Source organism: Silene latifolia, chromosome 2, assembly GCF_048544455.1.
Source record: "Silene latifolia isolate original U9 population chromosome 2, ASM4854445v1, whole genome shotgun sequence".
Lineage (NCBI taxonomy): Eukaryota > Viridiplantae > Streptophyta > Magnoliopsida > Caryophyllales > Caryophyllaceae > Silene > Silene latifolia.
Genome location: NC_133527.1, coordinates 77,053,935 through 77,114,882, shown reverse-complemented (window position 1 = coordinate 77,114,882; position 60,948 = coordinate 77,053,935). Strand labels below are relative to the sequence as shown.

The following is a 60,948-nucleotide window of genomic DNA, read 5'->3' as shown; positions in this document are numbered from 1 at the left end:
ATAATTAACAAAACCCGAGAAAACTCCCCGGAAAACCGGACACTCGATCGAGTACCCAAGGTACTCGATCGAGTACCCCTACTCGATCGAGTGCCCCGACTACTCGATCGAGTACCCAACAGTCGAAACTATTTTATCTCACAACTTACCCTTACTCGACAGAGTAAGGCCTACTCGATAGAGTACCCCAAGACTTATAAATACGGAGTATTACAGTCTTCCCTCCTTAAAAGGAACTTCGTCCCCGAAGTTCAAACCACTACTAAACAAAGGTACTCCCATAACCTTCTCGACTCAGCAACCAAAACAAAATTCAACATAAAACATGATACTTACCCAACTCATCCCGACAACCATACCGACACAACATATAAAAGGGGTATAAAACTCTTAAAAACTGCTCGCGATCATCTCCTACCCCCCTAAAAGAAACAAGGTTACGTCCCCGTAACCATACATACCTGATCAAAAAGGAAAGGGTAACGCTCTTTCATAGCTTCCTCTGGCTCCCATGTAGCTTCCTCGGTCTCGTGGTTAGACCACAAGATCTTAAACAAAACTGTCTCATCACTCCTAGTCTTTCTAACCTTTCGGTCTAGAATCTGCTTAGGCACTTCAAGATATGATAAGGACTCATCTAGCTCTAAGCTCTCTGCCTCTAACACATGTGACGGGTCACTCACATACTTCCGCAGCTGCGATACATGAAACACATTATGCACTCTCTCTTACGCAGCTGGTAAAGCCAGACGATAAGCAACTTCCCCAACTCGCTCTAAGATCTCATAAGGCCCTATAAACTTCTGACTTAGCTTGCCTTTCTTCCCAAATCTCATAACCCCATGCATAAGAGACACTTTCAAAAGAACCTTGTCCCCAACTTGAAACTCTATATCCCGGCGATGTAAATCTGCATAACTCTTTTGTCGATCTTGAGCTGCTCTCATCCTTTCCCTGATCATCTTTATCTGTTCCACCATCTCATGCACCATCTCTGGTTCTAAAACCTTTGCCTCAAGACTATCGTCCCAACAGATTGGACTCCTACATCTCCTCCCATACAAAGCCTCAAACGGTGCCATACCTATACTGGTGTGATAACTGTTATTGTAAGAAAATTCTATCAAGTCCAACCTCTGCTCCCAGCTACCACCAAAATCCATCACACAAGCTCGCAACATATCCTCAAGAGTCTTGATTGTTCTCTCGATCCGCCCGTCTGTCGCGCAGGATGAAATGATGTACTCATCTTCAAAGTTGTTCCCAACGATTCTTGCAACTCCTTCCAAAACCTCGATATAAACCTCGCATCTCTGTCAGACACTATGTCCTTAGGGACTCCATGTAACTTAAGCACGTTCTTTCGATAGGCCATAGCCAATTGTGCCTTAGTCCATGTATCTTTCATTGGAACAAAATGAGCTGACTTGGTCAGACGATCTACTATCACACAAATCATGTTGTTACCTTGTTGACTCTTTGGCAAACCCACAATGAAATCCATGGAAATGGATTCCCACTTCCACTCAGGTACCTCTAAAGACTGAATCTTACCTTGTGGTCGTCTCTGTTCCCCTTTAACTCTCTGGCATGTCAAACAACGGGACACAAACTCAGCTGTCTCTTTCTTCATCCCAGGCCACCAAAACGTTTTCTTCAAATCCTTGTATAGCTTGTCTCCACCTGGATGAACTGAGTATGGTGTGCAATGTGCCTCTGTCATGATAGTCTTTTTCAACTCCTCATCATTAGGAACACACCACCTACCATCAAACCTCAAACTACCATCTGTATGAATAGAAAACCGGGACACTGTCCCTTTCTCTACTCCAGCTCTCCACTCAACTATCTTAGGATCCAAAGCCTTCTTACCCCGAATATCATCATAAAACTCCAGATGTACTGTCATATCACCCATGACATCTCCTTTCTGCATCATATGTATCCCAAAACTCGCTACCTCATCCCTCAGCCTCATCAAGGATAGAGCTGTACACAGAGAATGTACACTCTTCCTACTCAAAGCATCAGCAACAACATTGGCCTTCCCTTCATGGTAGATGATTTCCATGTCATAATCGCCAATCAGCTCCATCCACCTCCTCTGTCTCATGTTCAACTCCTTCTCCGTGAAGATGTACTTGAGACTCTTGTGATCAGAAAATACCTTAAAGATTGCTCCATAAAGGTAATGTCTCCAAATCTTGAGAGCAAACACCACTGCACCCAACTCCAGATCATGAGTAGGGTAGTTCTCCTCATAAGGCTTCAATTGCCTAGAAGCATAGGCAATCACTTTACCATTCTGCATCAACACACATCCCAGCCCATTCTTCGAGGCATCCGTATAAACCTCAAAGTTCTCGCTCCTTTCAGGCAATGCTAAGACAGGAGTTGTGGTCAAACGCTCCTTTAATGTTTGGAACGCCGTCTCACAACTCTCATCCCAACGAAACCTGTTCTCTTTCCTCATCAACGCTGTCATCGGTCTAGCTATCTTGGAGAAATCCTTCACGAACCGTCTACAGTATCTAGCTAAACCCAAGAAACTCCTAACCTCAGCAACATTCTTCGGTGCTTCCCACTTTGTCACTGCCTCAATCTTCGCTGGATCCACAGCTACCCCATCTTTAGAGATCACATGCCCCAGAAAAGCAACTTTCTCTAACCAGAACTCACACTTGGACAGTTTAGCATACAACTCATGATCCCTCAAAGTCTGCAACACAATCCTCAGATGCTCCTTATGCTCCTCCTTAGTCTTAGAGTAGACTAAGATATCATCGATAAACACCACTACAAACTGGTCCAAGAACTGTCTGAAGATTCTGTTCATCAAATCCATAAACACTGCCGGCGCATTAGATAACCCAAACGGCATCACCACATACTCACAATGGCCATACCTCGACGTGAAAGCTGTCTTTGGTATGTCCACCTCTCTAATCTTCACCTGATGGTACCCCGACCTCAAATCAATCTTAGAAAAGACCGTTGCACCACTCAACTGATCAAACAGGTCATTTATCCTTGGCAAAGGATACTTGTTCTTTATCGTCACTCGGTTCAGCTCCCTGTAATCTATGCATAACCTCAAACTCCCATCTTTCTTCTTCACGAAAAGAACTGGTGCTCCCCACGGCGATACACTTGGTCTAATGTATCCCTTCTCTATCGATCATCCAATGCTTCCTAAGCTCCTCCATCTCCTTAGGACCTATACGGATGCGGTGCCTTAGAGATTGGCCCCGTCCCCGGCTTCAACTCAACAGTGAAATCTATCTCCCTCTTTGGTGGCAACCCCGGAATCTCCTCTCGGAAAAACATCTGCAAACTCGCCCACCACTGGTATCTCATCAACTGTCGGACTCTCTATCCGGTCATCTCTCACATGACACAAGATCAAAGGACATCCCTTCCTCAGATAAGACTTCAATGTAACAGCTGCAATCAACTTAACTTTGGGTTTGACTAGAAACCCACGATAAGACACACTAACGCCCTTAGGACCTCTTAAAGACACCTTCTTTTGATGACAGTCTATCTTAGCTTTATACTTTCCTAACCAATCCATCCCGACTATCATCTCAAAACCGTTAAAAGGAAACTCTAGCAAGTCTACAGGGAAATCAACTTGCCCAACTATCAAAGATACATCTCTGAACAATCTCCCACACGATACAGACTCACCCGAAGGTATGAAAACTTGCTCACTAATAGACTCATATACTCTCAAACCCAACTGTTTGACATGACTCAAGACACAAACAACCGAGAAGCCCCCGAATCAAACAAAACAAAGGTAGGAATACCATTAACAAGGAATGTCTGGGGTGATAACGTGCGCATCTTCCTCATTTGCTTTCTTCTCCATCATGAATAACTTGCCCTTCGGTCTTCCGCCCACCTCCCGGACAAGATCTTGGGCCGAGGTGGTCGGCTTAGCACCCGACCCTTGATTGTTGTTGTTGTTGCTGGTGGTTTCGATAAGAATTACCGCCGTTGCGGTTGCCTCCACTCGGTAACTCGACTTCCCGGTTTGGCCATGATCCGGTAGGTCGTTGCTCGCGAAGCTCTGCGCGCAGTCTCCGGAAAGATCCTGGTGCACTTGTGCACTCATGTCTCTTGTGGCCTACACCACCACGGCTATAGCAGGTCACTCCCCAACTATTACTCACACTTCCACGGCCACGCCCAAAGGAAGCCCCAAAGACCGAACCTGGACCCTTAAGAAAATCCCTTAGGGCGATTGTGGTTGCCTTTCTTGTGATTCGATTGGCCAACACCCTCGCTCTCAGACTTCCTCTTCTCACCACCTAACCTCTCCTGAGCCATCTCCACCAACCTCTCGGCTCTCCCCGCCCTCTCATAAGCTTCCTTAACATCGATAAGGATTCCCACGGGTAACTTATCCATAATCTTAGGGGTCAACCCCTCTCAAACCTCGGTGCGATTCTCCTCACTCAATCCCATATCCTCAAAGATACCTAGACTTCTCATTGAACGACTGTAGTACTCAGCCACAGACATCTCGTGAGTCATCTTAAAACCATCAAACTCTTCTCTCATCTTACTCCTCACATGTTCCGGTACAAACTCCTTCCTCACGACCCCTACGAAACTCCTCCCAAGGAATAGCAGGTAAGCCTTGGTTTGTATATATCTCCTTATCACTCACTTTCACTGAATCCCACCACTTGCCTCTTTGCCTCCCTCGGATAGAACGCACTGTTCCACCCTCATCTCATCGGGACGGTGAACCAAATCTAATATGTTCTCCATCTCTCTCAGCCAACTATCAAGAAGGTTAGGTTCCCCAACTCCCTTATACTCTTTCGGGTTAAACCTCGCAATGTAGAGGCTGATTTTTGAATGATCAACCTCCTTCTCCTTATCCTTATTCTTATCCTCATTCACTTTCTTTAGGGTCTCGGTAAGAGCATCCTGGTGCTCTAACATCTTAACGATGTCATCCACGGTCATAAGCTCGGCTCTCGATACAAAGCGTTCTCTTGGGCGGCATCTTGAAACTATACATATATAAGAAAGGGTAGATATGAACATACGTACTAAACTTCAAAACACGAAGACACGCCACCCAGGACCTACTCGATCGAGTTCCCAAACCCACTCGATCGAGTAACGGGCTACTCGATCGAGTGCCCAACATACTCGATCGAGTACCCAAGCATCGACCTTAATGAACTTCGATCTCTTACCTACTCGATCGAGTATCTAGGCTACTCGATCGAGTGACCCCCTACTCGATCGAGTACCCCTAGTTACTCGATCGAGTGCCCAAAAACACGATTCTGGACTCAAAATCGTCAAAAACCCACCCGATCGAGTCAGTCCCACTCGATCGAGTCATGCTAATACATAAAAGCTACCCGCATGTTACGTCATATGCTAACATGCTAAACTTATAAATCACATTATATCATAATAAACATGCTACGCATCTTTTTCTACTATCTACGAGATCATTTCATCATGTTATTAAATGCCACATTGTAAATCATCCAACATGTTATCATCTCATCAACAAATTCCCACATATCACCATTTCCTTTCACATGCTCAACTTTCTACTTCAACACCCAACAATTAACACATTTCATCACATTCTTACACAAGTTAACCAAACACACATACGACTCGACAAACACTTCCCCCATGTGACCGGTTCAAAGTTGCAGGGCGACCCCTGCGACTTTAGGACGTCTCCCAAGCCTTTGCACTAGCTCCTACAACTTTTACCCTGGGTTCATTTTAATTGACTCCCTATGTTCATTAGGTTCATTGGTTACAGGTTTCAGGATCGTCGCTCTGATACCATTTGTAACACCCCCATACTCCAAGTGCCTTACCAGGACCACTCAGGTATGAAGACATTACCATCTCGGTTACCCGAGGCAATGATAATCAAACAATAATGAAGAAACAACGTTTATTATAAATAATTTAGCGAATAGTTACAATCCTCAAAACCAAACCAAAAGTACGATACATGATCTCAAACTGACTGTTCTAACTGAAATGTAAATAAACTAAAGGCTACAGTTGGAAGACTCCTATCATCATGTCGTGGCATCCCCCGGCTATCCCAGTACTCATCTCAATACTGCTCAATATCGCTCACCATCCCCGAATGGATCACCGCAGTTTAAAAACAACACCGGGTCGGGTCAAGACTAATCACACAATCAATATAAACAACAATGATAAGATAAACAGATAGCTTAACTGTCACACACACACACAACCAACCAATTCCCATCATCTCAATCCGACCGTCCACTTTGGACAGCCACTTACCGCTAGTGGGGGACCGCAGTAGCACCCACCAAATCCCCGCTCCACATAGTGAGCGATAACCCCGTCCATTAATGTGCACATCCCTTCGTAGAGCGGGTTCCACGAGAAGGCGAAACTAGGGCGTGAAGCCACTCCCGCAAGTGACCCCACTCGGCCCGAGGCCACGCCTCGCTAACCATCAACAACGATCACAACCACAATCACAATACAATTATTATATCAAACAACCAAATACAACACATCAACCAATATCCCATTATGGGACTAATACTGAGTAGGAAATCCTACCGGGTATGCACACAATCGACGGTCTCTCTCGCCGAGTCAAAAAGCCTCTTTTATGAACCCTCCTCCTATCATACAACACATAGAGGCTACCAATCACATACTACACATAAAAACCCCCAATCTCCAAATTAGGGTTTAACCAAATCAAAGGAAATACAATAAAAACGGTACGTAGATCTTACCCTCGACGCAAGGAACTCAACGGTATACACAACGACAAGAATCGACCGTCCGAACTCGGGAATTGCTAAGAATGCGATTAAGAAGATGAACTTGTTTGCTTTCTCTCTTAAACAGGAATTTAGGTTTTGTAAAAGTGGTTTAGAATAATGACGATGAAGCTTAAATACCTTAATCGCATAATTAACAAAACTCGAGAAAACTCCCGGAAAACCGGACACTCGATCGAGTACCCAAGGTACTCGATCGAGTACCCCCTTACTCGATCGAGTGCCCCAGCTACTCGATCGAGTACCCAACAGGTCAGAAACTATTTTATCTCGCAACTTACCCTTACTCGACAGAGTAAGGCCTACTCGATAGAGTACCCCAAGACTTATAAATACGGAGTATTACACAAGCTGCCCTAACCACGACACCAACACAACTACTCCCACAACCACCGAAAACCCGACACTATTCTAACCCGCTACCATCAACACTACACGGCACCGCACCACCTCTGGCCACCACCGTCGTCACCACTGACTCACAGTGGTTCCAGGGGTGTCCCTACCGTTCCCTCAAACTGTCTACACAGGTCACGACAGTCAGTTTAAGACGGTCACACACAAACACCCACACCTACCCTATTTTCGCATTTTTCGGCCACCACCGCCGCAAACCACCATATACGGCCACCAAGACACCACCAAGGTGGTCGACTATCATCCCTGGTCTCAACCCTAGTCCCGGTCAGGTCTGGGTCACACGCAATAAGGGTCAAAAACCCATATAACCTACGGTACACACACCCTCAAACACCTACACGAAAACCCATAAAAACACCCCTGCCCCGCCGGTCATTGGTGGTCAAACGGAGGTCCGGCTACCCTATGGTGGTCCATGGTCACATTCACGGTCAGAGCAAGTCCTATGGTGGTCTAAATAACAAGTTATAATGAAGCGAAGTGTATACATGAGACGGTCTTAAAGTATTACCTTGAGGCGATAATAAAATTAATTCCTTTGCCTTTCTCTTCCTTAATTCTTCTCTTCTTTCTTTTAGATCTCTTCTTTCTTCTTTTATGAATTATTTTCAGATTTATTACGTATTTATAGTCTATGTTTGGGTGTATGAGATACCAATTAAGAAACTATTACTATTACCTTATTACTATTATACAATTATTATTACCATTATAAATTTTATTATTATTATTATTATTATTACATATTATTATATTGGTCTTTCCACAAGTAAGATTACTACATACTTCCTTTACTAATTCTATTATATCACCAATATTATTAGGATAATTAATATTATAATTATTATCACCTTCAAATATTATTATTTCCATAATATATTATTATTAATTCCCGACTACTACTCGTACTAAGAAATTAAAATCTATTCATACAATTATAACACACGGCCCAATGCCTTATTATTAGCTAAGCCCAATTTCCGACCTGCTTACTTATTTAATTATTTAATTAACGTCTTATTCACAACTTACTATTAGAAATGCCATTAGTTATTTATTTAAATTACATAAATTATTCTCATAAATTATTATTAAATTACGAGGTATTACAGTCTTTCCCCCTTAAAATGAACTTCGTCCCGAAGTTCGCCCATTACTACTACAACGACATTTATAAATATTCACACAACCGAGCACAATCCAACTTATGAGAATACAATTACTCATTTACAATTATTAACAACACCAATCTTATCATGAGATATCACAATTATAACTCTAAAACATTCATAGTATCACGCTCTTTCTTTCTATTACTTCCCTCGGGCAACTGCAAAAGATCCACCGTCTTCCAAAACAATTGTCGACATCACCGAGGTTAGATCCAAACTACTCAATCTCACCCATCACCGCCTGCCACTTTCAAATATTATATAGTTTAGATCCGTCGTCTTTACGCCTCTTCTGACGTTCATCACCCTCCACCACCACACAAGCGACGACCAGCTTCGGGGCTAGATTCAACACTACTTGTTTTCGCCAATCAATTTTGACTAACGTAATCGGAAAGAATAAGGTCATTTTTGGGGATGTTGGAAGTTCGTTGACTTCCTCATTTCTTTATTATGTTATTTTGAACTCTCAGTATAGTGTAGATCTAAAGGAGTTGAAATTGAGTTTTTAATAATACAACTAGCCGAGGTTATTATTAAAAAATTCCTAATCGAAAAATGTTCTTGCTCTCAAAAAATGACACGGGTGGAGAAGGGTAAACCTGCGAGCACGACGATGGAGAGTTTCTGACAGAGTGGTGTTTGATTACTTGTTTCGTATTAGTGGAGGTGGTGGTGGTGGTAAAATGGCGGTGGACGTGATGGTGGTGGTAGGCTGGCGGTTGTGATGGTGACGGCTGTAGTGGTGGTGGGTGGTGATAGGCTGGCGGTTGTGATGGTGACAGCGGCAATGGTGGTGGCAAGTGGTGGTGGGCTTTGTGGATCCTAGTGGAGCGGTAGATACACATAATACGGCCCGGATACATATGGTATTACCACGGAATACATGTGTATCTAGTAGTTATACCATGATGTGTATCTAGAGGTACTAACTTGTGTATCTGGAAGTATTATACTGTGTATCTGAGTAGTTCGTACGGTTCGCACCGTACTTTAGTTCGCACCTGTCCCCAACCCTATATATATATATATATATATATATAGAAAGAGAGGCCAGATCCGGTGAGTTTGCCAATTTTCGTAAGTTACCCCTACGTATATATACAAGTGACCTAACAAAACCAATAGCTCACAAATCACAATAATACGTCACAAAATAAACTAAACTCCTCTCTCTCTCTCTCCGTTACTACCAAAATTGTTCCTACGCTATTATGATAAAAAAAAATCGCACAAAAATTCTTCAAAATTGATCAACAAATTCATCGATTCATCACCTTTTTTTTTGTAAATTCCAGAGGTTTACACAAAATTCATTAACAATTTCGATTAATCTAATTGAAACTCTCAGTTTTTTCTTAATACTCAAATTTCGCAAAACCCTAACTCTTCAAATCAAAACGAAGGTATGAATATTTCTTACGATTTCATATTTAATACTCGAATAACTGCAGTATTTGATCTAAATAACAAATTCTTATGATTTATGTGTTTTTTTCGTGATTAATAACATTAGTATTTCGATTAATTGTATATTTTTTGGGTGATTTGCAGGTGGAATGACGTTGAACACGAACAATTAATGCTTGATGGAATAATTGAAGTCGTGTAATAGAATAATTGATGTTGTATGGTAGAATAATTACGTTACTGTAATAAAATATCTTGTTTACTGAGAATAAGGCTCTCTGGTATGTAAAGTTATTTTAATGTAGAAACTCGGTTATTGTAATGAAGAAACGTAGTTATTTTATAGTTAACTCAGTTGTTTACTGAGAAAAATGTTCTCTGGTATTGATAGTTATTCTAATGTATAAACTCAGTTATTGTATTATTAAAACTCAGTTATTGTATCTGTTAAGTTATAGTTAGCCTTTTGGTGATTTGCAGGTTGAATCAAGATAGACGCGGATAATTGACGTTCAATGGAAAAATTGATGCATTTACTTGGTCATTTTTTGTTAGTTTTCATCTTGTTTAATTGAATAACCCAGTTTTTATAATGTAGAAACTCATTTATTATCATGTAAAATTCTGGTATTTGTAGTTATTGTAATGTAGAAACTCGGTTATTGTAATGAATAAATTGTGTTATTTTATTGAGATGAAACTCAAATATGTTCAAATTTCATGTTCACTCGTTAGTTGTTGTAACATTATATCTCGATTATTGTATTACTTTAACTCAGTTATTGTATTATCGAAACTCATGTATTGTATTTTGTAGTTGCTTCATGAGTGTTATGGTAAGTTATAGTCTCTTTTTTGGTGATTTGAAGGTGGAATCACAATAGATGCGGATAATTGACATTCAATGGAAAAATTGATGTCTATACTTGGTCATTTTAATGAAGAAATGTAGTTATTTTATAGTTAACTTAGTTGTTTACTGAGAATAATCTTTTCTGATATTTATAGTTATTGTAATGTAGAAAACTGAGTTTATTGTAATGTATAAACTCTGTTATTTGTATTTATTGTAATGTAGAAACTCTAGTATTTGTAGTTATTCCAATGTAGAAACTCATTTATTGTAATGTAGAAACTCAATTATTGTAATGTAAAACTTTGGTATTTGTAGTTATTGTAATGTAGAAAGTCAGTTATTGTAATGAGTAAATCGCGTTATTGTATTGAGATGAAATTCAAATATACTCAAATTTCTATCTTGTGTTTGTTTATCTTGTTTAATTGCATAACTAGTCATTTCATTCAATCAATAATTGAGATTGGTTAATGAAATAGCAAAATCTGAAAAATGAAATAATATATATATATATATATATATATATATATATATATATATATATATATATATATATATATATATATATATATATATATATATATATATATATATATAACAAGGTTAAAAAAACCACTTACTTTCATTATATAACTATTTTGTTTCCAACACATTACATTTAAACATCATCAACAAATTATATCTAAGCATCATCTTAATTACATCTATGCATTTCAAATAATACATCTAACAATAGTAGCATCACAAATATTACATATATTTATCTACAATACAACGTCTAAAATATTTCTTCCAAAGAGAACCGTGTCTTCTTTGTTGTTTCCACGTTTTTTTCCACTCGTATTTCTTCCCAATGAGAACCATGTCTTGCCGATTGATGAGGGTTGAACCAGCAGACAACAAAAGCTCACTGAAAGAAATAAAAATAAAAAGGGGGTAAGTTATAAATAACTTTGCAACTGATATACAATAACCACCTATAAGTATTGAAATAACCGTAAAACAACTATAAAATAACTGGATATTTTAGAGAAGTAAAGTATATATTTTTTTTTTTTTTTGCAAGAAAAGCAAGCCCATATTATTCATCCATTAAGGGAATAAAAGAGGCCAATCTTACAAAGATAACCAACAACACTTCCAAATATATTACTAGCTAAAGGACTCTAGGATTTCATCCTCATACGAAGAATGAAATGCATATAATAATCGTATACTAACTAAGTATTGGACTCGTCTTACAATGTAGTCCTCATTATGTTCAACATCTCGAAAAATACAGGAATTCCGTTCTTCCAGATGCTATAAGGTAAAGCAGTAAGACAGCTTGATATCCGCTGAGCTTTCCAATGGCGTCTAGTCCTTTTACCAGCTAACCAATGCAGTTCCCGTTTCAAACAATCAGTCCTTCCCCTTAGCTTCAGCCATTGCAATAACCTGTGCCAAATTGATGCAGCAAACTGACAACGAAAAAACAAGTGCCGATGAGACTCATTTGACTTTGCCTGAGTAATGCAACGATTAACCATATGCATTCCCCTATGATTTAATTTATCAATGGTAGCTAATTTATACTGCATAGCCAAGACAACCAGGACACTATGCTTAGGAAGAGCAACCCTATTCCACACAGTCTTTTCCAACCTGATTTTATGATCATGATCTCTCAACTGTTTATAGATTAAGCTGAGTTGCAGCTTCCCACCTGCAACACAACGATACAGCAAGGCACGAGCATTGTCAATACCACCAGTCTTTGCTAATAACAGATCTCTGACCTTCAGAATGCTTTTCCAGCTCTCAGAGTGAAAGCTTTTTGTCTGCATTGTCCAAAAGCTTCCATGCTTAATGTTGTAAGTGTGATTCCAAAGAACCCAAGAGCTATCAGCATGAGTCTCAATGGCCCAAATCCACTTACACAGTAAAAATTTATTCCAACCCAAAATCTCCTTAATATTAAACCCACCCTCCACATGAGGTTTGCAGCAAGAACGCCAACTTTTCATTATAAGCTTACGTTGACCCTCCACAGTACCCCATAGAAAATGCCTGCAGAATTTAGTTACCAGTTTGATGACACCTTTAGGGATCAGTAAAGTGGAGCACCAGAATTGTTCCAGTCCAAAGATCACAGTATTTATCAAACTGATTTTGCCAGCATAAGATAACCTATAATTAGCCCAATGATGAAGAGCTTTTTGGATATTATTCAACAGATCTGCAAACATCTCTTTGTTAAGTCTCCCTTCATTTAGGGGCACACCCAAGTACCTGAAGGGGAACTCTCCTTGCACAAATTTTGTCTCCTCAAGTATAGCATGTTGAACCCCTGCAGACACTCCCCCATATATATGTTAGTTTTATCAGGATTTGCATACAACCCAGATAACTGTGCAAACTCCTCCAAAGTCTGAGTAGCAGCCTTGACTGATGGAACATCTCCACGAACAAAGAGCATTAAATCATCTTCAAAGATAAGATGATTTAATCCCAGTCTTCCACACTTAGGATGATAGGATACCTGTGGTTTAGAGTGTATACGTCTGAGTAACCTGTACAGAATCTCCATGCTCATTACAAATAAGAAGGGAGATAAGGGATCCCCTTGTCTCAGGCCACACTCTCCTTTAAAGAAACCAACTGTATCACTCTTAATTTTTAAGCTAAACCAAGTGGAAGTAATACAGTCCATAACCCACTTCTGAAATTGGGGGGGAAAGTTGAAGTGTTTCAACATCTGCTGTATAAAATTCCATTGCAAGGAATCAAAAGCCTTCCTTATATCAACTTTAATCAAGCATCTTGGTGAGACCCCTTGTTGCCCATAACCCTTAACCAAAGATTGAGTGAGCATAATGTTTTCAAATATGCTTTTGCCAGCCACAAAAGCCCCTTGCTCTTTTCCAATGATCTCAGGCAACACTACCTTTAATCTGTCACATAAAATTTTGCTTATTGTTTTATAAAGAACAGTGCAACAAACAATGGGTCTATAATCCATGACAGTATTAACCACTGGCTTTTTAGGGATTAAAGCAAGTAGAGTAGTGTTGGCTTGCTTAGGCAGTGTCCCCTTCTTAAAGAATTCTTGTATAGTTGAGCAAAAATCAGACTTGATGATATCCCAATTAGTCTTAAAGAATTGGGCAGAAAAACCATCCAGCCCAGGACTCTTATGAGACCCCATAGAGAAAAGAGCTTTCCTGATATCCCCTTCAGTAACAGCCCTACACAAAGGATCCCAGTCCTGTTCCTGATGAGTATGTCCCTCAATAATGACATAATCAAAAGCAGCAATGTCTTTTTTCTGACCAAGAAGCCACTAGTAATACTCTACAAAAGCAGCATTCACCTCAGACAATCCCTCCCTATGTGCACCATGAATGTCCTGAATTCTACCATTAAGGCTCTGATGTTTCCTAGCAGCAATTCTAGAAAAGAAATAACTGTTAGGTGCATCATTGAACTTAACATCTTTAATTTTTGCACGTTGTTGAAGTGAGCTTGTTTCAGTTTTCCTGAGAGTGAGATAATTATGTAGCAAGATCTTCTCCTGCTCAATAAGATCAGAATCAAGTGGTTGCTTCTGAAGTTCCATTTGACAATCCTCAAGACACTTATTAGCATCAGAAACCCTCTTAGATAACCCAGAATAGCTTGTCTTATGCAAATCAATAAGATTTTTCCTGACATTCTTTAATTTTGCAAAGAGCTTGAACATGTGGTTTCCTCTAACAGGGAAGTCCCAAGCTTGTTGAACAACTGACTTATAATTTTTGTGTTCTTCCCAACAATTTAGGTAGCTAAATTTCCTTCTTATAACATTTCCATCATGAATATCAACCAATATGGGGGAGTGATCAGATATCCCAGCAGGGAGGATCTGAACATGTGTGGAAGGATAATAAACTAACCAGGAAGGATTAGTTAAGACCCTTTCCAATCTAGACCAAACTCTATCATGAGACTCTCTTTTGTTGGTCCAAGTGTGCTCACTGAAGGAAATGTAGATTCATATACATAAAAACATACTCAAATATGTCTAATTAATTTGTCATAAAATTAAAACGGATCTTATGCATGCAAACAATAAAATAAATAGAGGAGAAATCATGTCCTTACATTGTAGATTTCGGCTATTAGGGCACAAGAGAGATCACCTTTCTCTTCTTGTTCTTGAGCTTTTCCAATGGAAGAACAAAGATCTAAGTGTAAGATCTCTCCCTATGCTTTATACCCAAGGCTTTCACTTAATTTAATTAATATTATTTGATCTAGTATAATATTAATCTTAGTAGAAAAATGGAACCAAAAATTTATAAACTCTTATATATTTTCGGTTTTTTAGAGAGATAATAAGGAGGATTTTAATTCTCTCTAAAACTATATTTTTTTTTTTGGATGAGTGAAATTGGAATGAATACACACTAAAACATTTTAGTGTTATTGGGTAAAATTATAAGAAAAACAATGATGGCATTTGTCTTCTCCAAACCGTGTAAGAGGAGGACATAGGGTGAGCCAATGCATGGTAAGGTTGTTCTTCACAAGGAACAATAGGCTTGCATGGCTAGTTTGCTTTTTAATCATTGTGTTTTCCACTAATCACAAACAACTTATAATTAGCTAAAAACCTTCTAATTTTCGGCCCTTTACATAATATGGTGTCCATATTATTTTTGTCAATTGTCTATATGTTACATGTCACATGTCACATATATTTGTCATGTATTTTTAACATATTAAAAATCAACGTATTAATAAAAATACGTCATATACAAAATTGACTTAGTAATTCATAATTACTCGTACCAAAATATTTTACCGTTTATAAATCGCATTTATAATAATTCATTCAAATCCAATTGTTTCTTTAAACAATAATTTCATCCGAGTAATAATTTGATTACTCAGACCGTATCTCATTTAATCATATTTCAATTTGATACGTAAATTTTACTTCCAAAATCGTCCGTCAATTTTCAAGTAATTTAATTAACTCGCAACATTATACGATTAATTAAATAATCAATTAAGAGTATTGCCCTTTAGGTATGACCTAGGGTCAATCAACTGATCACCACCGTCACACACGATAATAATGTCAAACTCTAGTCACCAATCATTACCGATATATGTTGACCAGTTTGATATAACAATATTACTTCCCAATTGTATTCTTAAAATGAGATTTAATAATGATATTTAAATCATGTAATCGCACTATTGTTGAGGACACATTTCCCAACACTCACAGCCAAAACTGTTAATATCCTCCAAGGTACAATCCAATACACATTTGTTAAAAGCAAGAATCTCAGAAACTGAGGGTGGATTTGGTCCAATTCTTTCACCCATTTCTCTAATAATGTTAAAATCTCCCAGAATAATCCACTGAGTAATAGAACCAGCTAGGCCTCTGAGCTCATCCCATAACCTTTCTCTTTGGCTAGCATCATTACTAGCATAAATGAAGGTAACATAAATCTTTGCTTGAGAAATATGATGTAAAAGCTCAAGGTGAATCAATTGGTCATGTATTTGAGAAGAGAGAACAGTAAATTTCCTATGATCCCAGAAAACCCATATTCTCCCATTGTAATGGTGAGAATAGTTATTTATAATAGAATATAAAGGAAAAGTCCTAGATATAGCAGCAAAATTATTGGATTTAACTCTAGTTTCTAAAAGTCCTAGCACTTCCACTTTATTCTTAGTCATATAGCTCCTAACCTCCATCTGCTTTATTGGGTCATTTAGACCTCTTATATTCCAAGAGGAGATAATCATTTCCCTGGGTCTGGTGGGTCCTCTGCCTGAGGGACCACCAAATTATTATCACCAATACTGCTATCTGTGGGCAATACAGAGAAGCGGTTGCTCACAAGAATCCCAATCTCTTCACTATCAGAAATATCAGTCCCTGCATTAGACAGATTAATAACCTCAACAACAACAGTGTCTTGCTGACCTAGCACATTACATTCTTGACCCTCCTATTTATCATCAGATGGAGAACTAACTACCAAAGCAACAGAAGAGGAGCCTAGTCCAGGACATTCTGAGCTCATCCCTGTAGTGTTAGTAGTGAGTACCTCCCCTGACTTAGGAGGAATATGGCTTAGCATATGGCTTCCTGAGTCCTGACTATTAGTGTTGTGAGGAGTATTAACCTGAACAGGCCTATACTCTTGGACCACCTTATTTTTGTTTTCAGCAAGTTTTTGGTTGATCTTATGAAACTTGCATTTCTCTTGGACATGACCCAATTTCCTGCAGCAGTGACAGTAATAGGGTAGCCATTCATAGATGACCCTTTGCTCCACTTTTCCATGGTATAGAGAAGATAGTGTGACTGATGTAGGCAATGATCCAGCCACATCAACCTCAACCAGGACCCTTGCGAAAGAGAGCTTTGATTTAAATGTAGTAGGCAAATCAGCAAAGAGAGGTTTGCCTACCACCCTTGCCATCTTACTTAGCACCTTCTCTAACCACATAAAATGATCCAAATCAGAGAATAAAACCCAAGCAGGGATAATTGATACACTATCCATTTCCTTAGAAAAAGTGGGTGACCACTACTTCAAAATAAGGGTACCAGAACCCATAGTCCATGGCCCTCCATTTAATATCTCATTCATGTCATCCTCACATAAAAACCTGAAACTGTACCATCCCTTCCTATAATACTGAACAATTGGACGAGTAACAGTGTTCCAGTTTTTCTGAACAAACTCATCCACTTGTTGTATCTTTGGTTTTAATCCCAGAAAATTACCCATAAGAGTGTTCTTCCAAAATTTTATTTCCTCCTCAACATCCTCCTCATCAATCTCAACTGCCTAACAATCCGCACTTTTATCAAATTAGAACATGTAACAACCCGGATTATAAAACAAAGGAGAAACGTAAATAAAATGAATATCAGAGTACGATACTGATAAAAGGGTCAAGGTGGCGGAAACACCTGACCAATCCGGTTCGCTACTAAATCCAAAACAACTAATACATTATTCGAAGGTTCTTAAAACATAAAGCAAACTCCTATTTTATTATTAAGCTCGCTTCGCACATTCCCCAAGCAAGCATCAACAAGTCAGCAACAAGCGTTCAACCTGAACAACCTGAGAAAGGGGTCGACAATTCAGTCGGGAGTAACTAGATGCTCTCCCAGTCATGTTTACAACAATTGAATATAATAAACAATCATTAACAAATGAAATGTAAAACCAGTAAACATGCGAGATCATCTATACTCATGAAAGACCCAACAAAGCTTACCATGACTTATCAATCTTAAATGAATGCAATCATGCAAACCTAGACCATATGCAAGAACTAGACCATGAACACTTACAAGGCTAGTAGAGACAAACGACCCACAACAACCTAAGGCACAAAGCTAGCAATCAAGCATAGCAAACATGGTGACACACAATCCACAGCAACAGAAGGCACAAAGCTAGCAATCAAGCATAGCGAATAGAGCGAACGCCCGTTAGAGCGTATAACCACTGCCTCTAACTTACCAGAGCGTATAACCACTGCCTCTAGCTGACGGAGCGTATAATCACTGCCTTCATCGCTGTGGAGCGTATAACCACTGCCTCCACGGTACTATGTATAGCGTATAACCACTGCCTTGTGGGATTTATCTGTATGCATCCCTTTAATTTTAAGGATTATAACGAAAATTATAATGATGAAACTAGTCATAAATTAAATTGCATAAACAAAATGTAAATGATTAAGAAACAACCTTCGGTCCTAGCAAAAACGGCCTAAGAACAATATCAAAGTTGATATTCGCCTATCAGTTGCACCCAAGACGATATGAGATATGCCCTTAACTTGTTTCTAGAATCGATCCCCGAATTTTTAGTAAATTGCTAGAGTTTTTCTTTTTTTTGTGTTTTTTAGATGAGAGGCAAGAATGAGAATGAAAAATTAGGTTAGAATCATCTCCCTTTTCTCCCCTATAAACCGTGTATATGGAAGATTAGGGTAGATTTCTTCTTCTTCTAATTTTCGGCCCATTTCCGAAATTAGGAGAATTAATTTCTCTTATTTTCGGTTATTCCAAAAATGTAAAAATGTGTTAAATATAAATTGTCATCTAGTGAGGATCGAACCCATAACCTCTTGGTTTGAGTACCCTTACTATTACCACTATGACATATTCATCTTGTTGATATTAAATATAACCGATTACATTTAATTACGAATTAACATATTAATTCGTCCAAGCTAACATTACATACATTTAATTAAATATAACTTATTATATTCAATTTACTTAATTGACGATGATTAATTCGTCTCAACTAATATTATTTAATCTTCATTAAATAATTGTCTCATCAACACATTGACTAACTGTTTAGTCATATAAGGCATCAATGTGATTACATTTCCATAACCACATCTCTCAAACACATCCTATAGGTGTGACCTTTAGGGACCAGTTGATCACCGCCATCTGTATGATAATAACGTCAAACTCTCTAGCAAGCCAACCGTTATTAGGTAATCGTTAATCAACTGATTAAAATACTAAGTATACCCTTGTGAACCGGTAAGAGATTTACAAATGTTATCACACAAATCTGTGGAGGACACAAGCTCCAACAAACTCCCACTTGTCCTCACAAGTGTATGTGCGATAACCGATTCTCATATCCTAAAATTTCTCCCACTCAATGTAAAACAATTTGCAAATCCGTATTCACAAAGGTCGTATTTTACAAGCGATCATCATCAAGAGTGGTTTCCCCGACTAGAGAGTAACTTAACTGATCAACGAATCATCATTCGAGCACGGCCATGCATTTCAGTTACAACTCCTCGAGTGGCCCTGAGAAATAACTATACCTGATAAAGGTTGGATATTTTCCTCAACTCGAATCCTGCAGATGTAAGCACAGTATGAAATGACCCAGAAAAAATCTACTTAGCCTCCAGTTACGGCAGACCGTGAGAAAGAAACCAAAGTCACCCCAAAACTGCCTTAATCTCAAGAAACAGTCGATAGTCAAAAGAATCAACTCTAGGAACACAATGGATGTCCTATCCACGACCTGGCACCGAATGTTTTTAAACATTTAGGACTCCATTACGTTGTCACAAAAATTTGTCCTACGAGGTATCGTTATAATCTCGCATTTGTGATCGATCAGTCAACAGTTTGACTTATGGCTCGTTGAACCCACCATCAATCGACTGCACAATATAATAGCCAGAGTTATCAGCTCTTGTAGGCGATTAGGGACCAAACAAAATATAATGTAATTCAGTTCACTTTGTGGCGTTCAAAGTTGTCAGTACAATCCACATGAAAAACAAAATATTATAATAAAACGATGAAGTTATAAATAGTATATGAAAAAGATAATGTATCAAATTCATAATCAACTAGTACAACTCAGGAACACGTTTAATTCCCATGGAAATAACGTGCCCTTCATGCTTATCAAAATTCAACGGTTTAGTGAGAGGGTCCGCGATGTTATCATCCGTCGCAATCTTGTCAATCACTATCTCTTCTTGCTCCACGTAATCACGGATCAGGTGAGCTTTCCGATGTACATGTCTAGATTTGTTGCTAGACTTTGGCTCCTTAGCCTGAAAGATGGCACCTCTATAATCACAATAGATGGTGATTGGGTCATTCGAACTAGGAACTATCGTAAGTCCTTGTAAGAATTGACGCATCCATATCGCTTCCTTATCTGCTTCCGAGGCGGTATAGTACTCGGATTCAGTGGTAGAATCTGCTACAACACTCTGTTTGGAACTCTTCCAGCTGACCGCAGCACCATTAAGAGTGAAGACGAACCCGAACTGAGATTTTGAATCATCTCGATCCGTTTGGAAGCTAGCATCTGCGTAACCGATTGCGCATAGCTTAGTATCACCTCCATAAGTCAATACCCTATCCTTAGTCCTCCGTAGGTACTTGAGGATATTTTTAACAGCTATCCAGTGTGTTTCACCTGGATTCTTTTGGTACCGACTCGTCATACTCAATGCATATGCCACGTCTGGACGTGTGCATATCATGGCATACATGATTGATCCTATTGTAGATGCATAAGGAACACGACTCATGCGCTCAATCCCTTCAGGCGTCGTGGGTGACTGAGACTTGCTCAACTGCATCCCAGACGTCAAAGGTTCCCCTTCTTGGAGTTGGTCATGCTGAACTTCTCAAGAATATTATCCAAATAAGACTCCTGACTAAGTGATAACGTCCGTCGTGATCTATCTCGGTAGATACGGATTCCCAAAATGCGTTGTGCCTCACCCAGATCTTTTATCTGGAAATGGTTCTTTAACCATTCTTTAACCGAAGATAGGAGAGGAATGTTATTCCCAATCAAGAGTATGTCATCGACATACAATATCAAGAATATAATCTTGCTCCCACTCGACTTGATATATAAGCATGGTTCCTCGACCAATCGAGTGAAACCATACTCTTTTATCACTTGGTCGAAACGATGATTCCAACTCCGAGAAGCTTGCTTATGTCCATAAATGGAACGCTTAAGCTTGCAAACTTTCTTAGGATGTTCAGGATCTATGAAACCTTCGGGTTGCACCATGTACAACTCTTCCTCCAAATAACCGTTTAAGAAGGCGGTTTTCACATCCATTTGCCAAATTTCATAGTCATGAAATGCGGCAATCGCTAAGATTATCCGAATGGAACGTAGCATGACTACAGGTGCAAAAATCTCATCATAATGCAATCCGTGCACTTGAGTGAAACCTTTTGCCACTAGTCGTGCCTTATAGGTATCTGGTTGCGCGTCTACAGAACGCTTTATTTTGTAAAGCCATTTGCACTGTAGAGGTTTTACCTTATTAGGTAAATCAACTAGATCCCATACGTCATTCTCATACATGGAGTCCATCTCGGATTGCATGGCTTCGAGCCATAGCTTTGAGTCGGAACAGGCCATAGCACCTTTATAGGTAGCGGGTTCATTACTCTCTAGGGCTTGCTTGGATTGAGGGTAATAGGAGGGGAATGAATAGGGGAGTAATATGTGAGGTGTATTTCCCATGTTTGGTATGCAGGTAATTATTCACCTCCTGGAATTATTACCCTTGTGTAGGGGTAATACATTACACACCCTCCCCCCTGGGTAATGATTAATGGAGTAAAAGATCTACCCAGTAATCATTACTCTTATGCCAAACATATCATCAAGGAACTCATTACCCCACTAATTAATTTCCCTAGTAATTATCGCCCAATAAAACTTACCCCCTTAATAATTCCATGGATTCCAGGCAAGCCCCTAGGAGTAAAACCTCATTCTCCTCGACCATACCAATGTATCTGTCCGGAGGATGAGAGACTCTACCCGACCTCCTAGGTTCCTCGGGAATGTTAACCGTATCATTAGTTGGAGGAACAACTTCCTCCATCTGTTCCTTGGTTGTTGGTTCTGGAATCTCCGACAGCTCGAAGGTTCTATTACTTGTCTTGTTCTCGAGAAATTCTTTCTCTAAGAACGTTGCACTAGCCGCAACAAAAACTCGATGTTCGGTAGGCGAATAGAAGTAATGACCAAATGTTCCTTTTGGATAACCTATAAGGTATGTCTTGACCGATCGCGGGCTGAGTTTATCCTCGTGTCTCCACTTGACATAAGCCTCGCAGCCCCAAACCCGAATAAAGGACAAGTTAGGTACCGTTCCCTTCCCCATTTCATATGGAGTCTTGTCGACAGCTTTAGTCGGACTTCGGTTAAGTATAAGAGCGGTGACAAAGAGCAAAACCCCATAATGAATCGGGCACTACCGTGTGACTCATCATGGATCGAACCATATCAAGTAAGGTTCGATTTCTCCGTTCGGACACACCATTTAATTGAGGTGTTCAGGTGGAGTTAAGCGCAAAACGATTCCACAGTCTTTAAGGTGTTGATCAAACTCATTTGAAAGATATTCGCCACCCCGATCTGAACGGAGTGCTTTAACCTTTCTACCCAGTTGGTTTTCAACCCTGTTCTGGTATTCCTTGAATTTTTCAAAGGACTCACTTTTATGCTTCATTAAGTAGACATATCCATATCTACTCAAATCGTCCGTGAAAGTGATAAAATATCTATAGCCATCTCTAGCGGTAATTGACATAGGTCCACAAACATCAGTATATATGAGTCCTAATAGGTCACTAGCGCGCATTCCAACACCTTTAAAGGAAATTCGAGTCATTTTGCCAATGAGACATGATTCACACGTGCCATATGTAGAAAATTCAAATGTGGTAATAGTCCCATTATCGACAAGTTTCTTTACGCGTTTCTCATTTAGGTGTCCCATTCGACAATGCCATAGATAGGTTTGATCTTTGTCACCAACCTTTAATTTCTTATTATTCATGTGTAATACTTCCGTGGTTTGATCTAAGATGTAAATTCCATTCATGGAAACCGCTTTACCATAAATCATTTCATTGAAAGAGAAAATACAGCTATTATCCTTTATTAAAAATGAAAATCCGTCTTTATCAAATACGGAAACTGAAATAATTTTCTTAGACAAACTGGGTACATAGTAACAGTTATTTAAAAATAACTCAAAACCACTAGGGAGTTGGATTACATATGTTCCCTTCGAGACAGCAGCAACTCTGGCTTCATTCCCGACTCGCAGGTCCACATCACCCTTTCCGAGAGGTATGATGTTTCTTAGGCCCTGCAAATGATTACACAGATGAGAACCACAACCAGTATCAAGTACCCAAGTTCCGAAACTTGCATAAGATGACATACCAACAGGAACGACGCGGCCTGCTTTGATGTCCTCACGGTAGACGGGACAGTTCCTCCTCCAATGTCCAGTCTTGTGACAATGGTGGCACTCAATGTCACCGCCCTTGCTCTTTACCTTGCCCTGTGATCGGAGCCATTTAGTTCACAAATTAAGTAATTGTGGTCGTTGGTCAATAGTCGATACAAAACACAATTTATACTTCACAAACAACTCTACAAATTAGTAAAGAGGCAAGTAAAGGTCGGATCCCAATGGACGGGTATTGAAAACGAAGATTTCTATTGCTACTAGTGGTGTCTAGGGGTGTCACAAGTTGGGTTGATGTAGAAGGTTACTAAACTAAAATAGCAATGAAAATAAACTAACAAGGTAAATGGAATAAGGGTGTAAACAATTGATTAAAAGCACTAGGGTGTCATGGGTTCATAGGGGATTCATGGGATATGATCATACAAACATGTTCTCAATTTATAAGCAAGCAATTATTGTTGTGATGGATTGAGTTGGGTTATATCTTACAATCCTAGGAAAGTTTGGGTCCCGGAGCCGAATCACATAGATTGTACAACACCTACAAGTCGACTTAATCTTTCCTACTTAACACATGCATGATCTAACAAGACTCGAGTTGGGTTATGTCTTACAAGTCAAGTTGAAGAGATAGTAGATGATAATAAATGCAAGGATTCATAGGCTTAGCATTTCATCAAACATAACATGTGCATGTATTAAGATCAAAACAAGCAAGCAAATAAGATATGAAAGCATATTGATTTAAGCATGAATCATCCCCATGTTGGTTTCCCCTAATCACCCATTAAACCCTAGCTAAGAGACTACTCACTCATTATCATATTGATCATGCTAGAAAGGTTGTCAATCATACTAACATAATGAAACATGATGAATAAATGAAAGTAATTAGCAATAATTAAAAAGGGATTAAGAGATTATACCTACTAATGATTCCAATAATAAAGCAAGAATAATAGAAGTACTTGAATCCTAGATTGAGAGGTTGTCAATCTCCCAATAATAACCCAAATGATCTTCAATTACCCAAAATAAAGTAAGAACAAGAGAGAGATTAAGGAACTAAAACTTGGATTAAAACTTGATTAATATTTGATTACAATATTGAAGAGAGATTTGATTGATATTAACTACACTAATTATTGATTAGAAGAACATGCCCCTCTAATTAGACTAATGGGGTATTTATAGTGAAAATTAGGGAGGATGCATTAGGGTTAACTAAGGGTTAAACTAGTAATTACACTTTTTAAGTTGAGCAAGGAGACTCCGGTATTCAATGAGAGAAGGGCGTCTCCATTTTGTAACTTGAAGGACGAAACCATGTTTGATCTTGTGATCCGAGCGGATGGAGGTCGAGACGGACGGATGGGGCATGGACGATCCGAGCGGATCAAGGCAGAAGACGCTCGGATTGGGCCTGGGGCATCCGAGCGGATCCTGGGTAAGGACGCTCGGATTGAGCTGGGCGGACGGACGGATCATGGATGATCCGTTCGGATTCTTCTACAGCGTCATTCCTTCTTCTTTTCTTTCCTTTTCTTCATAGAATCCTTGGGGATTTCCTTGGGGACTCAAGGATCCTTTCTCAACATTGATCTTCTACTTAGCTATGTACAAAGGCCTTCTAGTCTTGTCTCTCCTTGATGCTTGGTCATTGAATACGATCCATTTAGCCTCGTTTTGCCATGAAAATGCAAGATTCTTACTCCTTTCCTACCAAGGGATCAAAATCTCAAAGAATATGCAAAACAAAGATCTAAAGATAAGAAATGACCCAAATAGGCACTAAAAAGCATAGAAACAATGGTAATTCGGGGGCTAAATATGCGCCAATTATGGTCGCATCAAATATCCCCAAACCGAACCTTTGCTCGTCCCGAGTAAAGAGGTGACAAAGACTAGGACCAAAACTAACCTAACCTAATAATAATAGCCGATATGAGACAATTAGCGGGTCTCACTCCGCCCCTTCAACTCACAACAAGACAACCATGAGGTAGGATGCCTTCTTGCAAGGCAAGGTGGGTCTTGCCAAAATGGCGACACATCCAAACATTAAGCACACAAAATCAAGTAATGGATGCATCTACAAAAGAATAGCCACTTTCCTCATCTAAGTGGCGGAAATTATCTACAAGGGAAGCAATTCGAGGGTACACAATCCTTCATAGATGCAATTTGTTCAAACTACTAAGCCTAGAAGGATACCAATAAATCACCTCCAAAAGGTGTCAAGCTAGGGTACCTTTGTCCTCAATCGTTAAATGCTTTTGTCAAGAGTAGACTCCCTATGGTGTTAGAAACACTGGAGGATCGCGGAATTCCCCCTCTTGCCTAGACAAGAAGAAGGGTCGTCCCCTCTCTACCATGCACAAAAATGGATATGATGGATAAAGGGATCGATAGTATTTGAGTTTCACTTTGGGAGTTTGCTTTTGTTTTTGTTTTCCCCCCAAATTTCTTTGGCATTTGACATTTGAGAACACTTTCTTTGCCATTTCTTTTTGATTTTTGACATTTCAATACTTGACAACTTTTTGCATTTTTGAACATTTCCAAAGTCACCCCAATTAGTAACGAGGGTGCCTTGTATTTGAAGCTTTAGGAGTTCTATTTTTGCTCCTCTTTTCATTTGATGCATTTTTGCAAACTTTCTTTCACTTTTCATTTCTTTGAACTCAAATCAATTTCTTTTTGTGCCCATTCCCTTTGATGACAAAAATGTGGTAGAACATGGATGATGGATAGAAGTATGCATGGTTTCAAGGGTCACCTTGGAATAAACGGTAGCCAAGGAGTTATCACACCACAAGGTACTCTTGACTCGGCCTTAAACCATGGGTCAAAGGATACTAGCATGACACATCCTAGGGTGTTTTACAAGCATTCTAACAAGCAAAGTCTTAAGAATAAAAAGCATCTACTAGGGCCTATATACACTTGTCAAGCTTCCGAAGTAGACGGTTTCGCAAAATTTTTCTAACATGCAAACTACATGCCATGATGCAACTAACATATAAACATCCTAATGCAAATGATTCTACCAACTAATATGACATATAAACTAAATGCAAGTCCTAAGTTCACATTGTTTTACCGCATCAATCAAAATAAAGCCACATAGTCATTAACATAAAGAGGAAAAAGGAGATTGGAAAGATCATACCATGCGGTCTTCAATATCCTCATGTCTCGGATGTGGCGTAGTCAATCAAAGTGAACAAGGATGAAACAAACATAATATATACAAGACAATATATACAAAGGAGAATGAACTTGTTTTTGGATTTTTCAATTTTCAAATTTTTATGATTTTTGAAATTTTTCAATTTTTATGGGTTTTTGAATAGAAGTTAAGTGTTAGAATTCCCATCCCCACACTAATATGGGCATTGTCCTCAATGGCCAAAATGATGGAAATTATGCAAGAGTGATGCATGATTTCTATGCTAAATGCAATTCTACACTAAGCTATTCTACATGATGCATGTTGTTTTGTTATGACGGAGAGGATAATTTAGATTACCTCCCGTTGCGTATGCATCAACTTCCCCAAACCAAGTAAGACACTATTGCTAATGTCGAGACATGGGGGAGTTCATGCACATGCTATGCTATGCATGAGACTAGATTGTCATTTTGGATTTTCAAAAATGGGAACAATAAAGAACACCTCAAGGGAACCGAGGTGTGAGTCCTTTGATGTTGCTAGGACTCAACTAACCAATGATCAAAATGAAGTAAAGTACAAAGAGATATAGACAAACCGTGGGAGAGTAGGAGTCTCCAAGGCTAGTCTTCCATCATACTATCATTATCACCACTTCCCTCATGAGAAGTGGTCTCATTGCCACTTTCCTTGGCACTTTCTTCATTGCTTTCCTCATCATCATCTTCACCATCTTCACCATCCCTTTCTTCATCTCCGCTTGCTTCTTCCTCAATATTATCATCAATCTCCTCATCATTTCCAACAACCTCATTATCTTCCACCACATCCCTTGATGCACCCGGGAACAAAGCTTCTCTATCCGCCCAACTAGGCAAAGGACAAGATGGATCAAGGAGTCCTTGCCTAGCTAAATGTAGGAGGGGAGGATATTGAGCTAGATAAGCATTCTTCCGGTCTTCATAAGCTTGCTTGTGCATGGCTCTCATAAGAAGAGTTACATAGTCTTTCCCAATTTCAATTCCTTCCGGCGTAAACTCTTCATAGTCATAGGGGTAAGGTGGTATGATAATGGAAGAGGAGGGGGCCTCATGGTCACCCTTTTGTTGTTGAATGATGTACTCGGCTTCTTTGGTTAGGGGAAGTAAATAGTTGGTCCGGTGGACACTAAGACGGCAAATCTTTGCGGGTAAAGTGAATGAACGAGCCTCACTAGTAAGCCACCCATACTTGGTATCAAGGGAATTGTGAACAACCCACTTAAACTTGTTAATCAAGGTGGACATATCAATGAGATGGCCACCATCCTTAGCCTTGTACTTGCTATCCTTATTGAAATTAGGATCAAAGTGCTTGGCTAGGACCGTGACAAGGCCGCCATTAACAATAACGGTCGTACCCTTCTTCCCACTATCTACATGAAGCCATCTATCAACCAATAGCCTCAAACAATTGTAAGGCTTGGTGTAACTTCTTCCAATATTCAAGGTTGATTCAAGGAGAATAAAATCGAGCCCCGTGAAATGATTGGTGTCTCTTCTAGCAATTATGGTATTTCCCACAACTTTGTGCCAAACTCTTATGCCCGGATGATGGACCAAGAGAGCACGACAAGCATGAAAATCTTCATATTTCTTCCCGGAGATTGCCTCCCAAAGAGGCGCGGGATCGTACTTACCATATTGCTTATAGAATTTATGTTCATCGCTAAGACCCAAAATTGCACCCAATTCCGGAAAGGAAATGCGTCTACTAGTGTTAGCTAGACGAAACTCAATATTTTCTCTATTCTCAACCTTTGTCACTTTCAAGGAACTTAAGAATTCCAAGACAAGGGAGGGGTATGTTACTTCTTTCATTTCAAACAATTTCTTCAAACCCATGGCATTGAAAAAGACTCTTGTTTGTTCAAGGACACCTAGCTTCTCTAAGGTTTTTTCACATATGAACTTGGTGGATTGAATTTGTTTCATAGCAAACTTGACAAAAGAATTTCTATGGTCATCGGAAATGAAAGTTACCTCCGGATAATGCAAGAGTTGATTAATTACCGGAGTAGAAGGTGATGCTTCCATAGAAATTTCTCGAGGTTGTTCCACTACCAAGCTTGGTGTTGACACCACCATTGCCAAAGCTTTCTTTGTTTGTAGAGCTTTTTGCCTTTGAGAGAGAGCCTTTGCTTTTGGTGCCTTTGTTGCCTTTGTTGCTCCCTTTGTTCTTGCCATTTGATGAACAAACCAAGTAGAGAATCAAAAATCTTCAATTTGTAGAATGCCCAAATCGATTTTGAAAGTGAAAGGCTTTGCCTTTATGAGAGCAAAAATCGACTCAAAGGGTGAAGATTTTGTGCTTGGTTTTGATTTTTCTTGAAGATGGAGTGATTAATTTGATGTTTGAAGGGTGGTTTGATTTTGTTTTGGTGATTTTGTTGAGGGTTTTTGTGTTTGAGATGGAGAGGATGAGGGTTTTGGTGTTATGGGTAGTGTTTATGAATGAATGAATGAATGAAGGTGGGGGGTATTTAAAGAAACGAAAATCTCGAAGATGCAGGCACGATCCGTGCGGATTAGGCGCAATCCGCTCGGATTTTCAAGCTTCAAAATTTAAAAATCCCGCCTAAAGACGGGCGTCTCCTGGGGAAATCCGGACGGATTTTTATTGAGGGACGGGCGTCTCTTGGGAAATCCGGTCGGATTCTCATCCAGAGATTTTTCTTGTTTTTCTTCAGCTTCAAGACGGGCGGATTTTACCAGAGACGGACGGATCCTGGGAGACGGGCGTCTTTCCAGAAATCCGCTCGGATTCCTTAAATGACAGGAATTCTTCAATTTTTGCACAGCCCAAGACGGGCGTCTTCTCACCGGACGCTCGGATCCTCTGCAGACGGGCGGATTCTCCAGAATCCGCTCGGATTCTTCCTTGATTACACGGATCCTTGCGCAAACCCATTCCTTAACATTCTTTCTTTCTTTCTTTCTTTTCTTGTGTTCTTCATTGTGGGGGCACTACTAAGGCGTGAATAGCCTAGGCAATTGCCATCCCCACACTAAGGTAAATCACTACACATCAATTAAAATCATTAGTCCCTCCCTCACTTCTCTCTTTTCATGACAATTATTTTGATCAAGGTAAATAAAATCCAAAAATGACAAAAATGCAATGCAAAAATTAAATGTAAGTTAGGGAGTTAGAAATATTTACAAGTGGTGGTTTAGGGAGGACTCCACCAAACTCTCATTCTTGATGAGATGTCAAGGAGGCATGTTCAAGGTGTTGTTGATGTTGCTCAACACCTCGAAGAAGTAATTAAAAGCTTGTTCGTTGTTATGGTAGAGGTTCTCAATAGACCGTGGTTCTTGTTGTTGATCATGATCGATGGCATGCCCAATGTAGGGATTAAAGATCCCTTTAAATTCGTCGTCCCAAAGACCACAAACTTCATTGAGTTGATCATTGAAAATCTCTTGCTTGGATGGAGACAACTCTCCCAAATTCTTCTTTTGGCTAATGAGGCCATCTTCTTCTTCCTTGGTTGATTTTGATGAGCTATGCAAGCTCTCCTTGTCACAATTCACTTGTTCTTTGAATGGAGCATCTTCAACTTTCTTCCTCCATTGGAGTTCCGATCTCTTCTTCTCATCTTTCCGGCTATAATGATCAATCATGAAACATGGCTCATGCAAACGAGGAGCTCTCATGGTCTTGTCAAGATTAAAAGTTATGCTTTCATCTCCCACTTCTAGAGTGAGCTCTCCATGCTTCACATCAATCACCGCACCCGCGGTGTGTAGGAAAGGTCTTCCTAAGATGATTGGAATGTTGGAATCTTCCTCCATATCAACAATGACAAAGTCCACCGGGATGAAAAACTTCCCAATTCGCACGGGGACATCTTCCCATATCCCTAGCGGTGTCTTCGTCGATCTATCGGCCATTTGAAGAGTGATATTGGTACATTTAAGCTCTCCCATTCCCAACCTTTTACTCACCGAGTACGGCATGACACTCACACTAGCCCCTAGATCACATAAGGCTTTGTTGATCGTTGTGTCGCCAATGGTACACGGTATTGAGAAGCTTCCGGATCCTTTAACTTTGGAGGTGAACTCCCTTGAAGTATGGCACTACTCACCTTAGTGAAGGCGATAGTCTCAAGTTTCCGGATCGACTTCTTCTTTGTGAGGATATCTTTCATGTACTTTGCATAGGCCGGAACGTGATTGATTAATTCCGTGAAAGGAATTGAGACTTCTAAGTTCTTCACAATTTCCATGAACTTTCCAAGTTGATCATCAAATTTGGGCTTGACTTGACGACTTGGAAAAGGAAGTCTAATCACAATGGGCTCCTTTTCTTTGGCTTTATCTTCATTTTTCTTTGAACTTTCTTCTTTTGATGATTCCCCTTCTTTGGGACCTTGCACCACAACTTCATTCTCACTAGCTCTCACAACTTCATCCTCAACTTGCTCCTTCGGTGCTTCATACCTTGTACCACTTCTCAAGTGAATGGCACTAACCGTTTCATGTCTAGGGGGATTACCTTGAGGTGGTAATTGCCCCTTTTGTCTTTGTGAGCTTGAAGATGCTAGTTGGGTCAATTGTGTTTCCAACATCTTGGTGTGAGCTAGAATGTTGTTGATGGTGGTATCCTTCGCTTGGCTATCCTTTTGCATTTGGGTGAAGAATTCTTGTTGATTCTTTTGCATTTGAAGGACCGCTTTTTGGACATCAAAACTTTGGTCATTGTGGTGATTGTATGGATTTTGATTTTGGTAACCTTGGTTTTGATTGAAAAAGGGTCTTTGGTTTTGATTTCTCATGGGTGGTGGAGTGTATGTTGTTTGAGGGTTTTGAACATTTTGGCTTTTGTATGAGAGATTTGGGTGGAACTTGGTATTTTCATTGTAAAAATTTGAATAAGGGGTACCGCTTTTGTAAGCTTGGAAAGCATTGACTTGCTCGGTTGTTCCCCTACATTCACTTTGATCATGACCTAAGGTTCCACAATTCTCACATATCCCACTTGGGATTGATGAGGATGCCGTCATGGCATTGACATGATGTTTTGATTTTGAGTTTTCCTCAAGTCTAGCCATAGCTTGTTCAAACTTCAAGTTGATAGTGTCAATGTGAGCACTAAGTTGAGCACCCAATTGAGTAACGGTGTCCACTTCATACTTTCCTCTAGTAGCCTTGCGAGGCCTACTATATTGCGAATTATGGACCGCCATTTCCTCAATCTTGTTCCATGTTTGATTGTCATCAACTTCGGTGAACATTCCATTTGATCCCATATTGAGAATGTTCCTTGAATCTTCATATAAACCATTCCAAAATTGTTGCACTAAAAACCATTCGCTAAGTCCATGGTGAGGACATGAGCGACAAACACCTTTGAACCGCTCCCAAGCTTCATACAAAGATTCTTCATCCCTTTGTTTAAAACTCGTGATTTGAGCTCTTAGCATATTGGTCTTTTCGGGTGGGTAGAATTTTTTGTAGAAAGCGAGAGCTAACTTCTTCCAAGAATCTATTCCAAGGGTGGCCTTATCAAGGCCCTTCAACCATTGCTTTGCGGTTCCGATTAACGAAAAAGGAAATAAGACCCATCTAATTTGGTCTTGAGTCACGCCCGTTTGAGAGATAGCATCACAATAATCGCAAAAGGTTTCCATATGAGAATGAGGGTCCTCACTTGGCATGCCCCCGAATTGGCTCCTCTCAACTAGTTGGATGAAGGCGGACTTGGCAATAAAATTTCCGGTAAGATGTTGTGGGGTAGGAGTACCGTTTGGTAAATTCTCCTCGGTGGGTGTAGAGTGGGACGAAAATTTAGGCATTGTAGGTGGATTTTGTGTGGTATTGTTTAATGGGTTCTCTTCTCCTTCTATTGCGAAAGGATTGACAAACTCACTAGTGGGTTGAACAACTTCACCAACACCTCCCAAATTCCTCCTAACAAGTCTCCTATTATTCGTCAAGGTTCTTTCGATTTCACGGTCAAAAGGTAACAAATCTCTTTGTAACCTTCTAGACATGCAAAATATCAAACAACTAGAAAACAATTAGAACAAACCTTGAGGAGTTTTACTTCCCCAAGGTGAAAAAAGACACAACTAAAAACAATAAAAGAAATCTAAAATCAATTAAACACCGTCCCCAAGAACGGCGCCATTTTTGATCGGAGCCATTTAGTTCACAAATTAAGTAATTGTGGTCGTTGGTCAATGGTCGATACAAAACACAATTTATACTTCACAAACAACTCTACAAATTAGTAAAGAGGCAAGTAAAGGTCGGATCCCAAGGGACGGGTATTGAAAACGAAGATTTCTATTGCTACTAGTGGTGTCTAGGGGTGTCACAAGTTGGGTTGATGTAGAAGGTTACTAAACTAAAATAGCAATGAAAATAAACTAACAAGGTAAATGGAATAAGGGTGTAAACAATTGATTAAAAGCACTAGGGTGTCATGGGTTCATAGGGGATTCATGGGATATGATCATACAAACATGTTCTCAATTTATAAGCAAGCAATTATTGTTGTGATGGATTGAGTTGGGTTATATCTTACAATCCTAGGAAAGTTTGGGTCCGGAGCCGAATCACATAGATTGTACAACACCTACAAGTCGACTTAATCTTTCCTACTTAACACATGCATGATCTAACAAGACTCGAGTTGGGTTATGTCTTACAAGTCAAGTTGAAGAGATAGTAGATGATAATAAATGCAAGGATTCATAGGCTTAGCATTTCATCAAACATAACATGTGCATGTATTAAGATCAAAACAAGCAAGCAAATAAGATATGAAAGCATATTGATTTAAGCATGAATCATCCCCATGTTGGTTTCCCTTAATCACCCATTAAACCCTAGCTAAGAGACTACTCACTCATTATCATATTGATCATGCTAGAAAGGTTGTCAATCATACTAACATAATGAAACATGATGAATAAATGAAAGTAATTAGCAATAATTAAAAAGGGATTAAGAGATTATACCTACTAATGATTCCAATAATAAAGCAAGAATAATAGAAGTACTTGAATCCTAGATTGAGAGGTTGTCAATCTCCCAATAATAACCCAAATGATCTTCAATTACCCAAAATAAAGTAAGAACAAGAGAGAGATTAAGGAACTAAAACTTGGATTAAAACTTGATTAATATTTGATTACAATATTGAAGAGAGATTTGATTGATATTAACTACACTAATTATTGATTAGAAGAACATGCCCCTCTAATTAGACTAATGGGGTATTTATAGTGAAAATTAGGGAGGATGCATTAGGGTTAACTAAGGGTTAAACTAGTAATTACACTTTTAAGTTGAGCAAGGAGACTCCGGTATTCAATGAGAGAAGGGCGTCTCCATTTTGTAACTTGAAGGACGAAACCATGTCATCGTGATCCGAGCGGATGGAGGTCGAGACGGACGGATGGGGCATGGACGATCCGAGCGGATCAAGGCGTAAGACGCTCGGATTGGGCCTGGGGGATCCGAGCGGATCTGGGGTAGGACGCTCGGATTGAGTGGCGGACGGACGGATCATGGATGATCCGTTCGGATTCTTCTACAGCGTCATTCCTTCTTCTTTTCTTTCCTTTTCTTCATAGAATCCTTGGGGATTTCCTTGGGGACTCAAGGATCCTTTCTCAACATTGATCTTCTACTTAGCTATGTACAAAGGCCTTCTAGTCTTGTCTCTCCTTGATGCTTGGTCATTGAATACGATCCATTTAGCCTCGTTTTGCCATGAAAATGCAAGATTCTTACTCCTTTCCTACCAAGGGATCAAAATCTCAAAGAATATGCAAAACAAAGATCTAAAGATAAGAAATGACCCAAATAGGCACTAAAAAGCATAGAAACAATGGTAATTCGGGGGCTAAATATGCGCCAATTATGGTCGCATCACCCTGTGAGCCACTAGTCTCACCGGGCCCACTCTTACCGTTTCTTGGCTTCTTGAATTTTGGCTTGCCTACAGCTAGGTCGCCTGGAGCTTTGCCCTTACCTTTACCCTTGTTGGAAATCGTGAGAACATCCTGCTTCATGCTCCCACTCAATTTCATGTCCTTCTCGGTCTGTACGAGAAGGGAGTGTAGCTCATGAGGACTCTTTTTCAAGTCATGCATGTAGTAGTTCGCCCGGAAAAGGGCAAAACCATCGTGAAGAGAATGAAGCATTCGGTCAATGACAATGCTCTCACTGATTTTGCAATCAAGTGCCTCCAACTTCTCGACATTCTCAATCATGTTAAGAATGTGTAGGCTAACCGGTTGGCCCTTATGGAGTTTCGCATCAAAGAAGTGACAGGTATGCTCATAAGTAACGATCCTCAGTGCTTTTGAGAACTTGTTAGTGAGCGTGGTGAAAATATTGTTCGCACCTTGGGCAATGAAGCGTCTCTGCAAATTAGTTTCCATTGCAAAGATGAGTACGTTCTTTATCGCACCCGCTTCCATAACGAAATCACTATAAGCAAGTGACTCGTTAACTCCCGCATTGGGGCCTGGATTTACCGGTATTGGCTCAGTTAAGTACTTGAGTTTACCGTCAGCAATGGCGGCATTCCGTAGTGCTGCCTCCCAGTCCGCAAAGTTGGACCCATCATTTTTCAGTCGCGTGTACTGATTCATGTTGTCCATAAAAACTTCCAGCCAGGACTCGCGTCCAAGTGTGGCACTAGGCATTGGGATTTCGTTATTTCCAGCCATTTGTTGTAAAAGTAAAATAAACGTGTTCTACACTGCGAAAAGAAGAATAAATAATAAGCATGTGCATCGATTTTAATTTAAGTCTAATGAACTAGTGTCATAACGCGAAGACTCAAAACATTTATACAATTGACCTTCCTCAAGAATTATATAAATGAGCCCAAGACTCAATTATCTGTAAATTGATAAGCCAACCTTTTGGCTAATTCTACTGTTAGAATTCCTGGTCGATAAATTTATGTAAATTCTATCTTTAGTCCATCATAATCACGAGAAACTCTTCGGACCATAATGTTGAGATAAACTAAGTCAACACAAACTACTTACCCAACGTAGAAGGGGTCATATTATGCCTACCGACGAAGAAGGGATTCATAGTTGTTTGCCCTTATAAAGACTAATCTCAATTTCCGTTTTAGAGGAAGATCCCATCAACTTTATTTTAATTCATTTTAAGTGAACTAATATCTAGCATGCGTGAATGAATAAACTAAGGTGATGGCTTAAAAACATGTGACATCTGTATGCCTATGAAAACTAACATACAACCTATATGTGTCAATTTTCATGCATTTTAGTAGTAGGTGGTTTGGTTTTAGGCGGAAAATGATGCATAAACTATCATGTGAATGAAAAGCAATAGGAATGAAAAACGTAAAAACAATAAAAGTCCTAGTGTGGCCTATCCTATCAAAATGAACATTAAATACAAATTTGGAATCCATCCTTGGATCCGAGAAGCTTGTCTCGATGTTCCATCTTGATCCATGTAGCGGGAGTGAGCTCCAATCTCCATCTTTAGTCTTCTTTGAAAATTACAATAAATAAATTTACATAATAAACCTATTTATTACATTCTAATTTCAAAACCCAAAAACTAAAGAAAAAAAGGAGATACGAGATCTCATAATTACATAAAAATTATGTTTTCTTCATTACGAAAACATAATTAACTAAGGCCACACTAAGTATTACAAATTACAACCAATTGCAAAAATACGTAAATTAAACCATTCAAACGATTCATTCAACTAAAATAAAATGCATCAACTAAAATAAATTAAACATACAAGACATAATTCTTTAATTAAGTAGATTAATTTTCCAAACCACCTATTTAAAATCAAATTAAGTGACAATTCCTCAATTAATCACATTAATTTCAATCTTAATTCATATTAAACTTGTAATATGAATTTAATCCATCAATATTTTAAACTGCTTTAAAATAATTAGGTATCTTAAAATTGTGAACCGTTTCACAACAATTAATCATACATTGTAAATGTATAATTAATATTAGCCAAAACAAACAAAAACAAAATCCTTTTTTTTTATATGTCTCGCCTAAAACAAAAAAAAAATTTAATTCTTTCTCACGGCTGAAAAAAAAAACTAAACAGCCCGTTTATTTTTTTTTTGAATTCGGTAATTGCAAAAAAAAACAGTTTTTTTTCGGTCATAACAGCAAAACCAAAAATTAATAGTTTTTTTTTTATACACTGTTCACGATGAACAGTAACAGAAAACAAAAAAAAACTCTTTTGCATTTGACATAATGCCCTAATTGCAAAAACATTAAGATGAACAAAAATCGTTTATAGATGTTATTAGAACGAGATTAGCATATAAATTAATGAAACATGATTAATGTATATCCCAAAACTATATAGTAAAAACAAATTTTTATATCATCAACATGACGATTCCATTTACAATTTAACTTAATCTTCATTAAATAAAAAAACTACCAATTTATCATATGTTTATATTAACTGATTAAACAACAATATGAAAAATCGAAATGGAAATAATCATCAACAACAAAACCCAAAAAAACAGAAAAATAAACGGCAAAAAAAATTTTCCACTCGGCAAATTTTTTTCAGCCGCACCTTTTTTTTCTTATTTTCGAAACCCTAAACATAAGTTTACATCCAATTTTATGAAAATCATCAAAATTAAAATTCGTGGCCTTGACTCTGATACCACTTGTGGGATTTATCTGTATGCATCCCTTTAATTTTAAGGATTATAACGAAAATTATAATGATGAAACTAGTCATAAATTAAATTGCATAAACAAAATGTAAAGGATTAAGAAAAAACCTTCGGTCCTAGCAAAAACGACCTAAGAACAATATCAAAGTTAATATTCGCCTATCAGTTGCACCCAAGACGATATGAGATATGCCCTTAACTTGTTGCTAGAATCGATCCCCGAATTTTTAGTAAATTGCTAGGGTTTTTCTTTTTTTTTGTGTTTTTTAGATGAGAGGCAAGAATGAGAATGAAAAATTAGGTTAGAATCATCTCCCTTTTCTCCCCTATAAACCGTGTATATGGAAGATTAGGGTAGATTTCTTCTTCTTCTTCTAATTTTCGGCCCATTTCCGAAATTAGGAGAATTAATTTCTCTTATTTTCGGTTATTCCAAAAATGTAAAAATGTGTTAAATATAAATTATCATCTAGTGAGGATCGAACCCATAACCTCTTGGTTTGAGTACCCTTACTATTACCACTATGACACATTCATCTTGTTGATATTAAATATCACCGATTACATTTAATTACGAATTAACATATTAATTCGTCGAAGCTAACATTACATACATTTAATTAAATATAACTTATTATATTCAATTTACGAATTGACATAATTCGTCTCAACTAATATTATTTAATCTTCATTAAATAATTGTCTCATCAACACATTGACTAACTATTTAGTCATATAAGGCATCTATGTGATTACATTTCCATAACCACATCTCTCAAACACATCCTATAGGTGTGACCTTTAGGGACCAGTTGATCACCGCCATCTGTATGATAATAACGTCAAACTCTCTAGCAAGCCAACCGTTATTAGGTAATCGTTAATCAACTGATTAAAATACTAAGTATACCCTTGTGAACCTGTAAGAGATTTACAAATGTTATCACACTAATCTGTGGAGGACACAAGCTCCAACATGCCTATATGTCTAAGACCTGGCCAGACTCTCGGTAAACCGAACGACACTCGGGGAACAGAGCGTATAACCACTGCCTCTGCTACCCCCTCCCCCCCCCCCCCCGAACATAGACCAAAGAAATCCCGCATCGACGGGTGACGTTAGTTCGTTCCGATAGTATATAACTGATACTACCGTCATCTATTCAAACTAGCAAACCACAAATGCACAGTATAACTGACTGTACTAACATGCGTGAACAACATCATGACTCAACTCGTAGAATAGTATAACCGACCATCCTACTTATCAAATGAACAAGAGTAACCAAAGATATATGCAACATAATGTCAAATAATAACTGAACACAACACAACATGCGAACAAGTATAAGCAACCAATGTTATAGTAACTTCAGTTATAACTTTAACATTAACCACTCAATGTTATAGCAACCCTAACCATAACATAGACCCTAGGTGCGAGGTTATAGTAACCTCGACTATAACTTCAATATATACGACTTGAAGTTTTTTTTTTTTTTTTTTTTTTTTTTTTTGGTGTAATGTGAGTATATTATATATCATATCAAAAAAAAATTACATGAGGTTCAAGGATCAAATCCTACTAGAAGCATATCAAACCAACATCATATTTTGCAGCCAAAGTAGCTCAGATTGATCTACTATAGCCTTACATTTCATTTTAATCCTCCTCCTAATGTCATCCTCTATTCAAGCAGCAGTAACTTCAGGTCTCACTAGCCAGGCATTGATCCTGGCATTGTTTCTTTGGAACCAAATAGCATAGCAGTAAGCATTGAACATGGCCACCTTAAACTTCCATTGCATAGTATTCCTGTTAGCAGCACTCAGTCTGTCTATTGTTGGGAAGCTGCCTCCAAACCAATGCAACAAACAGTCCGAACTTTGACAAAGATACACACGGTTCAGAAACAGATGCTCCATCTTTGCTTTTACGGTTGTATGCGTGGCACAAGATACACCAGTCAGGTGCGCGACCAAACCTAAACAACTTACTCTTCACATTCATGCCTTCATTCATTCTCAGCCAGGTAGTCAATGAGTGTTTAGGGATATTCCAACTATTCCACACTATATTAGTCCAGTTCAGAGAGGGGTGAGCAGGAGTAAGCCAGGCATACCCCTCTTTAATAGAGTAACCTTTAGAGTTCATTATCCATTTGTTGTCATGAAAACCATCCTTGAGCTTCTCTTTTACTTTACACACATTTTTCCAAACCCAGGTTGCATCATCAGGGGGAGAGTAGTTATGCCAGTCTTGATTTTTAATATACACATCACTGATCCATTTAATCCATAGCCTATCAGCTTTGCAATAGATCCAATTAACCAGTTTTCCAACAGTGGCAATATTCCAGACATCAGCTTTCTTTATCCCTAAACCTCCCTCCTTTTTAGGCAAAGTAACTTTGTCCCAAGCTACAAGGGGGACTCTGTGGTAATCAGGGGAGCCATCCCACAGGAAGTTCCTGCAAATGGCCATTATATGGTTAATGATGCATTTAGGAATAATGAACATTTGAGCCCAATAGTTTTGGAGAGTGTTGAGAACAGCATTGATGAGAGTCACCCTGCCAGCATAGGAAAGTTTTTTTGGCTCCAAGGCCTCTGATCCGTGCCACCATCTTTTCAGTTAAGGCAGAGCATTCCTTCTTGGTGAGCCTACCTGCTTTAATAGGCACTCCCAGTGCACGAAAGGCATGGTGCCCTCCCTGAAACCTGTCACCTGTTTAATGCCCTCTCTAATGTCCTCATAAACTCCATTGAAGAATATTTCAGACTTGGAGTTATTCATGGCCAATCCAGATGCCTTAGAAAAGGATGAGAAGGCTCTCATGAGAAGCCAAATGGATTGTGGTTTACCCTTGCAGAAGAGAAGTAAGTCATCAGCAAACATGAGGTGTGTGAGCTTCAAATTCTTGCATAGGGGATGATATTGGAATGGCCATCTATCAGTTGCAAATTTAATCAATCTTGTTAAGTACTCCATGTATATGGTAAATAGAAGAGGAGAAATTGGGTCTCCCTGCCTCGGACCCCTTTGTCCTTGAAAATAGCCAAAATTATTCCCATTCAAAGACAATGTAAAATAAGTAGACCTCACACATTGCATAACCAGCTGTATGAAGTGAGAAGGAAACTTGAGTCCATGTAGCATCTGCTCAACAAAATCCCAATCAACTGTATCATAAGCTTTTTGCAAATCAATTTTAAATAGACATCTTGGAGTGACAGCTTTTCTGGAATACATATGAATGATGTCCTGACAGATGAGAACATTTTCAATGATGGACCTACCTTTGATAAAGGCACCTTGGTTCTCATGGATGATGTCGTGCAAAATCGTAGCCAACCTATTACAAAGCGGTTTAGATATCACCTTGTAAATCATGTTACAACAAAGCTATAGGTCCGAAATGGCTAACAAAGAGTTGTCCGTCACACTTAGGGATTAGGGTGATATTAGTTGCATTTATCTGGGTGAGCAGACAACCAGTAGTAAAGAAATCCATTACAAAGACGCAAACCTCATCCCCAACAATGTCCCATGAATCCTTAAAGAATCCTTTGGTATATCCATCGGGCCCAGGAGCCTTATCCTTAGGAATAGAGAACACGCACTTTTAATTTCTTCTTTAGTGATTGGAGATAATAAGGAAGTACAATGTTGATCACCGCAAAAGGAACCCGTCTGCAGAACCTCCATTCTCACATGTTCGTCTCCTTCTTCGCCTAGCAGACTCGATAAAACTTCGGGAAAGTATTTCGAATGTCGATAGTATCGATACACAATGTACCATTCGATCTTCAACCGCACTATCTTGTTTCTCGGGCATCTTCTCTTAATAACATTGTGAAAATAAAGCGTATTGCTATCCCCTTCATCTATCCATTGAGTCTTAGCTTTCTGTTGTAAAAAACTATCCCTAGCTTTAGTCCAGAATCTTACTTCATCAAGGGCCTGCAATTCAAGAGTAATAAGATCAGGGTTATCATAATTATCCTGAAGTTGCAACTGAATTTCCTCAAGAGTATGACTGGCTTTGCTTGCATTGAGTTCTATATCTGAAAAACACTCCTTATTAAGATTCTTAAGACCTCCCTTTAGAGCCTTCAATTTTTTAACCACCCTAAACATCTTAGTACCATCAATCTGCTGACTCCAATAGCTCTTTACTGTATCAATAAAATTTGGAGCATCACTCCACATATTAAAGTACTTAAAGCTATGTTGGCTCTCCTGCCATTCAATTTCACATTTCTTACAATGCAAGGAGTATGGTCCATGAGCCCTTCCGGATGAAAATGTGCATGCATATCAGGGAACACATCTACCCACTCTTGATTGACTAGAAATCTATCCAATCTACTGTACTTCCTATGGCCAATATCTTGCTTATTTGTCCAAGTGAAGAAAGCACAAGTTGCTGCAATATCCATCATACCACAGGCAGACATGCAATCATTAAAAGTATCCATATCCTCCTGCTTTGAATCAGCCCCAAGTCTCTCTTCTGGAGAAAGAACAGTGTTGAAATCCCCTGCTAAAGCCCAAGGTATATCACATTGACCTGCAACTGACTTCAAATTATCCCATAAATCCAATCTCTGTGAGCCCTCATTGAAAGCATATACAATAGTGAGAAGGAAAACTTGCTGAGTGGCCTTAATTAAGATCCTAGTATGAATGAATTGAGGATCATATTGAATGATGTTGACATCAAACACAGTAGGCCTCCATAACAACAAGACCCTCCCACCTTTATGCAAACTACAATTGGTTGCAACACTCCATCCCTCAAGCATACTATGAGCTATATTACCAACATTAACACCATTTATTTTTGTTTCTAATAGGCCAAATAAACAGGCCTCATTATTTTGAATAAAACTTTTGACAATTTTTTTGTTTATTCACACTATTCATACCACGAACATTCCAAAACCCTATATTATTCATTATTATTAATAGGTATTTGAGGGTCACCAATATCCACTACCTGAGTCTCCAAATTTTCATTCTCCTCATCTGTAATGTCTTCCACCTGAATGCTGCTATCATTAACATTATCAGGAGGTTTAGTTTCTGATACGGGAGGTCCTACAAACAAACAGGGAGGCCCCTGCATTATCACTTTGGTTCATAATCCAACAGACGAGGGGATGCCACTGTAGACAAAACAGGGAACTCTTTGTCAGATATTGCAGGATTGCTCACATTCTTTGGAATTGGTCTCCAAACTTTCTTCACTGTAGCCTTAGATTGAGTATTCCTGTTCTGATCCTTTCTGCAATTTTTGGCTTCATGCCCTAGTCCCTTACATTTATCACACAATAAAGGCTTCCATTCATATTCAACATTTAATATCACAATCTTGCCATTCTCATCACGAAATTTGACAGTTGAAGGAAACCTTGCCCCACCTTCTTGACTCAACCATTATTCTAGCAAAGCCAAGTCTCGTTTTGTTTGTGGTTGCGTGCAGATCGGACTTCACATAGGGACCTACCAATCCAGCAATGGAGGGTAAACATGTACCCCAAAATTTGAGGGGCAATCCATGGATTCGAATCCATGCTGGCACAACTTTCACTTCTTCCTTCAGGAGATCAATATCCTCTTGCCATGGCTTAACTATCAGCGGTTTATTATCAAACATATGAGACCCTGCATTTAGCACTTCCTCTTTATCCTTCATCTCCTTAAATCTTACCAAAAAAATCTCATTTGGTAAGAAGGAGACCTTGTCAATACCATGTTTCCCCTATATTCTATGCACATATCCCTGCAAGACCTCCCAAGGAGGATTTGCACCTAAAACAAAATAGTAAACAGCCTGATTCCAATACGTAATTTCTTCACTGACATCCTCAGTGGTGAATTGCAACAAAGCCGCCTCATCTGACTCACTATTCTCTTCTGTCACCACTATATGGCTGCGTGAATCATGCTTCTTACCCCTCTGTGTCACCCATTGTATGCTATCAGGATTCTCCTCATCCTCAAAAGATAGACCAGGCACTGTATGGACTTCATGCATGGGTTTGATACGTAAAACATCTTCTTCGTCTGGCCCCTGCTTCTTCTCACCATCAGTCCTCCTATCACTCCCCTTCACAGATCCATTACTACTACTACTTTTATTATGTTTTTTTTGGTGAATTTTATGTAGAAGAACGAGCCATTGTCGTTGAAACTAATGCCCTAGATGGAGATGAACTTTCGCACGTTCAGTCGGCATTAGGGTTTTTTTAATTATTTCTATTTCATACGACTTGAAGTTATACTTACCTTAACTATAACCTTGACACGAACCTCAAGTTACACTAGTTCCAACCATAACCTTGAGCCATAAATCTCAGGGTACGTTAGTTCCAGCTATAACCTTATCTCGTACTTCAATGTTATAGTTGCTTCAGCCATAACTAGAGTAACTACCCCAAAGTTGTACTAACTTCAGCTATAACACTTGAATCATCATCAAGGTTATACTAGCTTTAGCTATAACTTTGGAGAGCACTTTTGGCCGCTTATCATGCCGCCACTAGGGTTTATTCGTAACCCTAATTGCGCTCATGACACCCATAATAAACACATAAACAACATACGATATATAATTAAAGCATTAAATCATATACAAACATGCGAAAAACATAATTAACATGATAATAAACAACCAAACATGTACTAATCATACAAATCAATCATTAAATCATATTAACTACATCAATTGGCATAAACATAATTAAAAGAACACACCTAGTTACCTTATTAAGCAAATAAAACCCTAGAGATCGTCTTCAACGATATAAACGTCTTCTCCAGGTGCAACTTCCACGCCTTTATAGAAATCATCCACGTGCCAAAGATAAAGAAACTAATAAATATACTAACTATATATATAAAAACTATAAAAATTATAAAACTATGCGAAAACATACAACTTACGAAGAAGATAGACAAATCCAAGAAGTAGGATCGAACTAAGCACGAAAGATGATGAAGGAAGGAGGAAGAAAGGAAGAACGACACGAAACCCTAGGAAGGGGCGCGCGGCACAAGAGAGGAAAGAGGAGGAGAGAAATTAGGTTTAGGGTTTTGTGAGAAAAGAGAAGCAAGGGTTTGATTTCCCTTCTTATTTATAGAGAAGCTCATGGGTTTATTCTAGGTTTAGACCCAAAACTTACCCATCTACACCAAAAATCACGTGAGACCCAAGGAAGGAGCGGGTCTTCACCGTTTTTCGAGCCCAACGAGCCCAAAAGATAACAGACGGATATTTTCCCGGAAAATAAAATATGAAATATGGGAAAATAAAATTATAGAATTATATTAAGGAAATTAGGGATGTTACAGAACAAGCTCATCCCCTGTTTAGGTTTAGCGACAGACGACCATGTTTTAGCAATTCCAATACCCAGATCAGTAGTGGGTTGTGTAGCAGTAGGACTATTACTACTAACAAGTAACTCCTCAGTAGGAACAGGTTTGTCCAATAAACCAGTAAGATTTAACAATTGTCCAACTATAGCAGAAGAATTTGTACCTGAAATTCCATGTTCTGATAAAATATCAGATTGAGCCTTCTTTTAAGCATCAATTTGAGTAAAAGAAGTATCATCATGTTCAGAAATTGTTTCTATAACGACAGTATGATCATCAGTAACAGAATTCTTATTGCGAGCACGAGTTTTTGCCATGGTTCAAGCTGAATTAAAGAAAAATAAACGTATTTTTTGATGTTTTAGGGTTGGCTTGAAGAAGAAGCTATCTCTCGTTCCATGGCTCTCAAGTAAAGTATATTATTATAACCGACTATAAGCATATTATATGAGACCACAATAATAACTCCAAATTGAAATAATTAAGTTAAAACAATACAATAATTGAGGTGTAATATTATTATAACCAACTTAAACAGATTCTATAAGAATACGCCATCTTACAACAACTCTAATTTTAAACAACTAAGTTAAAACAATACAATAACTAAGTTTGAATAATACAATAACTCGGTTAAATCAATACAATAACTATTATTAACAGAATATATTCAAACATAGCAAACAAGAAGTAAATACAAAATACAATAACTGAGTTTGAATAATACAATAACTCGTTAAAGTAATACAATAACTGCTATTAACAGATTAACCACAAAATCCGAGATATTATCAAAGATACAAAAACACAATTGAATAACAAAAAACCTACTCAAACACCTTACAAACAACATGAAAATGCACAAATCATTAAGAATTCTCATCTCAAACTCAAAACCTTATAAATTATTAGCAAAAACAATGAGAGAACAAGTAATTTAACAACAAAGACATAAGAACAAGCAGATTTACAACGAATCAACGAAAATGAAACGAACATTAGATAAGAACGATAATGAAATCGCACAAATCAGATCTAGAAAAACAAAATTAGTACTTACCTATTGTGAAATTGAAGAGAAATACGAAGATGAAGCGAAAGTGACGACGAAATCTCCTTAATTGATGACGAATTTGAACGATTATGATGAAGACTGAGTTTGTAGCTGCAACTTGAACGAAATTGATGAAGATTGAATTTCATAATTTTTATCGATTCTTTTTTTTTTCTGGTTTTTTAGAGGTTAAACGAGGAGAGAGAGTGGTTTTCTAATAATGGGGGAGATTGAGGGAAAAGTGGGTATTTGTAGGTTGAGTAAGATCTAATCTCAGTCATCCATCTTAGATTAGATTAGTGGTTCAGATTTAGAGGGGTAACTCACCAAAAAAACCTAACTCATATGATCCTAGTTCTATATATATATATATATAAATATATATATATATATATATATATATATATATATATATATATATATATACACATTTTCTATATTATATTAAAGTGATGTTTATAATTTTGATATAAAAACTTTATATTTCATTTGACAAAAAAGTATCGTATGAAAATTATATAATTAGATTGTGACAAAAAAATGTTATAATTAGAGTGTAGATTGCATTGTATTTTCTCATTATTAAATCGGTTTGATGTCAAAGTAGGTGCGGAAAAAAATGGTGTACTTAGTATGTTATTTGTCCTACATTGAAAAGTAATGTAAGTGTGGTGAATATACTATGTATAAATATTAGAATTGTCCCACATCGGAAGATTATCATAAGGCAGAGTGATCTTATAATTATAAATAGAAGTCATAATCCAAAATCTTTTGATTCTCTTAAGTACTGTCAGAGAGAGCTCTTAAAAGAGTTTGTATTACTGTCTGTACAATAATGATTTCTAACCTCAGTTAATCTTTGGAAAATCTTTTAGTTATTATAATATATACACTCTGTATTTCTTATTTTATATTCAAGTGATGTTTCTAATTTTTATATAAAAACTTTTATATTTCATTTGGCAAAATAATGTCGGTATAAAAATAATATTTAGATTCATGGTAAGAAATGCTATCATTAGAGTATATATATTTCATATAATTTGCACATATTAATGATGGTGTATTTCATAGTATGTTATATGTCCCACATTGAAGAATAATATAGGTGTGACAAATATACTACATATAAAAAATAGAAATTTTCCACATCGAAATATAGCATAAGGTGGGTGATTCTATGATTATAAATAGGAGGCATCCTTGAAACTTAGGCATCGACCCAAAATATTTTAAGTCTCTTAAGTATTGTCTTGGAGAGCTCTTAAAAGTTTATATCATTATATTTTCTACCTATAGAATTTATATGTCCCACATTGAAAATAATGTAGGTGTGGTAAATATATTACGTTTAAATAATATAATTAGAATTGTGTTAAAAAAATTCTATCATTAGAGTATAGGTTCATATCATTTGCACATATTTTAAATATGATAAAAAAAAAAAAGAAAACAAACTATGAATATTAATAGATAATATAGTATTTGCTTATTATTAAATCGGGTTGGATGTCGAATTAGGTTCAAAAAATATGGTGTACTTTTAAATATATTATTCATCTCATATTGAAAAATAATGTAGGTGTGATAAATATATACTACATATAAATAGTTGAATTGTCCCACATCAGAAGATTATCATAAGGTGGGGTGATCCCGTGATTATAAATAGGTTTTGTCTTGGAACTTAGGTATTATCCCAAATATATTATTTCTCAAAGTATACTTATTATATAAGAGACTTTATACATAATCTTGAATTAAATGTTAAATTTTTAAAGTTGTAACATTTTTTTAGGTGGGAGAAAGAGCGATAAAATGGTCAATATTATAACGAAAAATTTTCATGGTACCCTCGAATTTTGGTAGATTACACATAATGCCCCTAATTTTAAGTTTCTACATATAATTCCCTTGTGTTTACTTTTTTCATAACGACGTTACTCCTATGAGTAACTAGATGAGTAATTGAGCATGTCATGCTATTTGTGTTTTGTTAGATATTAAATGTTAGTTTATTAAATAAAATATGGATTTAGGAATTAGATGATGAAGTGTTTGTGTAATAGATAACAAAAGAAAAAAGCGTCACAAGTCATAGGAGTAATGACGTTATGACGGAAGTTGTCAAACTGTATTATGGGAAAGAAAAAGGTGAACACAGGGGTACCATTTGTAGAAATTTAAAATTAGGGGTACCATGTGTAATATATCAAAGTTCAAGGTTACCATGAGAAATTTCCAATATTATAATGATATACTCCCTCCGTACCACACCAAAGGTAATGTAGGGAAAAATGGAGTATTTAAGAAAATGTGGAAAAAGTAAGGGTAAAGAGGGAAAAAATAGGTGGGGTATGTAATTGTGTGTTTAATTGTGGGTTGGTAGGTGGGGTATGTAATGACATTTTGTGTAAATATCAAATGGGTATAAGGATAATTTGGTAATGTTGTGAGCCAAATAAGGAATGTTACCTTTGGTGTGGTACGTCCGTTTATAGTAAATGTTACCTTTGGTATGGTACGGAGGGAGTAGTTAATTAAATTTTCATTTAAAAGAGAGAGATATCCGTACTAATAAAACAATAAAGGGGGTATTATTTTTTAATTGTTATTTTATTGTCACGCCATCAAACTTAACGTCCATTTAAAAGCCATTATATTAGGGGTATCATGGGTAAAAAAAATGGAACCTCAAGGATAACATAGGCAGATTCTTAAAAGTAGGGGTAACATGGAAAATCTGATAAAATTAAGGGGTACCACGGGAAATTTCCGTATCTCAATTATGATAAATTTTTTTTTGAAGAAAAACAATGTACAAATATTAATGGATATAACTATTAGATATAATGAGTAGCAATTATCCGTGTTCGGTATTCGGGATCTGGTTGGATGTCGAACTAAGTGCAAAAAATATGGTGTAATTTTGTGTATGTTATTTGTCCCACATTGAAAAACAATGCAGGTTTGATGAATATATACTACGTATAAATAGAAGAATTGTCCCACATCAGAAAAATAATCCAAGTTTGGTGAATATATTACTTATAAATAGTAGAATTGTCCCACATCGAAAGATTAGTATAAGATATGATGATTATATGATAATAAATAAGAGTTAACCCACATATATATTAATCTTTTATTTTTTTTTGAAAGAGATATTTTAATAATATGTAAATAAATGATTAGACATCAATACTATATATTAAATCCAGAAACCAAGGGACTTCAATGTAATTAAAGAAAGTTATACAAATTAATTATACTATATAGTTTTAAATCACTAGCACCGTGTGATGGACCCGATTAAGGGATCTTAATGCAAATATTATATAGTTTGGGTTAAAATTAAATTATATAGAAGCTTGGTAATTTTCCTAAACATTTGTAAGAGACTAAAACATGGTCAATTTCCTTAAAATAAAATAATTAATTAAGATGGTCAATTTTCGTAAAATAAAATAATTAATTAAGGTGGTCAATTTCAAAGAGACTAAAAGAAAGAAGATGCTTGGTAATTTTCCTAAATATTTATAGAAGACTAGAAGATGGTAAATTTCCTTAAAAAAATAATTAATTAGTATAAACATGCACACTTATGGTATTAATTATTATAATCATAAAATTATATATTAAATTTAAAATCTATGCAATTTTATTAAACTTTATTATAGTTTATTAGATGTATAGAGATGTTAATTATTTAACATGCAAAAATATAATATAAGTAGGTTATAAATAGGTCAAGTTAGTTTCCATAATATATAATATTGCATAATTTTTTCAATTTGTAATGCATATATGTAATATATTTATATAAATATATAATCCTCTTAAAATTGCATGCCTAAGTAGTAAAAAGAATTTCGTCAGTAAAGAAAAGAATTGTAGTAACATTGGATATAGGTATATGATAATAATCACTCATTTGAATAGTAAAAGTAACAATATTATCAGCGAAATTAATGAAAGTGGTAGAAACAACAACGGGAGTAGTGAAATAATCAATATTAATGCGACAATAGTGAAAGTAACAATAATTACGGCGGGAGTAATGAAATTATCAATATTAATGCGACAGTAGTGACAGTAACAATAACTACAGCGGGAGTAGTGAAAGTAACAATGATTATAAGCAAGTAGTGAAATGTTATTACTATTGTTTCATTAATAAGGGTAAATATTAATAGCGGGAGTAGTGAATTTGTCTCAAAATTTATTTCATCGTAATTTTAGGACATGTCATAGAAAAATATATTAATGATAAATTTATGAGTTTTGCAACTTTAAGTATTTTTATTTAATTAAAAAAAATTTAATGGTAAGTAGAGGTAGCCCGGACGAAGCCGGACACCAATACTAGTAGAATGTAAACATTAAACCCTTATAACGTTTTTTTTTTTTGCATTATAAATAAGTTAATTACCCCGTTGCAATGCACGGACATTCAAACTAGTAACCATTAAACTTTACTAAAGGATGAAATATGAAAGCTATTATGCATAGACAAAAGGAAAATATGGAAGGTTATTTAAAATAGATGAACTATTACTCTTGAACGTTGAAACAATTGGAGTTAAATTTGTGTGGTTGGATCAGTTTGGCAAGCGTAAGGGTATGGAGTAGTAGTATGGACCCAAGAAGAGCAATGAATCTAGTAATCTAGGTAGCTGATAGCTGGAGTAGTAGTAGATGGGCAGAGAAAGTCAAGGAAAGTGAAAGAAGAAGAAGTAGAAAATGGAGTTTGAAAGCATTAAAAAGTACCTAGAGAAACAAGGCAAAGAAGTCGAAGCCACAAAAATCGACAAACTTCCCTACAAATTATTCGACCCCTTTATAGTCCATGGTCTCCAGGTCACTCTCATTGAACCTGGTCGCATCCTTTGCACCTTCAAAGTTCCTCCTCGTCTCCTGGTACCTTCAATTTCAATTTCAATTTATCTAATTAATTAGGGTTTTATTATTCATTTGATTCATTTGAGTTTGAACTACAGAACACTGCAAATACTTTACATGGAGGTGCGATTGCTTCGCTCGTTGATTTGATTGGATCCGCTGTTATTTTTACTGTTGGTGCTCCTTCTACTGGCGTTTCTGTTGAAATTAATGTCTCCTACCTTGATGCTGCCATACTTAATGTACTTTTCCTCCTTTTCTCTTTAATTACCATTAATTAATTAATTAATTAATTAATTAATTAATTATTTCATTCAATCAATGGAGCTGCTGCGTATATTGTGGTGATACAGGAGGAAATCGAAATAGAAGCCAAGGTTTTACGTGTTGGCAAATCAATTGGTGTTGTTAGCGTAGAGTTGAGGAAAAAAGCTAATGGCAAGATGGTTGCGCAGGGACGTCATACCAAGTATCTTCCCGTAACCAGCAAACTTTAGTCTGTCTATTTTAACTCAGAATGCATGATCTCTTGCTCAAGTGAATAAAGCGTTTCGACATCATGATGAGTGATTTTCTTCATGTAATTTGTTCTTGTTGTTCAAATGATTGATGCATATATCTTTATAAATATGTGTGTAGTGTCGCATTCATCAACATAGATGGTATCTTCCCAAAAATAATAGCCTTTAATATGTGACAAAGAGTATCAAGCGTTTTTTTTTTTTTTTTTTTTTTTTTTTTTTTTTTTTTTTTTTTTAATGCTTGGACAAACAAACATGCACAATTGGAGTCAGGGTGATTGTTTTGTTTCAGTTTATATCAAATGTCTCCTAGAGATAATTGAATCACATGGTTAGTCTGATTTTCTGATTGAAGAGAATTACTACTTCCCGATGATGCTTGTTTCAGATGTTTGTTTATGCAGCCTCTAGGATTTCAACAGCATCTTCCCAATTTATACCACCTCTAATTGTTCTCCTTCCACCTCCTCCATCTGCCTTTCTCATCATAGCCACAAATTCTCCGTAGTCTATTTGCCCATCCTGAACCACATCATTTACATATTAAAGCTAGTCAGATGGTGCTTGTTTGACCGTTTGGTGAAGAACTTGACAATTCTAAGTTTGAAAATCGCTTCATCAAATACGAAAACAATGGGTTTTGATCCATGTACTGATAATAAGATTATCCCGTGCTTTTGCTAATATTTTACTCCAACACTATGCCGCCTACATTTTGACACGACACGACTTGACTCGACACTTACTTTTAGGCCAAAAATATGAATATTCTCAACATGTTAATGGATTTTGAGACGAAACTTACATCATCTAGATCAATCTCTTTGATCATTTCCTCGAGGTTAAGGGCACTCAGCCCGAGTTCTTTGCATGCTTGTTGAAGCTCATCAATGGTTATATACCCACTTCCATCTTTATCAAAGTAGGAAAATGCTGATGCTAAATTCTCCTCTCTATCCACCTTGTTTAGGTGCAGGGTAGCTGCGAGAAATTCTCCATAGTCTAAGGTTCCATTTTCATCAACATCTGCCTGACATAAGAAAATTCATGTTTGAATTAGTAATGGTTTAGTTGAAGAAATATCCATGCTTTTGTATTAATATATTATGTTCCTTACTGCATTCATGAGATCTACAATTTCTGACTCTCTTATCTTGGAGTCGACCCGCTGTAGGCCGTCTCTCAATTCTTCAAATGTTATAGATCCACTTTGATCTTTGTCTATTTTCTTAAACAGCTCCTTCAATCCACCAATTTCTTCTTCAGACAGTCTCTCTGCAATGACCTGCAGACGTGTGGTCAGATTTTCTAGAATATAATCATCACAAATTGTAGTAGTTTAGGACGTCTCATCAGTAAATTTACCCATTGACAGTATGTCCATCTTAGAAAAAACATTGATAAGTATAATCCTGTAAGTAATTTTATTTTGACAACATGATTTATAATGACGACGGTCATATTTGAGCTGAGTAACTCTACTTAAATATGTCCATTTTCATTATAATAAAATGATTGTGTCAAAGTAAATGTGAATGATAACATAAATACAAGTATTTTTATAATTTAGCTTTGGGTTACTCTCCTATTGAGTCACTCTACTATGATTGGACTGTCTCATACTAGAGCAGTTGTAATATTACGACAGTGTAAAAAAGCTTGGGCCTATGGTGGCACAAAGGGGGTGGATAAATGCAACCGTAGTTTTGGATTGGGAACACACAATTTGTTTATGAAGACATTAATTAAGCCATCTGTGCATCGAAAGTGTGTATTGCTATCCTTGTAAACCATATAATGCTAAAAACTTGCTACTTGAACCATATGAAGTTTCAGAAAGTGTATATCTTTATGTAGTTAATAATTTAGAAAAATGTCTTTACCCTGCAAGCCATCTTCTTTAGCTTGTTCATGGCTGAAAATTGTTTGAGGCGCGATAAAACAGCAGAATCAAGAGGTTTGTCTGGCACACTAGTCTCATCAACTATCCATGGATGACCTGTTAGAAAAAACAGCTTATGTTACTGACGAGACTCTTAATAAGAATATAACATTCTGATGTGTGAGCTTATAAGATGAGTCTTAGGTGTATTACACAACACTTGATAAGCTGTGAGTCTCTTCTTGGGATTCCTTTCAAGCATCTTTCTAATTAGATCTTTTGCACCATCTGATATATTTGGCCATGGTTGGGTTTCAAAATCTAGCTTTCCTTTCAGTACTTGCTTGAAGATTCCGGCATCAGTTTCTGAAATGAAAGTTCACAACAACATTTTCTAGTCAGCAGTTCTATTATGTGAAAACAAATTTAAAGATGCACTATTATGTACGAAGTATCATCTAATAACAACTTCATTTTGCTTTCAATACATGGTTAAGCCAACCCCTTACTTCGCGGTTGGTGGTAAGTGGTAACCTTTTGAGACATTGAGTAAATGTTCCTGTTAGAATATGGTGAATTTGTCATGAGTCATTCACAAAGGTTTTAGACAATCATGGACCTAGAAAATGTGTTTAAAACATTTATATCATGCCTGTGGATGGAGTGATTTGGAGAAAAAAGGGCGACAGAAGAAGGAAAAAAGACATATTTTCTGCTTGGAAGGAAATGGAGAGGAGATCGGTAAAGGGCCTATTTTGTTTCTATAGTTATATTCTCAGAACAAGTGTTTGTTCTTGGTACATCTCTGATTGCTATAAATGACACAATTTTGCTCCGACTTACCTGCCCAGAAAGGTGGAACTCCACAGAGCAATATGTAAAGTATGACCCCTGCACTCCAAACATCAGCTTCTGGCCCGTAGAGCTTTAACAACACTTCCGGTGCAACATAGAATGGACTCCCTACAACATCTGAGAATGTATCTCCTGAAAATAGAAAACAGCACCAAGGGTAAGTTCCAGAGCTTTTCTCATCCTTTCTTTCTACATTTGGTGTTTGGTGTTTGGTGTCTTAATTATAATGTGACTATCACATTTGTCGCAAAAAATAGTCGCTTCCTCCAAAGGATATTGACCTGGATATACCCAAACACAATATGATACTGTATGATTTCAATGATCCGGCACGATACTGGCCTAAGTGACTCGATTGCCCTACTCTAGGAAACGAACAACATTGTATATGAAAGGTTATCGTGACCCTTGGATGCAAGTGTCGGTTGTAAGACCATCTCGTATAAATGTTTCTGGGAAGAAATAATTCAAACAAAAGGAGAGCATGAGGAAGGCAATACCTGGCTGATAGAATACAGAGAGGCCAAAGTCAATACTTTGAAGGGGAGAATCCCCGTCAATGCTCTTAAATAAGAAATTCTCTGGCTTGAGATCTCTATGAATAACCCCCAACGAATGACAAGCTTCAACAACCCCAACAATGGTGCTCATCAACTTTGCTGCCTCCCGCTCATTATACTGCCCTTTAGCTACAATCCGATCAAACAACTCCCCACCTTGACACAACTCCATAACCAAGTGAACATGAGTGGAGTCCTCATAAGCACCCTTTATAGTCACCACATTCCGGCATTCAGCTAAATGGTGCATTATCTGTATTTCTCTCCAAACATCGTCACAGTCGTCTCGACACAAGAGCTTCCTCTTGGGTATCGATTTGCAGGCATATTCGAGTCCAGTGGAAATCTCTGTGCATAAATAGGTGGTTCCGTATTGGCCTTGCCCGAGGATTTTGCCAAGGGTGTAAAGATCATTAAGGTAGGGTGTCTCATAGGGGAGAACAGAGGTGGGTTTTGAGAATTTAACAGAGGTGGTTTTGGTGATTGTCATGGTGTTTTGGTGGATGAGAAAGAGTTGAGAAATAGGAGATGGAGAGTTGAAGAGAGAATAGAGGGAAGAGTTGTACCAGTCATGGTTTGAAAATGTTAATAATACACCAAGTTGTGGTATGTTTGTTGGAGCTTTGTCAGAAGTTTTTAAGTGGGGTACTTGTCGTTTTGGGCTACTAGTATAATATACTCCGTAGTACATCATAGAATGATGAAAGTTTCTAACGTATACCCCGGTTTACCATACGAGTTGGTCACTTTAACATGGGCTATTTTCGTCTTAATCAATAAGACGTGGTTTAAAAACATTTTATTGTCAGATGTGACTACTTTTTGAAAAACAAAGTTACCAAGAAGCCGTAACACTAGCTAAACCATGTTTTATTGATTACCGTGTCTTTTATTTGTGGGATCTTTTTTTTTTCTTTTCCGTTAATGCTACAAAAAAATGGGGAATAGTGGTTGGGGACTTGGGGTGAAAAATTTCGAGAATTGGTTTATGTAGGTTCAGAAATAAAGTCGTGTCATAGAGCGGTTTTATTTTGTTCCCCAATAAAATATTCACACGTTTTTATTTTTTTTCGGTACAAGAGTCGCTATATGAAATGTGACTTTGCTATTAGATCTTATGTGAACTCATTCTCTACATATAGTTTAACCTCGACCCTGAAGCTGATTGGCAATTTTTTTTTTTTTTTGTTAGCATTAAAAAGCCAAAACGTTTGCACCCGTAATTCCATTCATTTACTCCATAGATGAAGTTGGCAAGTAGCTCCTAACGTTATTGAATGAATGAATCAACTTGTACTCCGTATTAGGTAAACATGTTTAAGCAAGTACCAGATTATTAGGCTGAGGAATTTTCAACCTTGGTTTATTCACTAATTCTCACTTCATATGGTCTATTTCGTCTCAAGGCTTTATACTAACCTTATGTGATCATTTTTATGGTTAGATGTGACTAGGGGTGTTAATGAGCCGAGACAGCTCGCGAGCTACTCGAGATCGGCTCGGTCAAAGCTCGGTCAAAGCTCGGCTCGTACGAGCTCGGCTCGGGCTCGGACTCGGCTCGAGAGCTTAACGAGTCAAGCCGAGCAAAGGCTGGCTCGACTCGAAAAGCTCATGAGCGGAAATTTAATTTGTTTGATTACATAAGATATTACTGATACTTTATAAAAATATTTTATCATAATTATATTTTTGTATCACACATATCAAATGTCACGCTGATTTGCCAAATATTTTTACTTATAACCCTTGAGCCTTGTTATTGAAAATATCGAAAGAAAAAAATAAAAAAATAAACAGTTTTATATAGGCTCGATTTGGGCTCGAGTTTGGCTCGAGCTCGCGTTAAAGCTCGCAAGCTTTATAACGAGCACATTTTTTTCAAGCTCGGGTAAGCTCGAGATCGGCTCGAGCTCGAGTTTTAGTTCTTGAGCACAAGCCGAGCAAGGCCAAGCTCGGGCTCGGCTCGGCTCGTTAGCACCCCTAGATGTGACAATTATAAATCCCATCTGAAGCCTTCAGATGAAATAGTTCGTCTGAAAAGAGACCTTTTGCTGTTAATTATACTTTCGTAAACATGATTTTGTTGAATACGGAGAATATAATAATAGTCACCATGTCATACCCTAAGATGGAGAACAAGCTACAATAATAGTCTCACGTTTTTGCTCAGGAAGATGCTCTATCATGCCTACTGCGCTCTAAAAAAGTTGCTTCTTTAACCACGTGAGTTTTTTGTTTTTGTTTTTTTGTACGGATTCAGAAAATATCTACTCTTATTTGTGACCGTCACAAGTTATAACATTTTACAATTCCTTTCCTTTTTAACATTATTTAAATTGGTTGTGAGAGGCGCTGAGGCGGCGTAAGTTGTGACTGTTTACATGTAAAAATTCGTGTTATGAAAATGCAATGGTAAAGGATGATTGATTATTGACAACAACAAAATATTGTACCATAAATTTAGTTACATCCGGTGTAAAAAGTTCAACCACATGATTAATATTTTGTTGTTGTTGTAAACCGGAATGTCTATCGACAACAACAATGTATAATTCCCTCGTCGTGTGTGCTTTTACGATGGGGTATTCGGTTAGCCAAAGAGTTTGTTCCAATTTCATGGACAAGTATCGAATCCCTGACTAAACTCTTCTTACCATGTTGTCCTAAAAGCTGGATGTTTAAAAAAAGAAATTATGGTTGGCTTAATCATACGACAGCATAATATTTAATTTATCTCTGTCTCTTGCCATTGCCATTTAATTAGTTGTTCAATTCTCCATGTTTATAGAACAGAGATGTCATTTCAGGAAAAATACAATCTATAATTAGATTGACAAAACCCACATAAACTTTTCCTAACCTAATTTCAACTATGAGAGAAAAGGTTGTAACAACAGAAATTATTTTCTTATAAACTTTTTTCTCCACACATTTCTATCTAGAATTATAAGAGCTTTTTCTCTTACCAACAATTTTTTCTATCTTTTCTCCCACCTCGCCGTCCTCAGGACGACGAGATATTTGAAAAGAATAATCAATTTCATAATTTGTTTATTCAATTTCAAATAAAATTATTACAATCGCAAAACAATGACAGAACCATTTCATTTGCTACAAATTAACATAATATCAGCTCGGGACCTTGCACCCGTATGTGGACCAATGAGTACGTATGCTATTGGGTGGGTTGACCCGGAAAGAAAACAAACGACTCGTGTTGATCACAAGGGGAACAATTGCCCCGAATGGAACGACAAGTTTGTTTTCCGTGTCACACCCGGGTTCCTTAAATCTGAAGCAACCACATTTGTTGTTGAGATATACACCCAAGCATGGCTCCGTGACGTTGTTGTCGGGTCAGTTCGGGTTTCAATCGCTAGTCTCATACCCACCCCCAACCCGAAAGGCACAGCCCGACGAGCAGTGGCCCTCCAAATTCGACGACCGTCAGGGCGTCCACAAGGGATCCTCAATGTGGGTGTTAGCGTCATGGACGGGACCTTAAGAAGCATGCCGCTCTCGGGGCTCGATGTGCCTGAGTCTCGACCCAAGCCCGACCCACCACAAGGCGCAATGCGCAGAGTCAAGAGCGAGCGCTCATGGACCGCGGCCGACGTGGACGAGCATCGGCCAAGTCCTACTCCCGGGCCAATGCACGAGACGAACGGGCCCATGACCCGGCCCGCATCGTCGCTCGGCGGTTCCTTATGTACCGACGTGGGCCCTTCCCCGTCTGTTGTGGCGGCCGCGGTGGCCAAGGGGCTATATTTGCCGGCCTCGGTGGCGAAAGCCGCCGCCCATGGCCGGCGTGGGAAGAAAAACGAGGACGCTGAAAGCTCAATCCTGCAATGGGAAGACGAGCAAAGCGAGGAAGGCGTAATGTCAAAGATTGAAAGGTGGAAAACAGAGTTGCACCATCCAATGACAATGTATGGTAAAGATAGTGGAGTTAACGGGTCAGGTCTCCGACATAATAAACGCGTTCATCGACGATCGAAGACCGAAAGTGGGAAATTGTTTAGGTGTTTTGGTAAGGTATGTGGGTTTGAGTTCACTATAGTTTGTGGTGGCGACCATAAGAAGGATAGGCATGACAAGGATAATGGGAGTATTATTTTGTAATGCCATATACATACTTTACTCCAAATTCACTAGTTATCTAATATCGTTGGGTATGTGTGATTTATAGAGTCAAATCATCTCAACATTCCATCTTTTATAACCATGTTTTTTTCGTTTTTCTATGTTTGATTGGGTAAATGATATGGGGTTGTAATGGCATCATTTCAATATTGTTTGTAGTATGTAACAAATAGTTCAAGAACATTAATGGAGATAAATGGAGGTGAAACGGGGTTGTACACATGCAATTAATGGAACTATATTCACTTTGTTAGAAAAAAAAATTGGGGTTTCTATGGAAGAAACTATTATTTTTGCTTGCAATGTATACGATATTGGTAGGAGAATTACTAGGTGTCGTTAAATAGTAGAGTTAACTACCAAATTAACAATTTATAAACCTTAGTTTGACTCTACTAACTCCTAACTAAAACAATAGTAAAGTGGAAGTAAGGGTCGAACTCAAGGGAAGGAAGTTAAGCTAAAGACTTGACTTTTAGACTATTAACCAACTATTAAACCAACACTAATGACTAATTGATAGAATATTAGATTAGTAAATATATGTAATTATTTACCTAATATTTAGTTACCTAACTTAGATTATTTGTATAGGTAATTCTTCCCTAATTTGTAGCTAACCTAGCTAACAACCTACTGTATATATGCTTTGCTATGCAGTCAATAATAATCACCGATTATATTCCTTTATGGTATCAGGAACCCTAATCGATCAACCAACTGCTTCCGCTTCCTCTCCACTATCCGACCTCACGTCACAAAAATGGCACCAGATGCGAAATCTCAATTTCATCCGGCGCTCGCCGTAAATAACATCACCAATCACATCCCCGTCAAACTAGGGATGGACAACGATCAATACCCGTTGTGGGTGGCGCTATTTACGAATCATGCGAAGTCTAATCGTGTTCTCCACCACATCGTCACCCCTAAGGTACCTCCAAAGGCGCCTAGCACGGCTGATGAACAGGAATTATGGGAAACACTCGACGCGACGGTCCTCCAGTGGATCTACTCTACCATCACTACCGAACTCTTAGAAACTATCATCGAGGCCGAGTCCACTGCTAAAGAGGCATGGGATCGTCTCGCTGATATCTTTCAAGATAACAAAAATTCTCGTGCTGTAACTCTTGAGCAAGAGTTTTCGCACATCAACATGGCGGATTTCTCCTCCGTCTCTGCCTATTGCCAACGATTAAAATCTTTGGCGGACCAATTGAAAAATGTCGGCGCACCCGTGTCAGATAGTCGACTTGTTCTTCAATTGGTCTCTGGTTTGTCTCCGGCGTATAAGAGTGTTGGGACGATTATTCGTCAAAAAGATCCTCTACCGGCCTTCTATCGAGCGCGCTCTATGCTAACTCTCGAAGAAGCCAGCCTCGCCAAGCAAGCTGCTACAGGCGAAACAGAGGCCTTGTACTCTCGAGGCTCTGTCGACACGGATGCTGGTGGTCCATCCTCCAAAGCTGCTGCGAATGGGAAAGGCAATCGTGGCCAGGGTGGTGGTAAGAAGAAGAGCAACAAAGGTGGGAAAGGCAAGGGCTCCTCGTCTCAGGAATCCTCTGTTCCGTCTCCTGCTGCGAATGCTCCAACTACACCGGCGCAATGGAATGGCGGGTATGGGCCGTGGCAGTGGCCTCCCTCTCCTTGGGGCTACCCACCGTGTCCATACCCCTCCGGTCCATGGGTCAGACCATCTTATGGTCCACGAAGCCAGCAAGGTATTCTAGGACCAAGGCCGAACCAGGCTTATGCTGCTACGGGTTCGATGCCTACTCAAACGGACATCGAGGCTGCGATGTACACGTTGGGACTCACGCCTCCTGAGCCGTGGGTCATGGACACCGGTGCTACGTCTCATATGACGTCGGATCAAGGTACTCTCTCGTCTTTTATTAATTCGAGTTTTCCTAATGGTATAATTGTTGGAAATGGCCAGTCAATTCCAATTAAAGGATACGGACAAACTTCCCTACCCACACCACATCAACCTTTGATTTTGAAAAACGTGTTATATGCCCCCGCCTTAGTTAAAAATCTAATTTCCGTTAGAAAATTCACCACCGATAACAAGGTCACCGTTGAATTTGACCCATTTGGTTTTTGTGTGAAGGACTTGCGGACGGGGAATCGTCTCATGAGGTGTAATAGTCGGGGAGATCTCTATCCTATTTCTACCACTACAAAATCCAATGCACCCATTTCAGCCGCT

At 38.0% G+C, this 60,948-nt stretch overlaps 6 protein-coding genes and 1 non-coding gene across 7 annotated transcripts; 3 read left to right on the top strand and 4 right to left on the bottom strand.

Moving 5' to 3' along the window:
- Positions 1 to 11,932: 11,932 nt before the first annotated feature.
- Positions 11,933 to 12,922, bottom strand: LOC141640992 (uncharacterized). Its single transcript, XM_074449670.1, has one exon. It carries the CDS (start codon positions 12,920 to 12,922, stop codon positions 11,933 to 11,935), a length of 990 nt encoding a protein of 329 aa, XP_074305771.1.
- A 23-nt stretch (positions 12,923 to 12,945) lies between these two features.
- LOC141640991 (uncharacterized) lies at positions 12,946 to 16,484 on the bottom strand. The gene is made up of 3 exons (XM_074449669.1): positions 15,990 to 16,484; positions 14,047 to 14,577; positions 12,946 to 14,001 (listed from the first exon to the last, which is right to left on the bottom strand). The coding sequence occupies exons 1-3, from the start codon at positions 16,482 to 16,484 to the stop codon at positions 12,946 to 12,948; spliced, it is 2,082 nt and encodes a 693-aa protein (XP_074305770.1).
- A 15,570-nt stretch (positions 16,485 to 32,054) lies between these two features.
- LOC141645590 (small nucleolar RNA R71) lies at positions 32,055 to 32,161 on the top strand. Its single transcript, XR_012545068.1, has one exon. It is a non-coding gene; the product is annotated as a small nucleolar RNA R71 (small nucleolar RNA).
- A 7,900-nt stretch (positions 32,162 to 40,061) lies between these two features.
- LOC141640990 (uncharacterized) lies at positions 40,062 to 42,558 on the bottom strand. The gene is made up of 5 exons (XM_074449668.1): positions 42,417 to 42,558; positions 41,765 to 42,279; positions 41,130 to 41,669; positions 40,957 to 41,028; positions 40,062 to 40,691 (listed from the first exon to the last, which is right to left on the bottom strand). Exons 1-5 carry the CDS (start codon positions 42,556 to 42,558, stop codon positions 40,062 to 40,064), a joined length of 1,899 nt encoding a protein of 632 aa, XP_074305769.1.
- A 7,816-nt stretch (positions 42,559 to 50,374) lies between these two features.
- On the top strand, positions 50,375 to 51,473 carry LOC141642814 (uncharacterized). Its single transcript, XM_074451757.1, has 3 exons — positions 50,375 to 50,790; positions 50,871 to 51,014; positions 51,126 to 51,473. Exons 1-3 carry the CDS (start codon positions 50,614 to 50,616, stop codon positions 51,267 to 51,269), a joined length of 465 nt encoding a protein of 154 aa, XP_074307858.1. The 5' UTR covers positions 50,375 to 50,613; the 3' UTR covers positions 51,270 to 51,473.
- A 98-nt stretch (positions 51,474 to 51,571) lies between these two features.
- Positions 51,572 to 55,192, bottom strand: LOC141642812 (calcium-dependent protein kinase SK5-like). Its single transcript, XM_074451755.1, has 7 exons — positions 54,531 to 55,192; positions 54,019 to 54,162; positions 53,389 to 53,541; positions 53,177 to 53,292; positions 52,411 to 52,578; positions 52,099 to 52,323; positions 51,572 to 51,815 (listed from the first exon to the last, which is right to left on the bottom strand). Exons 1-7 carry the CDS (start codon positions 55,078 to 55,080, stop codon positions 51,690 to 51,692), a joined length of 1,482 nt encoding a protein of 493 aa, XP_074307856.1. The 5' UTR covers positions 55,081 to 55,192; the 3' UTR covers positions 51,572 to 51,689.
- A 2,352-nt stretch (positions 55,193 to 57,544) lies between these two features.
- On the top strand, positions 57,545 to 59,034 carry LOC141642813 (uncharacterized). The gene has a single exon (XM_074451756.1). The coding sequence runs from the start codon at positions 57,681 to 57,683 to the stop codon at positions 58,710 to 58,712; it is 1,032 nt and encodes a 343-aa protein (XP_074307857.1). The 5' UTR covers positions 57,545 to 57,680; the 3' UTR covers positions 58,713 to 59,034.
- Positions 59,035 to 60,948: the final 1,914 nt, after the last annotated feature.

Bases quoted from the DNA above. Each gene is read 5' to 3' on its own strand.
- LOC141640992 (XM_074449670.1), bottom strand. From the start codon at position 12,922: ATGTTTGCAGATCTGTTGAATAATATCCAAAAAGCTCTTCATCATTGG.
- LOC141640991 (XM_074449669.1), bottom strand. From the start codon at position 16,484: ATGATTATCTCCTCTTGGAATATAAGAGGTCTAAATGACCCAATAAAG. The intron at 14,578-15,989 runs GTATTGGATTGT...ACACATGTTCAG, and splicing joins TTCTTGCTTTTAACAAATGT to ATCCTCCCTGCTGGGATATC. The intron at 14,002-14,046 runs GTGAATGCTGCT...CTTCTTGGTCAG, and splicing joins ATAGGGAGGGATTGTCTGAG to AAAAAAGACATTGCTGCTTT.
- LOC141640990 (XM_074449668.1), bottom strand. From the start codon at position 42,558: ATGCAGGGGCCTCCCTGTTTGTTTGTAGGACCTCCCGTATCAGAAACT. The intron at 42,280-42,416 runs GTGACCCTCAAA...TTGGCCTATTAG, and splicing joins GACTCAGGTAGTGGATATTG to AAACAAAAATAAATGGTGTT. The intron at 40,692-40,956 runs GTTTGCGTCTTT...CTCATCTGTCAG, and splicing joins GGGACATTGTTGGGGATGAG to GACATCATTCATATGTATTC.
- LOC141642814 (XM_074451757.1), top strand. From the start codon at position 50,614: ATGGAGTTTGAAAGCATTAAAAAGTACCTAGAGAAACAAGGCAAAGAA. The intron at 50,791-50,870 runs GTACCTTCAATT...TTTGAACTACAG, and splicing joins AAGTTCCTCCTCGTCTCCTG to AACACTGCAAATACTTTACA. The intron at 51,015-51,125 runs GTACTTTTCCTC...GTGGTGATACAG, and splicing joins TTGATGCTGCCATACTTAAT to GAGGAAATCGAAATAGAAGC.
- LOC141642812 (XM_074451755.1), bottom strand. From the start codon at position 55,080: ATGACAATCACCAAAACCACCTCTGTTAAATTCTCAAAACCCACCTCT. The intron at 52,579-53,176 runs GTAAAGACATTT...ACACGTCTGCAG, and splicing joins TAAAGAAGATGGCTTGCAGG to GTCATTGCAGAGAGACTGTC. The intron at 52,324-52,410 runs GTAAGGAACATA...TTCTTATGTCAG, and splicing joins TTGTAGATCTCATGAATGCA to GCAGATGTTGATGAAAATGG.
- LOC141642813 (XM_074451756.1), top strand. From the start codon at position 57,681: ATGACAGAACCATTTCATTTGCTACAAATTAACATAATATCAGCTCGG.